Source organism: Mytilus trossulus, chromosome 3 (genome assembly GCF_036588685.1).
Source record: "Mytilus trossulus isolate FHL-02 chromosome 3, PNRI_Mtr1.1.1.hap1, whole genome shotgun sequence".
NCBI classification, from domain to species: domain Eukaryota; kingdom Metazoa; phylum Mollusca; class Bivalvia; order Mytilida; family Mytilidae; genus Mytilus; species Mytilus trossulus.
The window spans coordinates 20,483,630-20,544,577 of NC_086375.1; the positions used below are offsets into that span (position 1 = coordinate 20,483,630).

General features: G+C 31.2%; 1 protein-coding gene across 3 annotated transcripts; it reads left to right on the top strand.

The window, feature by feature from the left end:
- Nucleotides 1–31,966: 31,966 nt before the first annotated feature.
- Nucleotides 31,967–59,972, top strand: LOC134710343 (centrosomal protein CCDC61-like). 3 transcript variants are annotated; one of them, XM_063570684.1, is made up of 16 exons: nt 31,967–32,316; nt 35,006–35,161; nt 39,017–39,180; nt 41,298–41,380; nt 42,596–42,865; nt 43,391–43,446; nt 44,605–44,821; nt 46,531–46,610; nt 48,268–48,554; nt 50,051–50,129; nt 52,466–52,554; nt 54,711–54,743; nt 55,260–55,396; nt 58,090–58,130; nt 58,891–58,976; nt 59,226–59,972. In XM_063570684.1, the coding sequence occupies exons 3-16, from the start codon at nt 39,030–39,032 to the stop codon at nt 59,321–59,323; spliced, it is 1,707 nt and encodes a 568-aa protein (XP_063426754.1). In that variant the 5' UTR covers nt 31,967–32,316; nt 35,006–35,161; nt 39,017–39,029; the 3' UTR covers nt 59,324–59,972. The 3 variants fall into 3 exon arrangements, with proteins under 3 accessions (XP_063426754.1, XP_063426752.1, XP_063426755.1); XM_063570682.1 differs by lacking the exon at nt 35,006–35,161; XM_063570685.1 differs by lacking the exons at nt 35,006–35,161; nt 54,711–54,743.
- The last annotated feature ends 976 nt before the right edge of the window (nt 59,973–60,948 follow it).

Genomic DNA, 60,948 nt, shown 5'->3' on the forward strand with positions numbered 1-60,948 from the left:
CTTTTTGTTTGTTTTATATAGTGATAAAGATTACAATCCAATGTTGACTGCTGTATTACTATGTTTGGCAATTTTACCTATAATGTCTGTTTGTTTCACACATCGTTGTCAATATAACGGAATTTAATGCGACTGTCATACAAGTGAGAAGTTGATCTAGCTATAAACCAGGTTTAATCCACCATTTTCATAAAAAAAAATGACTGTATCAAGTCAGGACATTTGTTATCCATTCGTTTGATGTGTTTGAACTTTTGATTTTGCTATTTAATTGGGGAATTTCCGTTTAAAATTTTCCTCGGAATTCAGTATTTTTGTGACTTTTACTTTTTACCAATCTTAAGTGTCTTTTTATTCTTCATTGTAATCGACATAAACATATGTTTACTCAACCACATACTAATAAAAATAGGCTTATATTTTGTTGTTTTTTCTTCATTGGAACCCATTGATACGTATGGTTATATTTAATGTAAATGTGTGTCGTTTTGTTTATAGAACTTTCAAATCTAAAGGATCGCCTATGAAATTACTAATTCTAAGGAGGAAGTTTGTTTTTGCAGATTTTCTGGGAAAATATATTTTATGAGCATGCCTTGCATTACTTTGAATCATTTCAGCATATTTCACCACAAGTGAAAACTATTCTCGGTTTCTGTTCTAAAATGTTTTTATTTTCGCTATTGTCGAATGATCATTCAAAGTGGTGTTTAAGTCTTTCATTCAAAAAATCTAGAAGGATTATGAGTTTCAATGTTTTGTAATGACGTATGAAGTTTGAATAGCAAAACTTTTTTTTAATTTTTTCAAATATTTACGCTTTCGAATTACAAAATCAAGAACAATGATTGAGGTTTTAAGCAGTCAATCAATTTCCTGATTACAAAACTTTGAATTTTTGAAAAACTAAGGAATTTCTTATCCAAGGCATAGATTACCTTAGCCGTATTTGGCACAATTTTTTGGAATTTTGGATCCTCAATGCCATTCAACTTTTTACTTGTTTGGCCTTATAAATATTTTGATATGAGCGTCACTGATGAGTCTTGTGTAGACGAAACGCGCGTCTGGCGTACTAAATTATAATCCTGGTACCTTTGATAACTAATCAAACCAAAGCGGTTGGAGTATTTAAGCACAACTAAAAACAACATGGTTTTATAAGAAATTATGGATTCCAACAATATACATGTGCTGAGGACGGTTATAGTGTTTAAACTATTTAGCTCTTGAAATTTAACATATTTCTTTCAGTATAAAAAGCGGGAAAATCGAAACATTCCACAATTAGTATACTGCACTCATTGGAAAACAAAGCAACAGTAGTATACCGCTGTTCGAAATTCATAAATCGTTAGAGAAAAAACAAAATCCGGGTTACAAACTGAAACTGAGGGAAACACATCAGATGTAAGAGGAGAGCTACGACACAACAGAAAAACAACACTAAAATGTAACACACACAGAAACGAAGTATAATATAAGAATGGACATTTTCTTGACTTGGTGCAGGACATTTTAAGAAAAAAATGTAGTGTTGAAAGGACATTAAAAAAAATGTGTCAATTCTCACTAAACATAATTACAATACTTTGACATAGCTGACCCCTTGAAGTCATTAATGATGTTTGTAGTATACTAGTAATTGCTACAGAGGCAACGGTGCATCGCATACATACTTCAGTGTAAGGATGTAAACAAACTTGATCTTTTCAGCCGAATGTTTTATGTTGGAATTCATACAACAGAATTTAAATGATAACAGTGACTATAACGCTAACCTGTATAAAACAAAATAATAACCGTTATATACCGTACTCATCACATCTGTATATACAAATATGAAGATTTGCTGTGATTTCCTCAATACTACAATCAACCAGAGTTCAAATGACGTGCATGTAAGATGTATGTATATTTGACCCCAAACGCTTCTGAAATTTGATTCTTTCCATTTAGTATTGTAAAGCTGAAAAAAAACCTAAACTTATACTAAGTCGAAGATACTTCACGGGAGCGCGGGTGTGTTCTAGTAAACACAAATAAAACTACTTTCCGTTTTTTGATAAAGAAGTTTAGAAATGAAGGCAACAGTAGAATACCGCTGTTCGAAATTCATAAATCGATTGAGAAAAAAACCCAAATCCAGGTTACAAACTAAAACTGAGGGAAACACATCAAATATTAGAGAACTACGACACAACAGAAACACAACATTAAAATGTAACACACCCAGAAACATACTATAATATAACAATGGCCATTTTCCTGACTTGGTACAGGACATTTTAAAGAAAAAAAATGGGGAAAATTGTTTATTTCAATGCAGACTTTTTACTTGCCTTTTATTTCTTTCTGTGTTATGCACCGAATTTCCATGCGTTTCGGATGTAACAAAGTGCAAACAATTTCACCAAAACGTTTCCCAACATATAGTACGAATAGCAGTGTCTCTGGAATAATCTTTCTAAGAAACGTTGGAGATCAAAACTCAAAACGAAAACAAAAAGACGAAATGGTTTATTGCATTAAAACTATAAGAGCCTTCATAGAATTGTTTAAACCAACGCATTAGTCAACTTTGCTTGTGGGAGTTAGTTGTAACCTTAGGTATTAGTATAAAAATGGATAATGTAAAGCTGCCAAAGGAATACACCAATAACCTTCCCTTTTATACGTGGCTGCTGCATAAATTGAGATGTCAATTGGATTGTCAATACCTAGTTCCTTTATTAGGCAGCCTACTTAAATGGTTTTAAAAAGAAACTTATGCGTTTGAACCAGTTCGTGGCTATCGGCCTTACAAGTCATATTAGTTGTTTGAGATTTTACACAAATGTTATGAAATTTCACTAGGAATTGACCCCTTCTATATGTATAATAAGGAGTCGTGATAAGACTGTCAATGTGACAACTATCCACAACGCTCAATATAAGCAATTATATAGCACTGTACGGCCGTTAACAAAAAAAAACCCCAAATATTTCGGTATTAATCGGTTATAAGCTCCGAAATGAAAAACATTCAAACATGAAAACTAACGCGGTTTGACAGTACAATACTTCATTTTGTGGATTTAAACAAAAGTTCTTCTATTCCCTATTATTCAGTGACAAAACATCATAGCTGCATTGTTTAATTACCTTTCATCATTTGAATGTTAGTTTAAATATAATATATAAGCCATTGCAATAATTCTTTAGGGAGACATGATGATATGAACGAATCAATTCCTTCTAGATTTGATTTAGGTGATGAAAATAACTTAGTGCCCGAGAATGTATTCCTTACTTACCTTTCTAAGCAAAAGAGTTTTCCCGTTATATTTGAATTAAATAAACAGGTGTTTGAGTGGTATTTTGTAATTAACGATGAATATAAATGTGAGATTTGAAGTGTTGAGACAATACTTTGCAGTATGTTTGTTACTTGACAACCATTTTCATCAAACGAATGGTTATTGCTGGTCTCGTGTAATTTATCACACGCAAATTTCCGTATTAAAGATTTTACTATGTATTTGCATTAAACCTGATAGACAATGTAAAGAGAGCCATATGTTCTATTAGCATCCTCCGTATATGTGGTGTCGTCATAGCCGAGATATGGTCGGTTGCTTATTTAGTCATCTAATTGATCAAATAAAAATATGGTAAATGCTGTTTGAAATCTTAAATATATATTTATAAAAAGACTAATTGTTTAATCTGTACCCATGACAATTATCTGCTTCTCACAACATAAGTAAAAATGGAGGGAGTATGTCGCAATCATTATTTAGGACCTTGGGTATTTAATAAGATGCGAAGCAAGAAAATAAAAAAGGGGTCCTTTAAACGAGGAATTATTTGCATAATATTCATGTGAGCTAATATGAAAAATAAAAATAATGATACTTTTAATACATACTTTCTGTTACCAGAAAAATATGGAATCCGTAAACATGAAGTTAGAAACCGATGGCAGTATACTAGATTTGATATAAGGCATTTCTTAGAATACAAGCATATCCATTTTAATTGAAGTTCAATGCGAAAGGAAGAACTTTGACAGAAATAAAAAAAAAAGTATATGGAACTATTCATCTTCCTGGAATAATATGGTGGTTAGATATACTTATAAAACTTACAAATATTTTAGTATTAATAGATTAAGGAAAATATACATGACTTACGTTCGAAGTCAAGAAACCTACAGTCGATACAAAAAATAAACCAACCAAATATTCAAGAGTTTTAAACACACTTTTTCTTCTTGGTACAGAACTTTTTGGTAAAAGGTAATGACATTGTGATATTCGTTTAAAGATTCATTTTAAACTGTTATAAGGAAATCAAATTCTTATTCTACTGACAGGTTATCCACTAAGACAAAATGTGTAACTGGCATCGGTAGATCAATTATATTTTCAAATCAGTATAAATTTTAATATCATGATAAATCTTTATAAAAATTTACTGTAGAAAAAAAGAAAATTCCCAATATATACAATCACAAATTTTAATAACAAAAAAAGTTTAACGTTTTTTCAAAAATGATTGCTGAAACAAAATGACATTTTTTAAAAATCATCTTTACATGTTTGTGACAAATTGCGGCTTGCTTCTACACTACACTCTGGAAAAATATGCATTTGGAAGGATTTAACTTAGGAAAACGGATTTATGATTTATACAATGCATGTAACCTATTTTTGCTAGATTTTCTTTCTTACAGTACAATCGCTACCAAAGGTTTTGGGCGCCAAATACAAATGATAATGAAGAGCGTCTACCATGTATAAGAAAAACTGAATATCACCAGGTAGGTAAGATATATGATTGGTCACCTTAGTTTATGTACAATCATATGATTTATTTATAGTATATGTAAAATGACACTTGAAACTTAATAAAATAAAATCATTCTGATGAACCAACGAAAATTTGCAAAGATAGCTTTGTTTTTGCACACTTTGAAAATAGAAAGAAAACTATAGTAACCATTATCGTTCTTTGCCTGATCTATGATTCAAGATGGTGTGCACTTTCATAACCTTGCCTAATGTGTAGACGAGTGTTATACATTATAATCTGTAAATCATACGAGTTTTGGTTGGCGTAAACGTAAACCGGACAGTTTAGACAAATTAAAAAAAAACAACATCATTTATATTCTATTTCAGACAAAAAAAAATGTCCAATCAAATCTAACTGTTAAGATCAATTGGAATTATTCATTCTAGTCCTATAATACTGCAGATAATTTAAAATTAATTTTTGATGTTTTCATGATTTAATCACCTTATAAATAGGATGTATACTGCTGAATATAGTGCGAAATTTGAAGAAAAATAATCACGATGTGATGTGAAAACCGTGCTTTTCAAAGCACGCTAATTTTCAAAAAAGCTGATAGCTATAATTCTATCCCTATATCTTTTCAATGAAATGCAAAATAGTACCTATCGTTTCAGCACCATCCCCACAAAATAAAACTTATAATAAAAATATAAAAGATACGACTTATAAGAAAAAGATGTAAGAATTTTATTAAAAAAGTTTATCAAACTACAAATTGTACGAATTTCAATAGCACTTTAGACTCTGAGGTAGACAGTTGATGTGATGTATGCTTACACTGTCAACCTACATGACTACTAAAATCTTTAAGTTTTTTAGAAGACTTGCAACGTATCTGTTATTTTGTTAATGCCAGAATGGCACTTTGGTATTTTGAAATCAGGGCGTTTCAGATCAAGTCGGTATATTAAACGGTTAAGAGAAAGGTATAGGTTCAGCAATTGTCGTGCATTTCATCACATTGAACTCGCTTTGGCTAGCTCAAATTGAATTACATATGACGCGTACCAAGAGCAGGTAGGTCAGGTACGATGTAAAAGGAATTTGTCGTAATATCAACAGACTAGAGTTCTTGTCAGTTTTTGAAATAGATAAATGGGTCAAACAAGGGGACAGTTTGATCCCCACATTGTTTAATTGTTTTATTAATGATCTCCATTCAATTTTTGATGTAACATGTGATCCTGTGTCCTTAGATAAAACATCAATAAGTAGTCTTAGTTTTGCTGATGATCATTTAATATTATCAGAATCACAAAACGGTTTACAATCTGCTTTGAATAAACTGGGAAAATATTGTTACAAATGGCAGCTGACTGTAAATACAAATAAAACAAAAGTTATGATTTTTCATTCTAGAAATTCTTTTGAGTCAAAATTTTTTTTATAAACAAAATCAGTTAACTGAAGTTTAAGAGTATAATTTTCTTGTGAACATTATTGATAATAAAGGAAAATTTAAAATCTACACATGAACTATCCAAGAAAGCGCTCAAAGCGTTATTTTCACTAAAAAAATATATGTCTGATTTTCATCATGTCCCTTGTGATTTATCATGTAAATTATTTGATTCACTAATTGTACCCATAATTTTATATAATAGCGAGATCTGGTTTATGGAAGATTATTACTTAATTTTTAGAGCCATAAATAGAGCCACTTTGCATGGAACTAACTGTGATATCTATCATTGACAGATAGATTCAGCTTTTAGAAAGTGCATCATAAATTTTGTAAAACTGTTCTTGGAATTAAACAAACCTCATGTAATATAGCTGCAAAATCTGAGTTAGGACGATTTCCACTTGACTCTTTTATTAAAACTCAAGTTTTATAATATTTTTGTAGAATAAACTGCCATGAAATAAACCCTCTTGTTAAGGTTTTATGTACCCTTCTGTAGCCATTTTTGTACGAATTTTTCAAACCTCAATTGTATCAAAACTACAGATATAATGAATAATAGAGATAGGCCATTTAGTACATATTCCAAGGGGAAACTTGATGCAAAGCATTATTTTTTACTGTTTCATTGCATTTGATAGAAAAAGAGGACTTTGTGGCAAATGAATGAAGATTTTTATAGAAAATCCACAGCCTTTAATAGAGTTTTTTGTTATGAAATTTGAAACATAAATTACTCACTTGATTTTCTATGATGAGCGAGTGTTTATTTTTTTACAAAAAGTTCTAAGCAACCTGTAAATTCCAAAACACCTCGTGCTGAGTCACTAAAGTCGACCGCACCCTAAAAGGTGTACTTGATTTTGGCCATATTTATATTTGTTTTAACCAATAACTACATTTATAAACTTGTTTTAATGAAATAAATGCTAGCACTGCATGCAATAATCCTATATCTATCAGTCATCAAATTGCCAAATATGAGAGTACAAGGATAAAGGCTGTGGATTTTCTATAAAAATCTTGATTTATTTGCCACAAAGTCCTCTTTTTCTATTAAATGCAATGGAACAGTAAAACATAATGCTTTGCATCAAGTTTCCCCTTGGAATATGTACACAATGGCCTATCTCTATTATTCATTATATCTGTAGTTTTGATGCAATTGAAGTTTAAAAAGTTCGTACAAAAATGGCTACAGAAGGGTACATAAACCTTAAAGAAGCTTTTGCAGTAAAAAAAAAGTCTATGTCTGAAGATAGAATATATACTTGGTACACTTTTGCCAAGCATATCTTTAAAGAATTTAATATTGATAAAGATTAATATGTTGATTTTGATAAACCTTTTAAACTTATAAAAAATTCACGCAAAAAAACTTTTAAACATATAGTGAAGGAAAAGTATAATAAGATCACTCTTCAAAACTTTCAAATATTGATAACAGTTCAAAACTTTATCTTTATAGTAATCTTTAAAAATGAAATTAAATTTGAGGACTACTTGCACAATCTAAACAATTTTAATAGTCGTCAGCTTTTAACAATATTACGTGTAAGTGATTTAATTTGGAAATTGAATTAGGACGTTATTAAAAAATTCAAAGAGAACACAGACTGTGCAAAGTTTGTAAAATTTAAGATGATGAGGAACATTTTTTCCTTCTTTGCCAAATTAAAAGTAATGTAAGACATTCCCTTATAAATGCAATTAAAACCCATTATCCTAATTTTAACCTACTTGACTCAAACTCTAAACTTAAAACTATTCTAGATCCCAATAAAGATATTTTGTCTAGTGTTGTAGACTATATAAAGCAATCTACGAAAATAAGGTCCACATTGGTCAATTATATATATAAATATAAACGAGTCTAAATTGAAAACTACGTTCAAACCTATGATTGCGTTGGATAAAAACCGCAATTTTAATACATGTGCATGTAAAACAAATTTCGTTGTAGAAGGGTCTAAAAACAGCACAAACAACATTTTCCAAAAGACCAAAAGAGTGAAAAAGTATATTTAACATATATATATATATATATTACATATATATGTTATTAATATCAACTTCACTTTTTAAAAACATTTACCATGTATTATGTGTCTTGTCACTTGTGTATACAATGTACTATGTTTGCATTTTAACCCGTCAGGTTTTCATGTTTTTGCAATAAAGTTTATAAATTTAAAAGATTTTTGTTCTATTCATTTACTTACTTATTTTTTTTTATGTATTATTTAGTTTTTGCTTTCGACAAAAACATTCTTCACATTTTTCTGTGGTGGAAATGCATAAAAATTAGTTTGTGACGTATTTTCATGATAAGACGCATATGTTGAAATATTTAGTAATGCTATCCTTACAAATGTTCAAACAAAGGCATATGGTTATAACAATTAATCTATCATATGGAAGATTATTTTTGTTGATTGTACAGTAACCTGGAAATGTCACCTGTATGCAGGTACATCTTTATTGAATCTCTAAATTTGTTAGAATATTATTGATAGTTCAGGAAATACGACTGTTACCTTCAATTTTGTTAATAGACGATAAATGTAACTTTACCACTAATTGATTAGGCACGTTTTATTGCATTGAAAGTAATTACGATTAGCACTAATATGTTTTAAAATATCATTTATTACTGATTAATGATTTCATTGCTAATCAGACTCAGTTTCATTTTTCTTTTTAAAACCAGCGATAGCTCTTACTAATTTAAACGTCCACCATAGGTCACTGGGCAAGATGATTTTCGAAGCCAACGTTTAGAATATAACTTATTGCCACCCTTTAGGTAGCACAATACAAAGATTGTTGCATCCCCAATCAGACATAGTTTAATTCATTCATCTCTGAAAATTATAAATGAGGAACCCAAAAAAAGGAGAAAGATTAATCTGTCAAATTGCGATAATTTCATACAACGGGTAACACTGTAATATTTAAAAAATAATAGGAACAAAATGTATAGGGCTTGGAGAGATTTAATTCTATGTTTATATGCCTTGGTGCATCCTCCTGCTTGTACTATCCTTTTCTATACAATAACAGTCTGATAGGTTTATTCTCCGATTTCACTGCGATCGACATACATTTTGATGCAGCCATGGAATTCTCGAAAAGCAAGTTTTATTTTTTAATTAAATTTAGAAAGTAAAACTTGTTGTCCTCTTTTATACTATTTGTCTTAACTTTATATGTTAATTTCTCCAGTATTCCCTTGGATATATATCACTGTTTATACTGCACTCGTTCTATTTGAGCAGTCAAGATGCGTTGACTGTATATTTCTATGTCAGATACAGTCACTGACCCTAAATCACTTTTCCTCATGAATACTTAAGTAGAAGTTGCCGAAATTATAATTAATTATTCGTACGACCTCTTCAACATTTTCTTGTTTCCAACGATGTGTGGAACGACTCAAACTTGTTTCTTTTACAATTTTTGAAAAAACATATTTCACTTTTTTGTTTGCATCCCATAAATTATTATGTGTTATGCTTATTAATGATATTTTAGTCCATTTTCAAACAAATTCGTCACCATCGATTGCGGGTTTTAACAGGTAATGTACATTTCATCGTGTTGTATATTTCTCCGGCTGCTTGATATGAGGCCTTATCAAAGAGTGATTTTTCACAATAATTTAATCGAATAAATAACATCAACACATTAAACAACAATTGAAAATGAATTTTTATATAGATTGCAGTATAAAGACAATAATAGTGCATTGACTTGACACATCAGCGACATAAGGATTCGGCCCGAAACGGGGAAAAAGCTCGACAGAGCCTCGCATTTCCTCGTTTCTAAGCCTCATCCTTATATCGTTGATATGTCAAGTCAATGCACTATTATTGTCTATTTATCATCACCACCCGTAGAGGTAATGTTCTCTGTTCATTGTCTTAAGGTTCATGTGGACCCTATGGCTAAAATTGCCGTATTTTCACCTCAAAATTTACTCTGAGTACAGACAAACCTGTGTATCTGGAAAAGTTTTAAGGCATGAACCTTAAATAACTATATTACTGTACATAGACCAACATATATGTAGGTATCCATGTATCTTTACGCTGATATTTACAGTAATTCTATTGTTTTTAATACAATGGTCAATGACACCCAAGTGGTGATGATACACAGTAGATATATACTGAACACATTGTGTGATTGAGAATTTGAAATACAATATGTTGACTAAATTTTTCATTATGTTAACTACCGCAATATAAAACTCTGATATTTTTCTTTCTTATATTCTTCTTTTAGACATGCTCATCCTATCAGGAACGCCTACTAAAAAAACTTAGTTTTTAACTTGTACTAATAAGTATCGATGATTTTATACATCGGATAATTTGAAATGTAACATGGTTGAACGTTCCAACTTCCATGTACAAGACTTAGTACAGTCAAACATAAATGCAACACTATCGTGCAAAGCAGATGCAACATACGGGTAAGCTAAAATATGTATAGATTAGGCACAGTGTCATAAAATAGCGCATGTTCAAAACAATCAAGATTCGTCCCGTTATTCAAATCGGATTAAGTACAGTTAAAAGTAAGTTTTACGTGCTTTTCATATAAAATATACTAATGTTGAAAGGTATATAGTTATAAACCTCCTTACATATACGCAGAATAAAGTAAAATCTCAATTTCTATTATCATGTATCATTCATAGATTAAGATCAGCATACCTTCCTATATTAAACAGTTTGTTTTAGAGGTATCTTTAAAATCTAAAAGTCTATGAAAAAAACCCACAGTGTTTAAAAATTTGTCTCTTGATCTACCGATATGTTTTCCTTTATGAGAGTAAGAAGATACTTCTTTGACTAAAACTTGAATTCTTTACCAGTGTCATCTTTTTAACTGAAATGAAACTTTAAATTCTTAATCTGGTTATAAAGAAAATGAACTCATTTAAATGAAGATGTGATTTTAATTACACCATGTTCGATTTCATTTGTAATGTGTTCTGACCTCCGCTTCATAAATCCAGATTAAAATCAACTTGTACCTGTCCCTTGCTTTTCAAACGATATGTCAGCAAATTTATTTAATGCTGCTCTAAATGGTTCTGTCATTATGAAAACCCAGCTGCCTTTTATAAAGGGTTTACAAAACGAAATGAATTAATGATTGGAAAAGGTCTTCCAATATATTTTCTATCCGATGTTTTAAATTTTTTACGACAAATGACCACTTCATAAACCGATATATCATGACAAAACAGATGACTTAAGGCGATGGATTTCAACTGTCTTAGACATGACAATCGGTTTTACGGCTATTAAGACGACCACCTTCTTCTGTTTTGGGTAACGCGGGTTGTATTTTGACTATTACTTTAGTTTTGTATAACGTTTTTCATTAAATAAAGACTCGAAAGCGAGGCATTATATTATAACTAGCCATACTGTTGCTACTACTGCAAGAAGGAATGAGAAGACTACAATACTATTACTTATCATACGACCACTTCTGTTCTACTACATCTACGTAAGAAAATGAAGAAGAAAGATAAGGATTCAACAAATCCTCGATAAAACAGTGGAAAATGAACAAACGCACATCAATTTCATTTAGCTCATAATAGATAATATTTTACAATAAATCATTTCTACTTTTATTAAAACCAATTACACACTTTATTGATAAAACGTACTTAATGCATCGTGAATATAATATGCAAATGGATACCCGTCGTGTGCTCTTAATTGTAATTGATAAATTACCATATGTGGAAACAGCATGAACAAATAAAATCCGTGTTATTATGTCAATACATTCGTTTTATAAGTTTTTAAAATTCCACTAAAACACGATTTCTTTTATACATAGTGATAATTGGTCTTTTGTACTCCTGGTTTGAAGGTAAATATTTAAAGTACCTGCCTATAATGGTTTGTGCACAATATGCAGTAATCATCATGTCCTTTAGGCAGGACATGGAGTAGATATTGACTAGCTGAAGAGTCCAGTTCTTGACTCTTGAAATTTACATAAACAAGAAATTTAATGACGGATTAGCAGCTTTTGAGAAATAAAGTAGGCTACAAACAACTGAAGTATTTTAAACTTCATTTAAAGTGTTAGAACATTCATCTGAAATCATGAAAGCCTTGTCAATTTTATTTAAATACTACCAGATACTACAAAAATGAATGAAGTTATTAAAAGAAACAGAACTCTGCAAAGTAACATTTTACCTTGAAAGTATCAATCTATTTTGTAACAAGTTCTAGCACAACCAGACCCTACATACAAACGATACGAAAATCTGTCAATTTTAAAATTGTAAGCTGCTTTACTACCTAGACTGAATCCTTAGATTTTTTTCTGTTACTATAGATAGGAACACTCACAAGAAATTTTATATTATTACTGTATTTGTTTACTTTCAGATTACTCAGATAACTTCTGTTATGTATACTACTTTATGTTCTCTCTTTCGACCAGTTTGATTTTAAAAAATGAAAAATTGCAGACCAAATGAACAACTTGCTATATTTGCACATTAGTGATCTTACTTTTTTCTCAATGAGCTTGGTTGTCTTAACGTTTGTATCTCATGAGCAACACGACGGGTGACCCATGTGAAGCAGGTTATGATTACCCTTCCGGAGCACCTGAGATCACCCCTAGTTTTTGGTTGGGTTCGTGTTGTTTATTCTTTAGTTTTCTATGTTGTGTCATGTGTACTATTGTTTGTCTGTTTGTCCTTTTCATTTTTAGCCATGGAGTTGTCAGTTTTTTTCGATTTATGAGTTTGACTGTCCCCTTGATATCTTTCGTCCCTCTTTTATTACCGTTCCTGTATTTTTAAGTTACACCGTTGGTAATTTAGGACAGTATTTGTTGTTAAAAAGATACAAGGGTTAGATTTTGTTGTGTTGTAATCTAGATATTAAAACAAACAGCGCCACAGACTCACAGGCACTTGAGTGCAGAGAAAAAAAGACAATAGAAGTATACCGCTGTTCGGCGGTCATAAATCGATTGAGAGAAATCATCTCCGGCTTTCAAACGAAAACCGAGGGAAACTCATCAACTATAAGAGGAAAACAACGAAACAACAGAAACACTGAAGTACAACAAAAAACAAACGACAATGCAACACACACAGAATCGAACTGTAAGATAACAATTACCATTTTCCTGACTTGGTACAGGACATTCTAAGAAAAAAATTGTGTGTTTAACAGGGGTCGAATTTAATTTTCTTTGTGTAATGGCCAGCCGGACCAGTGGACTGACCATCTACTGGTCCTACATAAATGAAATTCATTTAACAAACACTTATATAAATGAGAGAAGTTTACATTTATTTTCATGATTTTCCCTTCTCTTGTTTTCTCTCCTTTATTCTCCTAGTTTTTTAGTGCTGTTCTGATTGTTCATTAGCAAGTACAGAATCTAACTTAAAATTTGAAGAACTCATTACAAAAATATATTTCTTATCTAGGTCTGTCACTGCAAATTGTTCACATGATAACCATAATGCAATCCATTTTTTACCCATGTTTCTGGTTGTGTTGCTAGTCAATCCTCCTGCTTTTATGGTAATGTTAAATATAACACCAAAATGACAACATTACATGACAGGAATACAGTACAAAAAATACACGATAATTCCAGAGAAATACACAAATAAACTATACAATAGTTCATTTCAACATGCTAACCACAGAATAAACCAACCTAGGACAGCACACAAAAACAGCACAATAGAACCTCGAACTGTCCGTCACCCGACTGGACCAACGCAACAGAAATTGGATAATTGTTTTCTCTTGTTAGCTGTTGTATTTCCATTTTCAGACTGACCACTGCTAAGCTTGTCTTATATTGTTTTTGATGAGTTTATCTAATCTATATTCTATACTTTACTTAAAAACAACAAAGTTGATAATTTTGGACCATTTTTTTCAAAATAAGCTAAAAAAACAAACATCGCTAATGAATTATTCACTTGCATGTGAATGATTTTACCTCATTGGATCCATATTCATTTGACATTTAAGCCCTTATCTTGTTTACGCATGTATTCAGGTTGCAGTCTTGCAATTGACTGCTCCATAAGCTTACATGCAAAACAGCTGATCTTTGAAAATAAAAAAATAAAAAAAAGCTACATAGGAAAAAAAATCATGTTTATATCATGTATGAACTAATGTGAAAATGTGATTTAATCGAGAAAAGTGGGTCTTGCCACGAAGAATAAAAAGTTCCGTAAACCTGAAGTCAACACTTTTTTTTCTTATTTCTGTTTGCTATTTTTACTAGACAACACCACTTCCAGTAAACATGATATCCTTCCACTTTCCTGGATTGATATCCCCCAAAAAATGCAAGATTTTTTAAAAGTCTATATATATATATGTTTCAATTCAGCATACTAGTAAACCCATTATCAAACAGAAAAAAATTAGTTCAGAAAAAAATTCAGAAAAAAATGCACTATTTTGTTTCCCTCCATGTTTAGACATGCACCGGAAACTGGAGTTGTAATAAAAGACTGGTACCTTCAGCTATTAAAAAGAAAAGAATGTCAACATTGAAAGTAAAACAAGAACGAACCATTAGATGACTGATTCGATACACAAAAACTCATTCGCATACAGGTAAAAACGATGATAAATATACTTTTTAATCTACTACAATGTAAACGAAATCAAACAGAACTAGAAAATTTAATTGTGCGAGGTCTCATTCTATATCTATTTCTGTTAACATCAGTTATTCGACAGTCGACAGTCTCGAATGTCATCTCCAATTGCCAATTAGATGATGTATAGACAAAAATATACACGAAATCTGGTATATATTATCAAGTCCATGCATTGTTAGTTGTTTATTTTTTTGTAATTTGAAAAATGTTTAGTATGTCCTAAATCAAATATGATAATTTAACTCAAATCAATGAACATGAATTTGTCAGCTAATGCCACTTTAAAACTTACAGTTAACTATTAACTGCTTAAAAAAGGATTAAATTTTGTATTTACGCCAGACGCGCGTTTCGTCTACAAAAGACTCATCAGTGATGCTCGAATTCAAAATAGTTAAATAGGTCAAATGAAGTAAATAGTTGATGAGTATTGAGGACCAAAATTCTTGAACGTTTTGCCTAATATACCTATAAGGTAATCTATTCCTGATGTAGATAAGCCTTAGTATTTAAAAATTCAAAATATTTGTAAACAGTTAACAAATAAATATGACCATACCAATGATATTTCATGTCAGCACAGACGTGCTAACTATAAGCTAACTCGAATAATTCAGCGCCCTCTATCGGTCAGTGTCCTCTCGGGGTATTTAAACTCTACCAGCAGTGGCAAGTGGTTGTAAATAAACTCATCATAGATACCAGGATTCAATTTTGTATTTACGCCAGACGCGTGTTTCGTCTACAAAAGACTCATCAGTGATGCTCGCATCCAAAAAAGTTAAAAAGACCAAATAAAGTACGAAGTTGAAGAGCACTGAGGACCAAAATTCCTAAATGTTTTGCCAAATACAGCTAAGGAAATCTATTTCTGAGGTAGAAACGCCATAGTATTCCTTCATATCCATGTGAAGTTTTAACATTCATCATGACATGTGCTACCACAAAAATGCACATGTTATGCCGTAAAGAAATAAATAACAAAAATCGATTTTATATGATCCTAGCAAAAAAAGGTAATTATAAGTATCGAATGCTTAATTCTTTTAGTAATTTCATAGGGTTGTAAGCGTTGACATTGTGCACATTTTTAGAATGAAGCGCTTCTGCGCTTTATACAAGATGTACTTCGGTCAACGCTTTTACAGCCCAAAGAATTTACAAAAGGAAGCATCAAATTCTTAAAATGAGGATTTTATTGGTCTACCGAACGAGTCAAAGAAATCGGTCTTCCTTGTTAGTTCCCTTATTTCCATCCTACAAACATTAATTGAATAATTTAAACTTTATAAATATGTAAAGCACATGTGTGAGTGTATGTTTTAAGTCCTGGCCATCTTTTTAAATAAATATTGACAGTGCACAATATCTCCTGTTTAATTCTTGCAATAATCTCGGTGCAACATGAATTAATCATTCAGTCTTCGTACTTGGATCTTCGAGTGTACACGAAATTCAAATGGTAAATCATTAAAAGCTATGATGGCATGTGACAAGACCAAAAACGTTCTATAGTCGCATTAGGTAAGACTGTGTACACAATATATTGTTTTTAGAAAAGGCCTTCAAAGCTGATAGAGAATTCAAATTTCTCGCAAAGTAGTATACATTAAGTTATTGAACAATATTTACCTAAAGATTTAAATATAATTAGATAAAATGCGCAGTTACTAATGGCAATAGACATGACGGACTCAGTCTATGACAGCTATATGTTCTAAATAAACATTTCTATTAAAACAGTACATGTATTCACCAAGTAAAAGTGTTTTACCCCTCTTATTGTCATGTTTATTTAAACTTGTATAAACACAGGATCTAATCCAAAAACTTTCGCACACTGTTGAAGACTGGTAGTTCCGTGTTGTTTTGTATGCTTAAATATTAAGTACACAAATTATATAAATAAGCCTCAGTTTATTTCGAAGGTAAAATCATGGATGCAGTTTTTATAGCATTTATAAGTTATCTTAAAGCTTATCACCTTTCACAAATCGGTTGTATAGTATAATTTCTGCCTATTTAACATGAATCCTCTTTTAGACATTTTAAAATTTAATTGCAGACAAGTTATTTTTTCTGTACACTTTGTTACAATGAAAAAAAACAATTGATGTAATAAAAAATTGCCTAATCTCTATAAGGTATGTCTATAAATCTTGAAAAAGGATTTTTTTAAAGTCAACTTATGCATTTCTAGTAGTCAACGCTTTGTACAAAAACTGCTAAAACTATTGTTCTCTCAACTATTCAGAGCAGGTTTTTCTTCAAGCAGCACGTCTTTGAAAAACTAATAATAAAAACTTCTTATGAATTAAACATTCAACAAGAAATTCTGTATATTTTAACTTCCTAAGTACTTGAAGCCACTTCAAGAAAAGCAGATGTCATAATCGACTTTCCAAACAGATTTAAAGCAGAACATTTGGACACTTCAAATGTTTAAAAGACTCCGCCCTCCTGTTTGTGTAGATTTTACGAAGCATGGCTATTGCCTTTAGACATAATTGAAGTTCACAGTAGTCATTACCATAACAGATATGACCATACTCATTACCTTCTAACCTTGTCTCAATATTGATTTAATTAATTATTAAATATTTTTGACATCAATTTGTGAACAAATTTCCAACCGAGCAAGCAAATATTTGTTAACAAAGGAATATTGTTGCTTTGTCAACCACCCTACAAATTATCTTTTAAAACATAAGCGAGCGCACAAAATGTATGTGTGTGTTTATGTGTAATTTTCCTCATCCAATTATAAAAAAACACCTCATGGCCTCAGTTTTGTAATTTTCTTCTCAAGATTCAACGAGATATCATGACATCAAGGCCTTGAATTAACTCACCCCGATTTTTTTAGTTGTTTATAATCATGTTTTACGCAGAAAACCGTTTGTTGGTAAATGCAATTAATGAAATTTGCAAGCTTTTTGTATTACATAACTTGAATATCACGCGGAACTCTAAAATAACTGAAAGCATTATGGTGATGTACAAACGCCCCCGAAAAATCATAAATAATTTGATCCAGCTAAATTATTATATCACATCATTGGGATATATATACAGTCGCTTTTGGAGGGAAGACAAATAAACCACTGCAATAGCAAAATATGTAATTGTTATATATATGCTCACCAACAAAAATTCATAACTTGCACAATCCCAATCTAGAAATATATACAAAAAGAAATATGGATAAAAGATTAATCATAAGGGAAAAGAAAGAATTAAATTATAACGAAATATTTGGTCAACCAATTCGTATTTTTTTCAAATTTCGATTACTTCAATGTAGACATAATGACAATTGTGCCAATAGCTTACTTATATCTTGTAGTGGTTATCATATAATACGTTAGCCCTTGAAAACATAAATAAAAGCAAAAACACATAAACTTGTAGATATACACCCCATATTCAGGTTGAAATATGGCTTATAATTACAGAAAGTAAAAACTTTTAACATACTATACTTTTCCTTAGTTTATGTATTGCTCTAGTTAAAATAAGACGATATAGAATAGTCAAAATATGGTGCTTAGATATGTTTTGTCGAAGATTTTTAGCTTTCATTTATCAAATTTTGCTTTGCTTATGTGTGTGATTTGTATCAAACTTGAACGTAAAATTTGGATTAATCTTTTTGTGGTGCGAAAGTTACCAAAAATCGTATACTGTTGTAGCGGCAATTGGAACCGTCAATGTTCGATACAATATTTATGATAATTTCTATTTCTATATTGTCAATTTCATTAAGGTAGTTTCCTCCGTGGATACATATGGAGTTCTTGGAAGGTGAAAAATTAAAGATGTTTTAATTAAGTGTGTCTTCCTTCAAATAAGTTTTCTTTGTCTCCATGATTATTTTCGAGATAATATCCGTATCCACTCGATTTAGTTTCAGTCGATTCAAATGTCGATTCGATTCATTAATTTTACAATTTTTAGATATTTTTTTTAATCGCTTTCATATAATTTACGTTTACTCACTTAACCAAATAAATAAATAACATCCACATCATTGGCTAAGATGCCTCATCTCTTTTTAGAAGTCAATATCAATTTCCCTATATTTGCTTTACTTGCTATGTCAAAGGTATAAAAGTGTTGAAACATACTTGGAGTTGAATGTGAAAACGGTGTAGTGTTTTTCATTGCCTTTAATTTGTTCTGAATTTATTTACCACAAAACCTTAATGAAAAAGTCTTTAAAACTTTATTTAAATTCATAGTTACGCGTTCAATGTACGCTCTAAGGTTCTATCAATATAAAGGCTTGATTCTAAACAGTTCACGGAACTAAAAACACATCAAAAATAGCCATAAACCGCTCGACATTTTTTGAGTTTTGAGTAAACTTATCCCCAAAATGTATAAGAAGGATATAATTAACAAAAACGAGAATAATGTTGGTAAGGTTTCTTGCATAGTCTTGCAGACATGAACAATTTGGTAAGCAATAGTAGTAAAATTGGAGTTTTTATAAATATATAGCGCTTATTTTGAGTTAATGGAAATGTAATAAATGCCGAAAAAATATATTTCAAGTATAAGAAGTAGTAGATTCTCGATCCATCATTCAATTTTGAGTAGAACTTATTTTGCATTGAAGGGTATCGTAAGAAACACAAACAACTTTTAGTTTTTATCTGAATGACAAAACAAAACTTTACTTCGGTTAAATTTTGTTATTTGTTAACAATAATGTTAATTACAATTTTTGGAAAATTCTCAGAATCCATAAAAAAATCCGTTTTTTTGGGTGATTTGTTTACTGCTATAATTAGACTACAGATACAGAAATACGCCATTATGTTTGTAGAAAGTAACATTTAAGTGTGATATTGCGCACTCTAGTAAACAGATGCGGAGTCAGAAGTATGAAAAGGAGACACAAGGAAAGGAAAGCCGACGCCTGGAATTATACTAGTAATTAGTCTATGTATTTATCATATTTGAAGACTGAGGCCCTACTCCTAGATCCGACTCTGGAAAAGATTTAAAAATATCTTAAATATGTGAAATAAATTCATGGAAAAATTTCCTTAAAGGGCCATAAGCTGTCAAAATCATGTTCACCAATTTAACTCAAATTCTCATATTTGATTTATAACATACTAAAACGTATAACCTAATTATAGAAGTCTGAAATATTTAGTAAACAGTTAAAAACGCATGTACTCGATAATATTTATCAGAATTTCGTGTGTATTCTAGTCTATCTGTCATATAAATAACGATCAAGATGACCGCCGAATACTGTCGAAGGTCACATAACCATATAAACACACAAACAAACACGCATGTATGAGTGGTCCTGCGCGTCTTACACATTGCAAGGCGATTTGATACCACGATATATCAGTAGCATGAGTTTGAATCCCGGTCAGGGAAGAACAAAACATTTGCTTCTGCAAATTTACAGATATATAAATTGATTGGCTGTCATTTATACGAATTATATATACAGATTGTGCTTTTAGCCTTGTATCACCATCACTGGTGATCTGATGGATAAAATTTGTCGTAGAGTTGTCACTGGTTAAGACGTTCATATAATATAATTAGGGTCCCGCCTAAAAGGCGGGTCGCCCTATAGTGATCAGTCTGTCCGTCCGTCCGTCCGTCGTACCGTCCGTCTGTCCGTCAGTCCGTCCGTAACACTTTCGTGTCCGCTCCATATCTAGAGAACCATAATGATTTTATACTTTATACTTTACATGTATATTAACCACCACCAGAGGGTGTGTCATGATGTATGTACAACTTCCTAGGTCAAAGGTCAAGGTCAAAAACTTTGGTTTCAGTTGACAACCCCATGTCCTGTGGTGAAGATTGTGTCCGCTCTATATCTTGAGAACCGTTATGATTTCAAATATTATACTTGACATCCATTTTAACCAACACCAGAGGGTGTGTCATGATGTATGTACCACTTCCTAGGTCAAAGGTCTGTCTGTCTGTTGGTCTGTCCATCACTAACAAATTTGATCCACACTATATTTTGAGAGGACAGCTGTTATTATTTCATACTTTATACCTGACAAACATTTTCAACTTAACATATATATTAATTGTGTCATAATGTATGCATCCTAGGTCAAAGGTCAGTCCGTCGGTCTGTCCATCCGTTCGTTGTTCTTAACAAATTGTGTCCGCTTTACCTCTCGAGAACCGTTAATATTTCATACTTTATACTTGGTGGGTCATAATATATTGAAGGCATAATTCTAAAAATATGTGACAAATATCAATTGGGCAGCATCTTTAAACATTGTTCAAACATCAATCCATATATCCAGAAGTCACCTTAGAGTAGTCAACAATGAGTTCACATCATGCAGTCATATCACTTTTATACTATGAAAGTTAGTTGAGAATATTTATCAGTTTTAACTTAAAATCTTAGATTAAAATCACACGAGAGACTATGTAATAACTTCCAAATAATGCTTCATATCAGATTATCCATACAACTTATTTACCCCACATTATTGACAGCGGGGCCCACAGAGATGGCTCCCATCTCAATGATATCTAGTTATTTCTGTGACTGCATCCTTCATTAATTCGTAAGATCCTTTTCCAAAGATAATTTAGGTGAAATAATACCACCAAATTATTGTACACCACATCCGGTTGTATACGAAAATATGTCGACAGTTGTGGGTAATTAATCCTACATTTTATTGCAGTTAAAACAGTTCTGTTTCATAAACATTTTAGGTATTTCAAATCACTATTATTTTTTTATTTGGGGTATCTATAGAATATTTTGTAAACTTGAGGTTACACGGTTCCTAACCCTTGTACACAGGTTAGATAAGGGGAAAATTTGATTGGTTAACTTTCAGTGATGTTTTTTTTTGGTATGCAATGAAATGTTACGTGAATTTTGTTCTATAGTACTGAACAGGATAAAACTTTTCTCATGCCAAGTATTTCTTTATTTGAAACAAAGATAACTTTTGTACATTTTTTTGAATAGTGAAAATTTAACAAATACTAATAGGAAGAAATCAATGGTGATATTACACCTTTACCTGATCTGTTAAATTTCAATCTCCATGCCATATATATCATGTACTGTTTTACGAAGCTAGATTAAAACTGACTTGAAAAGGTAACACCCGACCACTGCAAGCTTTATTTGTATAGCCTAAGTGGACGAGTGGTCTAGTGCGTCGGGCACAGTACAATGCGATTTGGTGCACCGATAACTCAGTACCATTCTCCATGTGAAATTATAATTGTTTTGAATAAACATTGAAAGGCAAAATTTCTTCCTATGTGACTTTTACATTTTAATGACGGCAGACACGCGAAGCAATGAATGTGGGTTTTTTTAATTTGATAGATGCGTTTGTGTGTTTTTCTTAAAATTATTTGTTTTGAGATAGTGATGACTGCTGTACGCATATTTATACTATTTTATTTATTATGTCTGTATTGTTCACGCATCGTTGTAATTATAGCGGAATTTGATGCGACTGTCATACAAGTGAGAGGTTTAGCGCTATAAAACCAGGTTCAATCCACCATTTTCTACATTTGAAAATGCCTGTACCAAGTTAGGAATATAACAGCTGTTGTCCATTCGTTTGATGTGTTTTGTCATTTGATTTTGCCATTTCATAAGGGTCTTTCCGATTGAATTTTCCTCGGAGTTCAGTATTTTTGAGATTTTGCTTTTCAGTAGCATGAGTTCGAATCCCGGCCAGGGAAGAACAGAAAAATTGCTTACGAAAATTTACAGTTCTAACATTGTTGGGCTGTTATTCATATAAATACAATTGAACTGCTCTGTGTCTGGTTCGTTTCATGTTATAGGCTTTAAAAATAAAATTTTTAGTTGTATGAGAATAAATTTATGTGGATTGAGTCAACGAAACGGATCAACTCTGTTTCACTTTTAATATCAACGGCTGAACATAACTAAATCATGCTTAACCAAACTCTAGCTAATGAATATAGATTGAAGGTCACATGCATATGGATTCAATGAGGTTAAATTATTCACTTGCAAGTGAACAAAACATTGGCGATATTTATTTAGTTTAGTTTAAACATATTGTTTTGTTCAAAACAAATGGATTAGACACAAGTTTTCAACTTAGTTCCGTCTTCTCCATCATATTTGATTTAGATATTTCTTTGCTTATATTGACAAAATGGACCACATTGGCTTCTAACTGCGATTTATTATTTCATTATTTCACTTTTATTAATGATTGAACCAAACTAAATCATATCTTGTTTTTTATGTATCGTGGCTAATGCCCCTTTAATTCTTCTTTTTAGAAATGATAATCAACTTTGAATTAGAATAGTGTTGGTTTATCAATCACACAGTGCCTTTATGATGGTCATACCTTTCAACTTTCCAGTAACCATACTTGTTTCCATGTTGTCAAGGTGTGCAAGGTTTAGTATAATTCAACAGTACAGCAAGTAGATAAATGAATAAATGCTTGAAGTTTATAATTGTTATCAAAACTATCATAGTTCTTTTTGTCGAGCTTTATTTTATTGTGTTGAAGTCCACGTGCTAAATAATGAGCAATATCAGTCAAAGGGAGATCATCAAAAGCTTTTACAGCTAGCATTCTCAAATGATACATGTTTAATCATCTCAATCATTCAACTCTTGTTAAGTATTGTGTGTTTTGTCTTGTAGTCATAAATTATCTTTACTTATTCTGTCCTAGTTCGGTAACTGTGATTAGTAAATTAAATTATTTGAGTTTTGTATTTGAACAAATTACTATAGTTTAAAATGAAGTAATTATTTATTTGCATGTGTCCCTGCTTTTGCCATTTTTGCCTGTTGTGTCGTTTTGTATTTTTTACACATCGTTGTCAATATAATGGAATTTCATATGGCTGTCATAAAAGTAGGAGGTTTAGCTAGCTAAAAAAAACAAGGTTTAATTTGGATTTTCTTCGGAGTTCAGTATTTTGTGATTTTACTTTTACATAAGTGATAATGGTAGCATTGTTTAGGTCTGCGTTTTCTCTATACAAAATATGTTAAAAAAATACCTATTCTGAATTTTCAACTCTTTTTGGACTGAATAAAACTGCCTCGAAAAACACATTTTGTGCCGCAGCTTTTTTCCTTATCATCCAGGTTCCTCCAAATTTCTCACTATTTTTACAACAATAACAGACACTCATTCTCACTATTTCATTTTTTTTTATAATTAACAATGCAGCAGAAATAAGTTATCGTTTAGCTATTATCTTCCAAAGTGCAAAATATATGGGCCATTTGATAAAGGACTTTAATTCCGTTTTGAATATTCCTTGGAGTTTTGAATATTCCTTTTGAATATATCCTTACGGACATCATGCTAAAGTTACGGACAACCCTATTGGTATAATGCAAACAAGTTACGGACTTGTTGTTGTAAAGTTACGGACATCATAAGCGTTTTTGAAATTCGTGTTGTAATAGTTTATTTTGTAGTTTTTATTCACGTTTTGCATTGCGGTGTTTTTCTACAACTTTTTAATTACTGAACATTTCTGTTGTATTCATGGTAAGTGAGTTACCCACAGCCGTTTTAGCACAAACTCAAAACAATATTAGTCTACAGGTATTTGCATTGCCCTCAAGGTCGCCGGATTTGAACACCAATGAACATCTTTGGGGCGAACTTGATAGACCTTAAACTCAACCTTTGGATCTACTTAGTAAAGCTTTCAAACACAATGGAAAAGAATACCACAGGTTCGAATACAAAATATGATTCCAAAACAGGGTAATCGCACAAGGTGCTCACAAACGATTCTGGGGATTGCATAGTTACCAAATATTATTTCGTTTTATTGATTCCATTGATTTCTGATTTTAATGGTTATTAGTGATCAAAGGTACCAGGCTTATAATTTGATATTGTGAGAACTTCAATTTTGTGATGACAAAATTCATTTGTGTAGACAAAATTCAGTTTTGTCATGACAAAATTCATTTTTGTAGACAAAAGTCATATTTGTCATGACAAAAGTCAATTTTGTCTAAAAGGTATGCAAATATAATATAAAATTGAGAATGGAAATGGGGAATGTGTCAAAGAGACAACAACCCGACCAAAATAAAAAAATACAACAGCAGAAGGTCACCAACAGGTCTTCAATGTAGCGAGAAATTCCCGCACCCGGAGGCGTCCTTCAGCTGGCCCCTAAACAAATATATACTAGTTCAGTGATAATGAACGCCATACTAATTTCCAAATTGTACACAAGAAACTAAAATTTAAATAATACAAGACTAACAAAGGCCAGAGGCTCCTGACTTGGGACAGGCGCAAAAATGCGGCGGGGTTAAACATGTTTGTGAGATCTCAACCCTCCCCCTATACCTCTAACCAGTGTAGAAAAGTAAAAGCATAACAATACGCACATTAAAATTCAGTTCAAGAGAAGTCCGAGTCTGATGTCAGAAGATGCACTGAACAGGATAAAACTTTTCTCATGCCAAGTATTTCTTTATTTGAAACAAAGATAACTTCTGTACATTTTTTTGAATAGTGAAAATTTAACAAATACTAATAGGAAGAAATCAATGGTGATATTACACCTTTACCTGATCTGTTAAATTTCAATCTCCATGCCATATATATCATGTACTGTTTTACGAAGCTAGATTAAAACTGACTTGAAAAGGTAACACCCGACCACTGCAAGCTTTATTTGTATAGCCTAAGTGGACGAGTGGTCTAGTGCGTCGGGCACAGTACAATGCGATTTGGTGCACCGATAACTCAGTACCATTCTCCATGTGAAATTATAATTGTTTTGAATAAACATTGAAAGGCAAAATTTCTTCCTATGTGACTTTTACATTTTAATGACGGCAGACACGCGAAGCAATGAATGTGGTTTTTTTTAATTTGATAGATGCGTTTGTGTGTTTTTCTTAAAATTATTTGTTTTGAGATAGTGATGACTGCTGTACGCATATTTATACTATTTTATTTATTATGTCTGTATTGTTCACGCATCGTTGTAATTATAGCGGAATTTGATGCGACTGTCATACAAGTGAGAGGTTTAGCGCTATAAAACCAGGTTCAATCCACCATTTTCTACATTTGAAAATGCCTGTACCAAGTTAGGAATATGACAGCTGTTGTCCATTCGTTTGATGTGTTTTGTCATTTGATTTTGCCATTTCATAAGGGTCTTTCCGATTGAATTTTCCTCGGAGTTCAGTATTTTTGAGATTTTGCTTTTCAGTAGCATGAGTTCGAATCCCGGCCAGGGAAGAACAGAAAAATTGCTTACGAAAATTTACAGTTCTAACATTGTTGGGCTGTTATTCATATAAATACAATTGAACTGCTCTGTGTCTGGTTCGTTTCATGTTATAGGCTTTAAAAATAAAATTTTTAGTTGTATGAGAATAAATTTATGTGGATTGAGTCAACGAAACGGATCAACTCTGTTTCACTTTTAATATCAACGGCTGAACATAACTAAATCATGCTTAACCAAACTCTAGCTAATGAATATAGATTGAAGGTCACATGCATATGGATTCAATGAGGTTAAATTATTCACTTGCAAGTGAACAAAACATTGGCGATATTTATTTAGTTTAGTTTAAACATATTGTTTTGTTCAAAACAAATGGATTAGACACAAGTTTTCAACTTAGTTCCGTCTTCTCCATCATATTTGATTTAGATATTTCTTTGCTTATATTGACAAAATGGACCACATTGGCTTCTAACTGCGATTTATTATTTCATTATTTCACTTTTATTAATGATTGAACCAAACTAAATCATATCTTGTTTTTTATGTATCGTGGCTAATGCCCCTTTAATTCTTCTTTTTAGAAATGATAATCAACTTTGAATTAGAATAGTGTTGGTTTATCAATCACACAGTGCCTTTATGATGGTCATACCTTTCAACTTTCCAGTAACCATACTTGTTTCCATGTTGTCAAGGTGTGCAAGGTTTAGTATAATTCAACAGTACAGCAAGTAGATAAATGAATAAATGCTTGAAGTTTATAATTGTTATCAAAACTATCATAGTTCTTTTTGTCGAGCTTTATTTTATTGTGTTGAAGTCCACGTGCTAAATAATGAGCAATATCAGTCAAAGGGAGATCATCAAAAGCTTTTACAGCTAGCATTCTCAAATGATACATGTTTAATCATCTCAATCATTCAACTCTTGTTAAGTATTGTGTGTTTTGTCTTGTAGTCATAAATTATCTTTACTTATTCTGTCCTAGTTCGGTAACTGTGATTAGTAAATTAAATTATTTGAGTTTTGTATTTGAACAAATTACTATAGTTTAAAATGAAGTAATTATTTATTTGCATGTGTCCCTGCTTTTGCCATTTTTGCCTGTTGTGTCGTTTTGTATTTTTTACACATCGTTGTCAATATAATGGAATTTCATATGGCTGTCATAAAAGTAGGAGGTTTAGCTAGCTAAAAAAAACAAGGTTTAATTTGGATTTTCTTCGGAGTTCAGTATTTTGTGATTTTACTTTTACATAAGTGATAATGGTAGCATTGTTTAGGTCTGCGTTTTCTCTATACAAAATATGTTAAAAAAATACCTATTCTGAATTTTCAACTCTTTTTGGACTGAATAAAACTGCCTCGAAAAACACATTTTGTGCCGCAGCTTTTTTCCTTATCATCCAGGTTCCTCCAAATTTCTCACTATTTTTACAACAATAACAGACACTCATTCTCACTATTTCATTTTTTTTTATAATTAACAATGCAGCAGAAATAAGTTATCGTTTAGCTATTATCTTCCAAAGTGCAAAATATATGGGCCATTTGATAAAGGACTTTAATTCCGTTTTGAATATTCCTTGGAGTTTTGAATATTCCTTTTGAATATATCCTTACGGACATCATGCTAAAGTTACGGACAACCCTATTGGTATAATGCAAACAAGTTACGGACTTGTTGTTGTAAAGTTACGGACATCATAAGCGTTTTTGAAATTCGTGTTGTAATAGTTTATTTTGTAGTTTTTATTCACGTTTTGCATTGCGGTGTTTTTCTACAACTTTTTAATTACTGAACATTTCTGTTGTATTCATGGTAAGTGAGTTACCCACAGCCGTTTTAGCACAAACTCAAAACAATATTAGTCTACAGGTATTTGCATTGCCCTCAAGGTCGCCGGATTTGAACACCAATGAACATCTTTGGGGCGAACTTGATAGACCTTAAACTCAACCTTTGGATCTACTTAGTAAAGCTTTCAAACACAATGGAAAAGAATACCACAGGTTCGAATACAAAATATGATTCCAAAACAGGGTAATCGCACAAGGTGCTCACAAACGATTCTGGGGATTGCATAGTTACCAAATATTATTTCGTTTTATTGATTCCATTGATTTCTGATTTTAATGGTTATTAGTGATCAAAGGTACCAGGCTTATAATTTGATATTGTGAGAACTTCAATTTTGTGATGACAAAATTCATTTGTGTAGACAAAATTCATTTTTGTCATGACAAAATTCATTTTTGTAGACAAAAGTCATATTTGTCATGACAAAAGTCAATTTTGTCTAAAAGGTATGCAAATATAATATAAAATTGAGAATGGAAATGGGGAATGTGTCAAAGAGACAACAACCCGACCAAAATAAAAAAATACAACAGCAGAAGGTCACCAACAGGTCTTCAATGTAGCGAGAAATTCCCGCACCCGGAGGCGTCCTTCAGCTGGCCCCTAAACAAATATATACTAGTTCAGTGATAATGAACGCCATACTAATTTCCAAATTGTACACAAGAAACTAAAATTTAAATAATACAAGACTAACAAAGGCCAGAGGCTCCTGACTTGGGACAGGCGCAAAAATGCGGCGGGGTTAAACATGTTTGTGAGATCTCAACCCTCCCCCTATACCTCTAACCAGTGTAGAAAAGTAAAAGCATAACAATACGCACATTAAAATTCAGTTCAAGAGAAGTCCGAGTCTGATGTCAGAAGATGTAACCAAAGAAAATAAACAAAATGACAATAATACATAAATAACAACAGACTACTAGCAGTTAACTGACATGCCAGCTCCAGACTTCAATTAAACTGACTGAAAGTATAATATAAACATATTTACATACAAAATTGACTTTTGTTACCTGATATGGAAATTAAATCACAAAAGTCAATTGTGTGAGGTAAGATTCAATTTTGTGAGACAAAAATGACTTTTGTGAGACAAAATTCAATTTTGTCAATTTTGTTGAGACAAAAGTCAATTTTGTTAATTTTGTCAATTTTGTTGAGACAAAGGTCAATTTTGTTGAGACAAAAATCAATTTTGTCAATTTTGTTGAGACAAAAGTCAATTTTGTTGAGACAAAAGTCAATTTTGTTAATTTTGTTGAGACAAAAGTCAATTTTGTTAATTTTATTGAGACAAAAGTCAATTTTGTCAATTTTTTTGAGACAAAAGTGAATTTTGTCAATTTTGTTGAGACAAAAGTGAATTTTGTTCAGACAAAAGTGAATTTTGTCAATTTTGTTGAGACAAAAGTGAATTTTGTCAATTTTGTTCAGACAAAAGTCATTTTTGTGACGACAAAATTCAATTTTGTAACAACAAAATTTACTTTTATGAGACAAAATTTACTTTCGTGAGACAAAAATCAATTTTGTCAATTTTGTTGAAACAAAATTCAATTTTGTCAATTTTGTTGAGACAAAATTCAATTTTGTCAATTTTGTCTCACAAAAGTCAATTTTGTCAGTTTTGTTGATCACATTGGTCAATTTTGTCTCACAAAAGTGAATTTTGTCAATTTTGTCAATTTTGTCTCACAAAAGTCAATTTTGTCAATTTTGTCAATTTTGTCTCACAAAAGTCAATTTTGTCAATTTTGTCAATTTTGTCTCACAAAAGTCAATTTTGTCAATTTTGTTGAGACAAAAGTCAATTTTGTCAATTTTGTCTCACAAAAGTCAATTTTGTCAATTTTGTTGAGACAAAAGTCAATTTTGTCAATTTTGTTGAGACAAAAGTCAATTTTGTCAATTTTGTCTCACAAAAGTCAATTTTGTCAATTTTGTTGAGACAAAAGTCAATTTTGTCAATTTTGTTGAGACAAAAGTCAATTTTGTCAATTTTGTTGAGACAAAAGTCAATTTTGTCAATTTTGTCTCACAAAAGTCAATTTTGTGTAACAAAAGTCGATTTTATATGCAAATTAGTTCACAGAAACCAAACTAAACTAATTTGAATACAAAATTGACTTTTGTTGCCCAATTTTCAAATTAGGTAACAAAAGTCAAGTCTGTGTAACAAAAATGAATTTTGTCATGACAAAAGTGACTTTTGTCCAATGAAAGATAATTTTGTATAACAAAATTTTAAATTTATAGTATGATACAAATTTTGTTAAACTGAACTCATTTTTGTTGAACAAAAGTCACTTTTGTCCGTACAAAATTGAATTTTGAGTACAAAACCACAAGAGTCCCATTCGGCGCCCCGTACGCAGATCATAAAATGTTGGAAGCCAAAAAAGTGTAAAGTTGAAGTCCGTTGAAGAGCATGGAGGATCTCAAAAAAATAATCTTTGATATTTTACATAGTTCCTGAAATGTGAAACTCGCGCTCACGTTCATGATCGTTCATGATTTTCATTCATAAGACTGTACATTAAGCATGCAGTATTATGTAATTCAAAAATCATTTTAATATGTCAGCCAAACAGTTACACCTGTCGGATCTATGACAACGTGTTTTTATGTTAGGTGCACTTCAGCGCAAATTTGATGTTAATGATATCAATAAGATTTTAGAGTAATAATTTGTACCACTTTTTCATGAATCCCCATTCAGATGATATCTGCATCGTCAAATGAGAAGCAATTATAGTTCCAAATGTCCAAAACTTCTAAATATATCAAGAAAATACAAGTCAAAGTTGAAAACCAACATGAGTGAGTCGCAAAACTCCAAAACATGTAAACCCGGTTTCGTCTACAAGATAAGGGTCTCGTGCATCATTCATCATGCGAATTTATACTCAGTCAAAATGTCACAAACTGAAATAGGACACCGTTATTAAATTCATAAATTTATAGGTCATGTTAGGAGCGAATTCATGTACGTCCGAAAAGCTTTAGAACAATTGAGACACTTATACGCCATACGATGGGACAAAGGGTATGTTACGAACGAGAAATATGTTTGTCATGTGTGTCATGTGTGTCATGGATTTTAGTTTGTTTGATGTATTTACCATGGACTAAGATGCAAAGCAGACACTAAAGTTACAGTCGTATGCTTAGTCTCAAATTCATTTGATTAAACAAGATACAATCACCGTCAATGAAACGTGTGTTTGTGAGAGGAAGTGCATTGTCAATATATATCTGGATGCGAAGTTTAAAATCAAGATGCTTCTTCATTTTGCTTCTAAGATGGCTCTGTTTGAGTTCTGCTTCATATGAGTACAAACACATGTCAGCTAATCTGGGCGCAATTGATGCCTTCTGAAATACCGATTAATTGCTTAATTATTTCAAATCCAATACTTCATTAATAGCTTGTCGATGAGAAATCAAGTATTTCAAGTTTATGAACGTTGAATTATAAGTTTAAACATATTCATTTATAGTGGACTTGGACAGACTTGCAACTGTAATGTCTCGGCCCTAGTCGTAAAATATTTCAAGGCTGAGCTCCATTTTACTTGCACCTGTTTTTTGTTTTTGTTTATTAAATATTTATTCAGTTTATTCAATTCCTGAAAATTTTAGTAGTGCATATCGTGACATATCATCACGAAATTATCAGAGACTAAACTGCATAATAAAATTTCAGGGATTACTAGTATACATAATTCCTAATTCCATAAATTCACTGTAACATAAACACATCATGTATGTCTCTAGTACTTTTCTTAGAAGGGGCGAGTGATACTTGGGACGAACACTTGTAATAGCATTTTACGGAATTTTGTGATTCCGAAAAGTATTCGAGTTTTATTCTATTTGTTTACATGTTACGTCACACAAACATGGCCGACACCTGGATTTGCGGCGGCAGTTTTTAATTTGCTGCTTTCTTACTATCATTTTGTCTCAAAATCCCTTCGTGTAATACTAAAAGCATTGGTTCTAGAGTCACAGTTTGGCTTTATCTTATTTTTTTCCAGCATTAATTGATCCTAGTATAATGTAAACTGTCAAAAACAAGTGTGAGACGAACATGTTGAGACTAGTCAAACCGAAATCATTAAGATCAACGGTCTTTCAAATATGAATATTTCTTATTTAATAAGGCTAACTTTCATGTAAGACTTTGTTTTCTACAACACAAATAACCGACTTAGCGGTCAGTATTGGGTAAGATTCTATATGTTGTACAATATTTTTTAAATATGATTCTTTCAGAAGGTCTGTAGTGTACAGTCATGAGACAAAAGTGAGTTCTTACTCAAAAAAATCATTTCAACAAAAATCGATATTTTTCAAGAAAATATTACAAGTAACTGTATGAGCTATTTTTTTCTAAAATAGATACCATAAGATGTAAATATGTCTGAAGTTTTATTGTTTATTTAGTCACAGTCTGTGCCCAAAACTACATGTACATGTCTTTGAAGCACTAGCCTAATGGGCTAGTTAAAAAAAATATTACTACCCCGATTCTATATGATCTGGACCGAATACAATCTGTGTCACCGTTGAGGATCACCAAGTGATCTGAACCAGCTAGGGGGGTTTGCGGGCATGCCCCCCCTTGAAAATTTTGGAATATAAGATGTAAAATTCTGCATTCTGAGGTTACATTTTTAGCTCACCTTTCCTAAAAGGAAATGTGAGCTTTTCTCATCACTTGGCATCTGTCGTCGTTAACAATTTTTCAAACATCCTCTGAAACTACTGAATGGATTTGGATGAAACTTAGCATGATTGTTCCTTAGATTATCCTGCACAAAGTTTGTGCTTCAATTTTTGATCCGTCAAAAAACATGGCTGCCATATTTTTTTAGCCTCCGTAACTTGGTCGGACTTGGGAGATGGCCTTTTTGATGCCTTTCATGGTCTTGCACTTTGCAACAGTGAAGCCATGTATATCAAATGATGTTTGTTACCAAAATTATGTGTGTAACTTACACACTTTCGTAATGGAAACAAAACTGGTTCCACTTCTTCTTAAAATTAGCAGTAACCAGTCACTGAAGTCGTCCTAATAACCAATCGTCGAAAAAACACAAGATGTCAGGAGGGCAGTTACGAATTAATATCTTCCGACGAAAAAAAGTTCAATGTTTTTTTTAATTTTCTGTTCTGATTATATTTTATTCAGTCTATGCAACTTAAATCAATCAATAATTACCCAAATTTGACATTTTCAAAACACGTACTGACCGTGAACAATCGGTTATTAGGGAGACCGTCAAAACTGGTTAACAGAATTTTTGCAAGGAAGAGAGTATCAGTTTATTAATATCAATTGCGTTGAGTGACATTCTTCGTTAACTGAGGGAGGGTAGGAGGGTTCCTGATCCCGAATTCCCGGGCTTAAAAACAAGAAATCCCAAAATCCCACGCGTAAAAACAAGAAATCCCAAAATCCCACGCGTAAAAACAAGAAATCCCGAGGTTTCGAAAAAAGAATTCGCGGATCCCGAAAGGGTCAATCCCAAAATCCTGAGTTTACAAACACCCGATCCCAGAGTCCCGATAAAGGTCCTATCCCCCTTCTTAACTTACGGTAACGATTAAAAAAGTGCACACAGATATGCACTAGACTGGTCGGACTATCGGCAGTGTGCGTTAACTAGTCTGAGCTTTTTTAAACTAGACACGGGCTTCATGCTACCGCTTAACGTCGCAGACTGTTAAGTCATAATTTTTTTGAGTTTCTTTTTCATCATCTGATGAGTTAAACACAAATGCAAATTTTAACAAATTTAATTTGGTTAAAATAATAGCAAACTTTTCATTTTTCTTTGTCTCGTCAAAAAATTAAAATGAGCATCAATAATATTAAAATCAAATTAACAATAAAACTTCAGACATTTCTACATCTTTTGGTATCTATATTATAAAAATCGCTCATACGGTTACTTCGTAATAATTTTTCGTAAAATATAGATTTTAGTTGAAATGATAGCACTTTTTTTTACTGGGAACTCACTTTTGTCCAACGACTGTATGTTAAAAATAAATATCAGCCATTCCCCTAAATCTTTTCAAACATTGTTCTGAATCATGTTTCAGTGGATATCTATTTGAATTTGCCATCAATGTTTCTCATTATGAATTGTAGCAGTCTAAATACATTTTTTACTTGCAGGAACATATATATTAGATATACTGTTCCCAGGACAGAGTGACACTTGAAATTTTAATATATGAACATAAAAGTGTATATTTCAAACATTGATTATTAAATAATAGTATATTATTGATGTATTTTATAACTTCAAAATGATTTAAAGAAAGCAGATAAGTTCATAAAGATTATTTTAAATTTAGTGTGTACATCCAACATGGTGACCATGGAAATCACAATAGCCGCCATGTTGGATATCGATGAACACACTAAATTGAAAATGATCTTTATGAACTTATCTGCTTTCTGTAAATTAAATCATTTTTATGTTATAAAATATATCGATAATATACTATTATTTATGCAATAATCAATGTTTAAAAATGAAAAGTCCCCAATATATACTAATATTAAAGTTTTAAGTGTTATTTGGTCATTACAAGTGGTTTTCAGTCATTCGTTTTACCCGATTTCAACAACCAATGCATATTATTGTTATTTACAGCCATTACTGGATACCACAAAGGTTCCAATGAAATTTCTACATTACAATCTAAATATTTGAGTGACATGGTCACACCACAATAAAAAAGGGATTTCTGTATGACATGAATGGTTTAATTGCTGATTACCAAATAACAATACGGTCTATAATTTCACAATCTTAACTAGCATTGACTATGAGAAGGGATAGCTTTTAAATGTATGCTTGTTTACATTCCTTGTGGTATAATGTTTTTTTTTTTACAGGGAAATCAAATTTAGAACAGATATGATTTTTAGCCATAATAACCCATTACTGCTGGTGCTTGAAAAATAAATGTAGTTAGTAGTATATTATAAGGCCAAACAAAACAGTTGTGTGTTTACTGTCACATGCTGGAAAAAAATAGGATAGGTAGCTAGGTAGGGATTTACTTTTATTTTTTTTGAATTTTTGAGGTTCGAAATGAATTACATTCAAATCTCCCATACAACATGTACAAGGTTTGAAATGACACACATATAAGTATTCCATGCGATATGACAAAATAGCACACTTATGTATATCCCATGATGAGGTACAAAATCCTACAAAATGGCATACATTTAAATATTCCATCAGGTACAAATAAAAATCTTCAAAGAGGTCTATTATCATTTATTAAAAGGCTTTTTGCAAGGGTATGAAATGATCAACTTCCCACTCAAGGTACAAATTGATTATATATCGAACCCTGGTTAATAGTGCTCTTACAAAAATGTTATTAAAAACAACAATACTTGGTCTGGGTTCTCATGAAAACGCAGATATCACCCTGAAACCTCTGACTTTTTTTTTTTAACTTTTGATTTTTTTATTTCCAAAAATTACAACATATACATGATATACATACAATATAATACATATAAGATAAATACAATGTCATTTTATAAATAAATCTTAATTGGAAATATTTTACATTTTCTATAGAAAAGATAAAGAAATAAAAAAATAAAAAAATAAAATAAAATAAAGAAATAAAGAAATAAAGAAGGAAAAATAAAAAACAAAAAACAAAAACAAAACTCAAAAGGATTATCCAGTTACATCCCTATCTTTATTTTTAATATCACATAATTATGTTGAAAATTTTTTTTTTTTATATTTACGAGACATATTTCTTTCGTAACAGCCATCAACACTGATGGTGTCATCCTGGTTTGCCCACTTTTAATTACATGCATATGTAAACATAAAGGGAATTGTTGTTTTAACAATTATAGTTTATTTCTAAATAAAGTCATAGTTTTTACCTTTTATTTTACCTGTAATTTTTATATAATTGATACAATATTCTGCTAGTAAATCTATGAAAATCTGCAAAAATATTTTTTATTTTAATATTTTTAAGCAGGAAAACGTGCAGAATTATATTCTGCTATTAACTCAAGAAAAATGTGCAAAGATATTTTTGAATTGATATAATTTTGAAGGAAAGTGTATTGAAATTGTCAAATATAAATAGACAGAAATGTGTATTACTTTTATAATTTATTAACAAAAAGTTTTAAGTGTTGGTACATTCTGAAAAAAATAAATTAAAGTATAATATACTATATATTTATTATTTAGATAAATACACTGTTCTGAAATTAATATAACAAATATCCAATTAGTCGTAACAAATAGAATATAAATGCAACTGCAGCTTTACAAATGCACAATTTGAACAGTAAATCTGTCTCTAAGCGGAAAGGTAGTATTTTCTTATTTTATAACCTCTTGTTCCACCCTAGTTGAGGACGTTTTGCAAAAAAGTTAAGAAGACATTGGTGAAGCTGACAAAATACTTGCTCCAACATTATTGACTGATTATGTGACAAAATTCTGGGTTAAAGTATATCACTTTCTATGGAACACCAAAATTATGATGGAAACTCCAACATGCCCATCCTACAAGATAAATGAGTTAATGAAGAAGAACCATGTCCTTATAGAAAGAAATCCAGTATGCAGTAGGAGGAGCCTGCCCACCAAAAAGGAGAAGATTCAGAGTAATAGACACTAGATACCGACAATGAATCGTCAGAGAGAAAGACTATTCTGACATAGCATCCCATTATCTCAATTTCAATTGAACAACTTAATGAAATATTATTTTTAGTGTCTTTTTGAAAATAATGTTTTGACACTTTTGTCAAATTGATATAATATATAAAATATTTTGTTTTCCTTTATTGTCATACAGTGCCCATGGTACACCTTATTACTTATTTTACCATGATAGTGCTTTATTTATTCCCTATGTAATGCACTTATAATAAAATTAACGGTACCAATTTTTCTTGAACCAGATAATCATTTCGACAATACATGTCTCTTCAGTTATGCTTGTGGCCAAAATATTATAAATCAAAAGCTTATATAAAAGATGAAGAGCTATAATCTAAAAGGTCCAAAAAATATAGCCTAATTCGTGAAAGGAATCAGAGCTTTGCATGAGGGAAATACATTCCTTAATTTATAATAATTTCTAATATTTTGTAACAGCAAATTTTAATAACACAAAAAAATCTGTATTTTCATGCCAGTTCCGAAGTACTGGCTACTGGGTTGGTGTATATAAACTTTGATTCATATATCATATAAATTATGTTTGCAATATTTGTATTGCAGTATTTATATCATGAAAATCATTTAGAAACTAAAACATTGTGAAGACACTTGTGAATTTAATTCTTTTGTCTTTAGTTGTATGTTATATGATAATATTGAATTGATATCAAATTATTGAGAGAATCCCTATTTGAAATATTTTTTTTATTTTTATTTAAAAATCATAATAGAAAATAATGAATTATAGTAGGAAAACACTGATAAACTATATACCTAAGTTGGAACAGACTATACAATCGTATGCTCATTAAACCTTTTGTCTTTTTTGTTTTCTTTGCTTTTAGATAATTGGTAGGATTAAAAGTGGGCAAACCAGGAGTAAACCACACTGATCAAGTACATAACATGGCAATAATATTTTCTTTAATAAAGATTATAATTAAGTAGTCCTAAGTAATTGTAACAACAACAAAAAAGACATTAGTCAGTATACTATACAATAATAGTTTTTCAAAAACATTCCATACATTGTCGAATTCAGTTATCTTTTTATTTTTTACAGCTATCATACTCTCTAATTTATACATATCTTTCAGTTTTATTATAACTGCTTGCAATGAGAGATTCTTTTTAAAGCATCTAGAATTATACATATATTGTTTAATATAAAGAAAAATCATGTTATATGGGTTGTTGGGAAATATCTTGGATAAGTCTCCAAAAAGAAAGTTTAATTTATTCATTGGGAGACTTATTCCACCGGAAAGGAACCAGTTATCAACATCCTGTAGAAAATCTTGTACAGTATTGCAATTCCAAAATAGGTGTTCTATAGACTCATTATCTGATTTACAAAATGTACACAAAGGATCATCAGTCAATTTTATTTTTACTAAATACTGATTTGTGGCAATAATGCAATGATTAATCCTATATTGCAGCCACTGTAATTTACTATTTTTAGTAACAGCAAAAGGCAGTCTGAAAATCTTTTTCCAGTTCAGGTTCTGTTCACCTAAAATTTTAACCCACTTAAGCTGTCCAGTAGGAATAACCTTATTTCTTGTCAGTACAGAATACATATCTTTTGATCCTTTACCATTGTTTACAATGTTTTAAAAATATTTGTAGACATGATGGTATAAAAGGACAAACTAATTTGTAAGATCCTTTAGGGAAAGATTTTGATGCCTCTTTCACTGCCGAAATAACACTGTTAAATTTAAGAAAATCTGTGTTAATGTTATATTTTTGATTAAATTGGTCAAATGAAATATACAATCCATTTTGGTCAACTATATCATTTACAAATCTAATACCACTTTTGAACCAATCTTGATAAATTACTGATTTATGACCAATCTTAATATTATTGTTTAGCCATAGTGGATTTGATAAAAATGAATCATAAGTAAAATTTCTTTCTTTTTGAATAATCATTTCCCAGGATCTTAGTACATCTTTCCAAAAATGGTTGTTAACTGTCATATACAGTTGTCTCATATAATCAACACCACAACTAAACAACTTTCTTTTATCTATGTTTGACATGAAAATATTTTGCCATTTACTATCTCTCTGCAAAATCCTCCTAATCCATGTGGATTTAAGTGCTGTAATGAACATATTCAAACTGAAACCTCTGACTTGTTTCATAACCAAGTTTACAAATGTATTTGTAGAAAAAGACCAACAATGGAAGAGGAAACTACAGTGACATCTTCATATGTGTTTCGTGGTGTGGAATATATTGTTACAATGATTGTGCAAGCAGGGAATACTTTGTCAGTAGAAGTGGAAGATAGACTAACAGCTGATCAGTGGAGGGCAACATTCGATTCTGCGTGTAAGAGTGTTAAGGCCATACAATATATGTTTGTTTGCCCTAACCTTACCTACCCAGAAAATAACTGCCTACTCAAAATCTTTTACTTTCCTGATGGGAAAAATATATTTTTTTTTAGATCAGATATGCATGAAGAGTAAAAATATCGATTAGTAAGGGTTCTAAAGGGCAAACTAAAATATTCTTACTTTTTGAATTAAAAAATGTATAGTGTAAGCCCACACTAGAAGACAGGTCCTCTAATTTCAGTGAAAAAAACTGCTTTTTTCACACAATTTACAATCTACAAGATAGTTGTAAACATTTTATTTTTCTTACCTTGTTTTTTAGAGAGCCAGACCATGTCCATTGATAAGATTTAATCAAAATACTGAAGTATTGAACATCGGATGACCACAAGTTCTTGTGGATGGTCAAAAACACTTGTCTCAGGAAAAAAATCACATATCTCTTTACCTGAAACTGAAATTAATGTACAGAGAATTTTTTTTTCTAAGACAAGTTCGTGTGTGGATGACGAATAAATGACAGAAAATTCAACTTCACCATAATAACTAATATATGTTGTAGTGATACAAACACTGATTTGTTGTTATAAATTATATTAAAATAACAGTTACATGTATATATGACTCGTATATGATTTCCATCCATTTGTATATCATTCTATTCTACTAGTCTGCTTATGATAGTGCAAAGCAAGTGCATGGCGGACACTTTTCCGTCAAAATTTGATTTTTCTTAAAGTTTGGATATGAGTAACCATTCATATTTTCCCCCAAATTATATTTATTTGGACCGAAAGTCCACTTAAGATATATTGAGAATATTATGTCAGGTTCCAGACTATTTGTACATGTGTATTGATATAATCAATGATTTTTTACTTATATTTACAAATGTATATATAAATATTACAAAACATTTTCATATTTATATTAATTAACAAAAATATTTTGATCAGTATTCATTGAAGACATGTATTTATATAAGAAAATAGCGAATGTTATTTTGCACTATACATGCTAAATGGGCATGTTTTTATCATGTTTATAGATAGGTTAAAATCCCAAAACTAATTTGCATAATGTATGCATTAATGGAAATTTAGGCGATAGCAATACATCAAACACAATGTAAAAACTAAATAGCCCTTGGTGTTTGATGTAAATATTTCCTTTATTGTATATCCCATCTGATGTTATACATGATTGTATGTAGCTATATATATTGACTTTCTTTTGTCGTTATTAAATTGCAATGCAGAAGGACTTTCAGTTTTGCTAATAAGAATTCTAATACCATACTATGAGGACTTTGTCAATCTGGTTTCTGGGATTTCCTCCTTCTAGCAAAGTGTGTATATTTATATAGAATAACCATACATTGTCTCGAAATATCATTGTTATTTGTACGAGGCTTAGAAACAGGTAGAAAGCGAGGCTGTGCCGAGCATTTCTATACCTGTTTCGAGCCGAGTACAAATAACCGAATGATATTTCGAGACAATGTATGGTTATTCTTTATATACTGCAACTCTTATAAGTGTTCTAAATGAAATATTGAGGGTAAAAACAATCATTTTTTAATTTGAAGCGGACGACGTAAAATTTCCGCGATACTGTATGTTTTATTGACTTCATAAATAAAGCTCTACGGAAACGCATTGTCAACGTCATAAACAAGGTGATATACGGTCAGTGACTGTATATCACATATGAATATACAGTCAATGCAATTTGACTGCTCAAATAGCACAGCTGCAGTATATATATATATTTATGTGACTGAAAGATACATGTAAATACGATAGATAAAATCTGAACATGCTTAAATGTATAAAAATAAATGTAAGAGCAACACCTTGAAACATCATACAAATAAAATATTGACAGCTATTTTTTAAATTAATAGAAGTTCCTAAATGCAATCACTGATGTTTTATAAATGGTAATTGGATTCTCGTACAACATGTTCATGTACAATGTATATGATATATGTATAGGATATTCTCTATGTGATGATATTCAGTACAATGTATTAATGCAATTTCCCTGTATTATTTTGAAATGCAAAATTAAAGAGGAATTTAATTGTTGAATTGTCATTTATTTCAGATATAGAAGATTTGACACATAAAACAGGAAATTTTAAGCAGTTTCATATATTTGTTAGCATGTTAGAATCTGCAGTTACACAGGTTGGTAAAGCTGTATTGAAGAGGCAAAAAGAAATGTGTATGTAGACTGTCTTGGCTGACTCTGTTTTTGAGCTGTCCTTAATGGAATTTTGTTTTCTTACCATGAACATGTCGGCCAACAATTCTTTATTTTAAGTAACTTCTATATTAACATGGTAAAACATCTTTTGTCAAATGTTATGATTGAACCATGATAATTTGATTAATTACTCTGAGAAACAGCCAAAACCAGACTCTTTAAACATGGTCCCTTCTGACTATAAAAAAACTTTTAAAACAAGATCCTTTTTTGACCTTTACAACAACCAAAAACCAGGCTCCCTTAAGTCAGAACTTTACTGTTCTATCTCCACAATTGCTACTGAAACATAATGTACAGTGTAGCTTATTTTACATGTACTAGTTAGACAACAGACAACATGACAGAAATTTAGAGAAAATTCTGAAATAATGCTAAATGTATATACTATAGTGTTGAATTTCAGATATTTTCGCTTCAAATTTATCTTAGTAATACAATGTAGTATGCTTTGATATTTGACATGGTTTGAACTCAATCTAGAACAATTTGCAGCACATCAAGCATTACAGAACTGTGGGATACATGTATTACAGAATTCCAAAATACTGGAAATAATTTCCCTAAAACATATTTTTGTGTCTTGTTTATATGTCTCCAGATAATGGGTGCTTGGTTTATACAATGTGCTTGTTTATTTAAAAAAAAATATAAATACAAATTAAATACATTGACCTTCATCATGTTCATGTCCTTAATTTTTCTTCCTATATGATTTTCTATACCTCAGTCAATTATTTATGATTTTCAAACAAAATATATAATCCATATGTAGTGACTTTTGCAAGCCAAAATAATGCAGTTATATTTATCCAACATAACCCCTTTGCAGAATCTACTTGTTAAATTGATTGTTGATTTATCCAGTCAAAAATATGAATGATATTTGACACTCACTGAATATTAAGCAAACTACAATAAATCAGTCCAATTGGAAATATAGGTTACAGATCGACAGATTAATGGAAGGTGTGACACAATAAAGTTCCATAAAATGAACTGGGAAGCAAAGGCTGATCCAGAGGTAGGATTGCAAGGGACTAAGTTGTTGATTGTCATGCTGAGAATACCACCCACTCACCGTATATATTCACTTTTGAGTGTTTTGCAATAATTTATATTCTTATATTTTTCAGTCAAGTGAAAGTGTTTCTTTGGATTTATTGACATATGCTGATTTAGAATCATTACGACAAAGAAAAACTGGAAGTCTGCCAAAATCAAATGTTCCTCATGGTAAAACAGTGTCTTTGAACTCTAAGCGCTACCTCATTGTAACATACACAGTTGAATTTGATAGGATACATTATCCTTTACCTTTGCCATATATGGGGAAACCAGATCCCAGAGCATTACAAGAAGTTATAAGACAACAAAGATCAGAAATAAAAGCCTTCAGACAACAGGTAGGTTATAACAATATAGGGTTCAAAGTTAATGCTTTCCAGGTCATCTATCCATGTAGTAAATTATCACATTTTCAGCTGTGCAGCTCTTTTGCCAACAGGGAAAAAGTAATGGAATATTTCTGAAAATTTCTTCTTTCTTGCTTCAAGAGTGTTTAATTGGCCAATAAAGTCTTTTTCTTTTGAACAACTGTCTTAAGGGAATCTTGAATTGGTAGATGTAATTCTTTACTCTTCTCATTATCATATTGTTTATCAAGGGTAACACTAATTGTAAAAAGAAATTTCCAGAAGAAAAAAAAGTAACATTTTTCAATAATTTATCTGATTGACATACAAAATTTTAGTCCTGGTATCTATGATGAGTTTATTTTGAGTAGTGAGGTAAACAATTTGTTAAAGTTTGTGTACAATTTACTATCATAGTATGTACAGACAAGTCAGCTGTGTCAACAGTTTGATAATGATGTTTTATATAAAAAATGAAAGTTATATGTTATACTTATTGTGTTGATTGTTTTGCAGGGTGGTAGTGGTGAACATAAACATGGTAACAGGGAATTTGAAAAGTTACAGAAAGAGTAAGTTTAAACTGAATATTTGTATACATGCACATTGTTTATTTACCAATGCATTTTTAAATTGGTCTGGTTTTCATAATTGTGAAACATTATCAAAATCTATATATTACAGAGTGTTTTCACATAGTTTAATGTAAAGAGAAAACAAAGAAATTTCGCAAAGGACATCTCAAGTTTAAAATTAAAATTATATAGTTTAGCTGCATTAATCCCTAAAGTAATAAAATAGTCGAATCTTTGGATAAACACGATATATGGCTTCCAGGTAAGCCTCATTTTAAAAGAATTTTAACTTTTAAAACAAGACAATTGATGTTTTCAATTTTCTTAAAAGTACATGTATTAAATCTAAAAATCTCCCATCTTTTCTTGGATTTATTGATCTGTGATACAAAGAGTTTGACCATTAAGGTTCTTCCATCTTATCAATTGAACACTGTATCATCTGAGTAAAAATTGTATCAATATAAAAATTAGGAGATGTGGTATGATTGCCAATGAGACAACTATACACCAAAGTTCAAATGAAGTGGATGCATGTAATTACAGGCAACCGTAAGGCCTTCAACAATCAGAAAACTTTAACCCCACATGTTATAGTAAATAGTCTATAAAAGGTCCTGACATGAAAGATATAAACCAATTCAATTGGGAAAACTAACAGCATAATTAACAACAAAATAAATATGACCACAACAAATGAACTACAAACTCCTAAATTGGGACAGGCACATAAAGAATGAGGCGGGGTTAAACATGTTCATAAGCTCTCAACCCTTCCCTAACCTTAGATAGTCATGTAACAGCACAACATAAGATCAAACTTTAAAAATCAGCTACAAAAAATGCTAAACTCATGAGAACAAAAGAGAACGGAAATTCACCATACAAAAACACCGACCAGGCAGGGTAAGGGTCCATCCCTCATCTCTAACAACAATAAAAAAAAAAGTACAAATCTGAGAGTACTCAGAGTTACTGACAGCTAGTTCAAAGCAAATAACAACTAAATTAAAAAAAAATCTAATTAGACTCAAATAGGTGACATTTGTTTTGTAAACAGATTTAGATATTTTGACCCTATATCACCAAGAACCACAAACTTTGAAAATTTATTTTTATGAAATACTAAATATAGTTGAGTATGATTACTTCCAGCTACAATCTGATGCTTAAAGAGAAAGAAGAGCTAGAGGCTGAGTTTCTTCATTTCCGAAGAGAAGTCAAAACTACCTCCACAGGAAATGCTGTGAAAGAGATCAGAATTCTTAAAGCTCTTACTAAAAGTTTGGAAGAAGACTTAATGAAGGAAAAAACAAAACACCAAAGATCAACAACCAAACGAAGTCAAGAATATAGAGATTTACTGGAGGAAGTAAGTTATTGAACAAAACAGTAGGTCACACTATAGAGATTTACTGGAGGAAGTTAGTGATTGGACAAAACAGTAGGTCACATTATAGAGATTAACTGGAGGAAGTATGTTGTTAAACAAAACAGTAGGTCACATTATAAGAGTAAGAAGATACAGTATGGTTTTCAAAGACTCCACCATACCATAGTCATTAGAAGCATGATCTTGTTTGGGATATGTTTGCTGGACAATCCATTAATGTTGTAAAAGAGTATACAATTTATTCACTGAATTGTTAGATTCAAGACCAAAATTTCAGAATTTATGTCTCTTAATTGGAAATTAACTTTTGATAAAAAAATGTCAGTCAGGTAAAAATTGAATCTTATACATTTAACTAAATGAATACATGTATTACCATATAGCGGGTTATTTCGCAGGTGTAAAATTTCATGATTTACCTTGAATAAAGTAAACTAAATATTTTGGCGGTTAATATTTTGGCAGTTATTATTTTTGCAGATTCTAAACTTTCATCCATACCTTTGCATGTACACTTTTAGATATCAGGAAACTTTGTTAAACTGAATGCTCATTTAAAATAATATCTATAAAGCGTGATTCAATAGGATGTTGTTCAGTACACGCTTACATATTTGACCTCTTTACCTGATCACCTTTGTGTACCTTGTTTTGCATCATTAGTTCTATTGATAAAGAGACAAGCTAAGGACACCTCATCAAAGGTAACAAACCTGTAATCAGTGAATGATTTATGGCTTCAATATAACTTATTGAAGGGATAATTGTTTGACAGCTTGTTGTTATTTAAATAAAAGAAAACATGTTTTTTCTACTTTTTATTGATGTACACAAGCTAAAGACCAAGCCGTACATTTATGTTCCCAGAGAATTAGACTAACTGAGACACTTCAAAGAATCTTAAATATGCTGCATCTGTTGTAATAAACCCAATTATGACCGAAATATCTTTGTGAAATAGTATGCCCAAGAGGACATGTCCAAAACCCAAACGGACATTTTTAATGATCGAAAGTTGGTCAAAATTGGAATGACCGTTTTATGAAAAATGCCTTGAAAAAAAACAATTCTATATGACCGTTTGAGGCTGAGAGCAGCCGGTCTTTTTATGAAAGTTTCAGTCATGTCTGGAATATATGACCGTTTTGGAAGCTGTACTACAATTAAAGCCAGTTGTCATCAACAGTTTAAAATAATATGGCCTTAATTAACAAGTGTAACTAAAGTACCCACAGAGAGAAGATAGATAGATTATTTAAACACAAACAAAAACAAAAACATGAGAAAAGTCAGGTACTGAAGCTGACTGATGCAATGCTGGTTCTCAATACACAGAAAAATGACACAATACCGAGGAAAATATTTATTTATTTTAAGAATGAAGACAACAAAACAGTCATAAATAATTTTATTGCATATAACACTTCTAATTACTTAAACACATATATCTTATGCATCCTTCCAGTTACATTTAAGAATCCAGCTGATCATTGACCATCAATAATATTTCTTTGTAAAATGTCCTGCTGTCATCAGGAAATTTTGGAAGCCTTGATTCATTGACTACTCTTTTTGGGTAAAGGGTAATTTATTTAAGATATTTCCTTCATTAAGGAGTCATAATCCACTGAAATGATGAAAATAAACACTGTCATTAATGGAAACATGTTTTTTATAACTTTTCATAGGTTGAGGAACTGAGGGCATCAGAAAGAAACCTAAGAATAAGAGTGAAAAGTTTAACAAATGAATTAGCAGTATATAAAAGGTAGCACACACATTATTCAATAATATTTCATTAAGTAAAAATAGCATTTAAAAAAAAGAACCAAAGAAACAATATTGGCTGTCAATATTTCTACTACTTTATATATATTATATAAAATTCACAATCTAGTGTATACAATTTTCATTTGTTCCTTTTTAGCTCACCTGGCCAAAAGGGCTAAGTGAGCTTTTCTCATCACTTGTCGTCTGTCGTCGTTAACTTTTACAAAAATCTTCTCCTCTGAAACTACTGGGCTAATTTAACCAAACTTGGCCACAATCATCATTGGGGTATCTAGTTTAAAAAGTGTGTCCGGTGACCCAGCCAACCAACCAAGATGGCCAACAAGGCTAAAAATAGAACATAGGGGTAAAATGTATATTTTGGCTTATAACAATGAAAGCAAAGCATTTAGAGCAAATCTGACACGATGTAAAATTGTTTATCAAGTAAAGATCTATCTGCTATGAAATTTTCAGATGAATCGGACAATCGGTTGTTGTGTTGCTACCCTGAATTGGTAATTTTAAAGAAATTTTGTCGTTTTTGGTAATTATCTTGAATACTTTTATAGATAAAAATAAACTGTAAACAGCAATAATGTTCAGCAAAGTACGATCTACAAATAAGTTAACATGACCAAATTGGACAGTTGACCCCTTAAGGAGTTATTGCCTTTTATAGTCATTTTTTACTAATTTTTCATAAATTTTTGTAATCTTTTTCAAAAATCTTCTCCTCTGAATTTACAGGGCCAAATTAAACCAAAGGTCGCCACAATCATCACTAGGGTATTTAGTTATAAAAATGTGTGCGATGACCCAGCCAACCAACCAAGATGGCCACCATGGCTAAAAATAGAATATAGGAGTAACATGTAGATTTTGGCTTATGACTCTGAAACCAAAGCATTTAGAGCAAATCTGACAAGGGGTTAAATTGTTTATCAAGTCAATGTCTATCTGCCCTGAAATTTTCAGATGTATTGGACAACCGGTTGTTGGGTTGCTGCCCCCAAAAAAGGTTTTTAAACTTATAATCAAGAGAAATAGCATCCTAAGCAAACATTTTTATGCCCCACTTACGATAGAAGAGGGGCATTATGTTTTCTGGTCTGTGCGTCCGTTTGTCTGTCCGTCCATCTGTTTGTTTGTCTGTCCCGCTTCAGGTTAAAGTTTTTGGTCAAGGTAGTTTTTGATGAAGCTGAAGGCCAATCAACTTGAAACTTAGTACACTTGTTGCTTATGATATGATCTTTCTAATTTTAAGACCAAATTTGACTTTTGACACCATTTTCAAGGTCCATTGAACATGAAAGTGCAAGTTTCAGATTAAAGTTTTTGGTCAAAGTAGTTTTTGATAAAGCTTACATCCAATCAACTTGAAACTTAGTACGCATGTTGCTTATTACATCATCTTTCTAATTTAAATGCCAAATTAGATTATTTACCCAATTTCACAGTCCATTGAACATGGAAAAGGATAGTGTGGTGGGGAATCTGTGTACTTTGGACACACTCTTGTTTTAATTTAGTTTTTTGGGAAAACATTGTTACATTTTAACACTGATTGCAGCAGGACACAACACAGGGGTCAATCAAACCCTTTTAAAAAACTAAATTCACATAAATATAGATGCACTATTTGTTTTTTGTAGAGATAGAATCAGACCACCACCTCAGAGATCATCACGACCTCCAATTAGGGAAAGGTATAATTCAAGGGAAAGATCAATGTCAAGGGAGAGGTCATTATCTAGAGACAGATCATGGTCAAGTGATCGTTTGTCAGTAAGGAATTCATCATTAAATAGAGAAAGAAGATCTTCAAAAGAGAGACCATCATCAGCTCCAGATAGAAGTAGACTAAGTGACAAGTCATCTTCTTCATTTAGGAACAATGTACATAGACCAAGAAGTAGAACTCCATCTCCTTCACCTGCTGGTAAAATTAATCTTAGATAAAACAATTAAATAAAACTGTTAAACAAAATGATACTGTTAGGTATTGTTTTAAAAACTGCATTTCATGGATTTTCTAATTAAAACCCTACAAAAGTTTCATTTGCATTACATATTTAATTTATCCCCTCCCATTATATTGCACTGCTCCTACACTATATGGTTGTTTTTGATATTACATACATTTTAGATTGTTGACCTGTGTTTATCCTTCATATATCATATTTTCCCCTATTAATTGCTCCTATATTAAATTCATAATAAACAAGTGACCGGTGAAAAATAATGTTATTCCAATTCTTGAACCAATGCACAAACATCAAAAACTTAGAATTCTGTGCACGATTTTATCATTTTCTTTCACATAAAGGAGTATGTTCGATAAGGTACTAAAATGGCCCCCTTTTTTAGTGTAAGTTTCAAATTCTGATTTACCGACCAATATCACGATAAATTATAGCTAATACATTGACTAGCTAGGATATAAACCATTTTGTTGAAAATTTTACGTTTCTGCGTTTCATTATGACGTCACAAGTTGTACTCATATTGATTTTTCACGAAAAAATCAATGAAAATGGGTAAATTTCCATAGACTACTGGACAGGAAACATAGAGCGCATACATCGACAACAAAGATCTTTTGAAATAATGTTTGTGAAGACATTTCACGTGTCTTATTTGAATCTGAAGCTTGTCGACGCCTGCGCTCTATGTTTCCTGGTCCTTTATTTGGTTGAAATCTAGCTGATTTTGTCAAATTTCACCAAAATCCCTAATCTTGACCTTTTTTGGATGTAAAAATCAACGTGTTAGAATTAAGCATTGACCAAAACAGTTCTGTTTAACATTCTAGCATGCCTTTAAGGCAAATTAAAACATTTATTGTCTTGTTACTATGAACTTTATAATTGGGGCCAAATATGGCCCTTACCTAACTTACTCCTTTCGTATAATCGTCAATTTTTTTATCAATCGGTCAGTGTTGTTTTGAAAATATGGCAGGTAATTAAAGTTTGTGTTTTGAAGCCGAAGTTTAACGATTGTCACCTGTAAGTTAACAATCAACGAAAAAGCATGGATATTGAGTACATGTTTAACATGTACAATCAGATAATAGTTTATTTTAAGGACATTCATGGGTATTACGATCACCAGATTTTTACGAGATCGGTCACACTGAGGTCACTTTGCATACGGAAATATGACGGGGGAATAAGGAAGCAATTAAAAATAAGTAAACTTCTTCTAAATATGAACAAATTAAAGAATTTTCTTCAGAAAAAAGTATATGTAGATAAGTTTTATAATGAAAACTATCCATTGAGTTATATAAAAACACATGCATTATTTTTTTAATTTTAGTTTTTTTATGACTTTAAAATAGAACGAAATAATTATGATTATATACCTATTTATATTTTTCACAAAAAGCTTATGTTTTATGCATCTAATAAACTGTTTTTTACATTTTTGTAGGTGCTAGAAATCCAAGGTTTGACCCAACAGCATATATAAAAGATCAAGAGAGAAAGAAAAAAGAAATTAATTTAAAAAAGTAAGATGAAAAGTCTATCTGCTGACCAATGTTAGCCACCTGCTTTCTGAAACATACAATATAAAGTGATGCCTGTTCCTTTATTCATCTATCTGTTCATCCTTCTGTTCCTCTTTTTATGCCCCTACAGTAGAGGTGGGTTTTTAAGTGTTGCCTTTGTACATTTGTCCGTACATGCATTCTGATTTGCCTTAACCAAATGTAATGAAACTTACACACAATACTTATTACCACAAAACTCAGATCAAGTTTGACTTTGATTGGCATCATCCTTACGTTTTTTTAGTTATGTCCCTTTATATTGTTAAACACAATCACCCATGGTGCCCCCTAATTTGTTATAAAATATGTTCTTGTTCTTGTTCATTCTTCGTTTATAAGTATCTGCAATTGCTCTTGAAATGCTTGTCAGAAGTTCAGATTTTTCACAGAAACTTACTAATATGAAGCACTTTTGTATTTTTTCATCAAAGGGACTTTCAGGTTTACTTTGGCATGACATTAACTTCTCAGAATCTTCACCAAATAATACCATTGTGCACCTACATTCTACTTTTTTATCCAAATTATTTTGTGTCCCCTTATCAAATTGTGAACTACTTTGACGTTGCTTTATCTGGTTACTCCTCTGGTTTAGATCCTAAGGATTTTCCTGAATAAATTGTTGACTTTGCCATTGCTTTATATATATAGGAGCAAGGGGTATAATTTGTTTATTGTTACATTATACAAAACCTATTAATGATGCAAATTTTTATGGAATTTGTTATTGCAGAATTCACCTTTTGTAAGATATGTTATAGATAATGCAGACTTCTGTGACGAGAAAAACCTTAAAATATGCATCTGACTTATATACCATCAAAATTTTTTTTTTTTATAAAGATTTGCAAAATGTAGCATGCTATTTTACAGACCACACTGTAGTGAGACATTCCTTTCTAATGCATTTAGGTTTAAAAACGCCATCAGGCTCATTTAGATGTGAAATAAAACTCACTAATTAATCTAGATATAAACCTTTTCAAAATTATTATCCATACACAATAAAAATACTACTGTAACTGCATGAAGAAAGAAACAAAATAAATTGTTACCATCCGATAACGGTGTATGACAAATGCAAGACACATTGTAAGTAATTTGGTGTACCAACTTAGTTTATGGAAAAGGGAGGGGGTATGGTTTTTTTTTTTGTGAGTTACTTGAATGTTATTCAATAGAATATAAAAATGTCTTGATAGAGTAAAAGGTATACATAATGTTTAAAAAAAGTTTAGAACTGACATGAAGACGAAAATAATTACATGTAGGTTACAGTATGATTTCCTATTAGGTGTGTATCGTCCTAAACATGTATGAAATATTTGCCATTGGATGTTAAGCAAGCAACCAACAATCGATCTACCTATTCAGTGTGACTCAATAAGATTTTGAAAATCTTACACGCTAATATGTTAAACCTGGCTTTATTTTATGAAAGTCTACATTAAAATTCATCTCACATTTATGATAATGTTTCTGTAGTGTAGCGATAAATTAACAAAAGGTCACGTTAATATTTGTTTCTGAAATTAAAATGTGGGCAAAGAAGATTTCTTTTACACCTATCATTGATTAAACTTTAAAAAATAAATTCCCAAATCAGCAACAAAAAACTATCAGACGAATATAATTCTGAAGTAAATTATAAAACTCACTAATTAATCTAGATATAAACCTTTTCAAAATTATTATCCATACACAATAAAAATACTACTGTAACTGCATGAAGAAAGAAACAAAATGAATTGTTACCATCCGATAACGGTGTATGACAAATACAAGACACATTGTAAGTAATTTGGTGTACCAACTTAGTTTATGGAAAAGGGAGGTGATTTTAAATTTTAGTTTCTTGTGTATAATTCGGAGTTTAGTATGACGTCCATTATCACTGTACTATTATGCATATTTTTAGGGGCCAGCTGAAGGACACCTACGGGTGCGGGAATTCTCGCTACATTGAAGACCCATTGGTTGCCTTCGGCTGTTGTCTGCTCTATGGTCGGGTGGTTGTCGCTTTGACATATTCACCATTTCCTTTCTCAATTTTATAGATTGCATTTTTGTCAAGGAAAATAATGACCTCAAACAGGTCATTATTTTATGCCTTGGAGTATATTTCATTGAAACATGGTATTGTTCGGGTTGATTCTGAAAAAGAATAACCTATGGTTCTGAATGAAAATAACTCCATATAGGTATATAAGTGTTATTCCTATTCCTGTATCTTAAGCATATACTTAAAATATACCAAAAACATATGTTAAAAATTATTCTTTTTTCTATTGCAGTCAAAGATCATCAAGATCAAAAACCTCAGGAAATTCTGTTAAGACAAAAGCTTCACCAAGAAGTTATGTAAATTATAGTCAATTATCAGGTAAGATACTTATGGGATGTTATTGTTGTTTGTTCAAAACATATTGGAATGCTAATATTGAATATTTTAGTAAATGTACAGAGACTGTTATATTGCATTATTTGGTAGCTGTTAGGTCATAGATAATGAAAATTATCTTGCACTCAGGTAAAAGCTCAGGAATCTTCATGAATAGAGCTAAAATAACCAGAGCAGAATTTCAGCATGAAAAACCCTCCTGAACAAAATATCAGCACCAGCTTATGTCTGCTCTTGGCAGGCTGCAATAACTGTGACAAGGTTAATTGGTTTCTAGAATATGTATATAGGAACAGTTTAATAGTATGCTTGAGCCTTACAGACTACATCATGTAAACTATTTTATTAAAATAAAGTACTTTCATTGATTCTTTGAGTTGCAAGTATTTGGAATATGTTTTATAATATATTTGTGTAAATTAATAATAAGGTGGTTAGTATAAATCGTTATCACTTATTTTTGTCTTTTGTCTCTTGATTATGTTCATGAATTATTTCAAGCCATATCTGATCTGATTAAATGAATAGAGTAATAAGATAGGAATGCTCATATGCTTAGAACCTATTAATTTTGTTTTATTGATCATGATTTCTCAAACTTGTTCAAAATGCGTAAAATTGGCAGTTTTAATTTCAATCTTCAAAAATGAAAGAAATTTTTGAAGTGATCTCATTTAATTGAAAAGTATAACATTAGACTCCTAGTTAAAATGTATTTTTTTTCCATCCAAAATGAAGATGTTTAATTTAAAAGAAAACACAAATTCTCATATTTCTGTCACGGTTAAACTAAGGATAATTATATTTTTTGTTACATATTTCATTCATTGATAATATTTTTGTAGCAAGTTTTGTGTATTCTACGATTTAATACTTCAAATTTTCTATGTAAAACTAGTCAACTTAATTTTACTTGAACTATATTTATGGATGATTTATGCACATGTTCATGGTAAAAAAGGCAACTTTAAAGAATACAATTTAATTGAGGTCTGAAGCTGGCATGTCAGTTAACTGCTAGTAGTCTGTTGTTATTTGTGTATTATTGTCATTTTTAACTGGATTTTTGTGACAAAAACGTGGTTAATGATTTGGGGATGTACGGCGGGTGGGCGGCAATTAAATGCTGTCCGTGCATTAACTCATGAACCGTTCAACCAAAGCTTTTAAAATTTTAATATGTTGTTACTGACAACTAAATGAAGGTCAAGTTCAATAATGGCAATTTTGACTTTTACCGTTCAGGAGTTATGGTTCTTGAAAGATTGAAAAATGGAGTTTCCAGTCATGTCCGTGCATTTACGCATGAACTGTTCTACCAAAGCTTCTCAAATTTTAATATGTTGTTACTGATGACAAAATGGAGGTCAAGTTTAATAATGACGATTTTGACTTTTACCGTTCAGGAGTTATGGTTCTTGAAAGATTGAAAAATGGAGTTTCCAGTTGTGTCCGTGCATTTACACATGAACAGTTCTACCAAAGCTTCCCAAATTTTAATATGTTGTTACTGATGACAAAACGGAGGTCAAGTTCAATAATGACGATTTTGACTTTTACCGTTCAAAAGTTATGGTTCTTGAAAGATTGAAAAATGGAGTTTCCAGTCGTGTCCGTGCACTTACGCATGAACTGTTCTATCAAAGCTTCCCAAATTTTATTATATTGATACTGATGACAAAATGGAGGTCAAATTTGATGTTGACGATTTTCACTTTCACCATTCATCAGTAATGGTTCTTGTGATATTGCCAGGACACAAATAAATGTTAATAAATCCGGTTTGCTGTCGTTGTGACAGCCTCTTGTATTTATTTTCTTTTGTTACATCTTCGGACATCGGACCTCTCTTGAACTGAATTTTAATGTGCATATTGTTTATGCATTTACTTTTCTACATTGGCTAGAGGTATAGGGGGAGCGTTGAGATCTCATAAACATGTTTAACCCTGTCACAATTTTGCACCTATCCCAAGTCAGGAGCCTCTGGCCTTTGTTAGTCTTGTTTGATTTTTAATTTTAGTTTTTTGTGTATAATTTAGAGTTTAGTATGATCATGATGATGTCCATTATCTATGATGAGTTTATTTATCACTGTACTAGCTCTAAATGAAGTAAAATGTATATTCTTATTCTAGGGGGCAGTAGAAATAGATCTCGGACGTCATCATGTAAGTTAAATATTTTGGAATAGATAAAATTACAAAAAACACTTTGTAACATAATGCTAATTGAAATTTCAGTTGAAATGGTTTCATCAGACCAAAACTTTAGAAATCCAAATTCACAAATTGATGAAGGTCAACTTTAAAAGTCGCAAACATGGTTTAAGTACTGACAGTCACACAATTTTTTCTTGAACATTTTTACTCTTGGTTTATCATTTAAAACATGCCAGTACAAAGACACTGGCTACTGAGTGAAATAAAATTCTGCAATAACATATCAGTATTTTACAATTATTTGTTACCTAATTTTCCATTATTTCTAAGATTATTAGCTAACAATTAAAATACAATAATATATGTGTAAAAAATAATCTGAAACATTCATTGAGAAAAGTTCCATTCATAAAGATATGATTTTATGTATACCATGAGGACAATTGCTTTACTGTAATGGTCTGATCCCCAATTTAGTGATGAACTTGCTTTTAGATTTTCTATTACACATGTATGTCATTTCAGTTGGCAGTCAAGGTGAATACAGTGATGGAGGATACTCTGACTCATCTTATTCAAGACTGAAAACTTACAACAGAAATTCAGTTCGGTCAATCAGGAACAATCGATCAGCAAACTCATATATGTCAAGTCCAGATGTTGTAAGTAAGATTAACCTGAGATCAATAAGTATTAATAACCTACTTGTATAATGTAGGTATTGGAAGATGTGGTATGAGTGCCAATGATACAACTCTCCATCCAAATAACAATTTATAGGTCAAGGTACGGCCTTCAACACGAAGCCTTGGCTCCCACCGAACAACAAGCTATAAAGGGCCCCAAAATTACAAGTGTAAAACCATTCAAACAGGAAAACCAACTGTTTAATCTATATAAAAATAAGAGAAACGAGAAACATGTATAAATAACATAAATAAACAACAAGTTCTGTACATCAGATTCCTGACTTAGGACAGGTGCAAACATTTGCAGCGGAATTAAATGTTTTAATGGTACCAAACCTTCTCCCTTTTACTGAGACAATAGTATAACATCACAACATAGAAAAACACACGATAAAATATCAATTGGAACATTTATTGTTTCAGTAGAGCCTATAACATTTATTATGGAATCAACACATAGTGATCCTTTATTTTGTTGTCAGAGTTAAACATTTTTAACCTTCTTAGAAATTAATGAAACTTAGACAGATGTCTGTTTATGATAAAAGGACAATATCCAGACTAAGTTAAGGTCCACTTCTAAGGTGCTATAAGCAATAGGTCAACTATATTTGGTGTATGGAATGATTATAAGGTGTGCATGTCTGCCTGGCGTGTTTTAACTGATGTTAACTTCATTTTTATGGATCATTGCAGAGTTCTCCCCAGAAATTTTGAATAGCATTACATTTGGCGTAAAAAGAAATAAACTGTTTTTTTTCCAATTTCATTGTCATGCCACATCAATGCTCTATTTCCTTTATGATTTATGTTTATATTGTTCAATTCATAACTGAGAATACAATTAAAATATACCCATGATAAACAGTTGTTTCAATTTATGTTTTCTATATTCATTTATAGTTACAGAATATTTATTTTTCCTCTTGGGTCAAATATATGTGTGGTTCCAGTTAACCCTAGTACATACCAAACTGAAGAATGAATCAATTTTATATAATATTGGAAGAGAAAGTATCATATAGCAATACAATTTCATTTATTTCTTTGTCATGTCTATGAAATTCATTGTTTCATGGTACTCAATGAATTAGTTTAAGTTGTTTCTTTATATCAAAATGATATATATTTTTAACAAAAGTTAAGCTTCAGTATATTAACAATGCATTTTCAAAAAGAATACATTTAGTAAGAAGATCTAGCAAATCTCTTTTGATATTGTTTTTTCTGTCTTACTCTACTGTCCCATTTAATTTGTGCATCTGCAGTTATCATCGCGAAATGCGAATTTTTGACATATCTGGTCCGGTTCCAATCTGTAGTTTACACAAATATTTAATGTCGGCTGAAGTAAAAATTACGAAAATAAACAATGTTTGACAAGAGATTGATAATGCATATGACGCTTTTAATGCATTTAAAGGATGAAACATTTCTGTAACTTAATCCAATTATGATCACTTTCTAAAGAAGTATCAAACTTATTTAGCTCAAAACCAAAATGTTTTATATACGCTCTTGATTAACAAGTAGTACCAGAAGGAAAAGAAAGTTATTTTTTTAAAGTAGTTAAAATATACGACCAAACCTCTTTTCTAAAGGGATAATTCGTTTGTATCTTTGAATTTTCATTATGCAAACGTAGATTTTGAATTGTTTTATGATTTTCTGATAACATTTTCTGCTTGTTGAAATTTATGATTTGACCACGTGGTATAAGTCATGTCACAAGTGTCAGCTTGGGGTATTCGTATCCAATCATTAATTACCAAAAGGGCAATTTAATCACTCTTAACTGCCTCTATTGTCCGACTTAAAGGGATTACAATTAAAGGTGATATAATTTTTTTTATCACAAGCAGTAATTGGATGAAAGTTCAAAATATCGGACATTGTTTTACGATAGATACAAGAAAAATAGCTTCCTCAAAATAATTTTAGCGTGGCTGAAATTATGATAGCATCACAGGAATATAATATAGGGTCAGTGTGCCACGACGCTAAACCAGCCTGGGGAGAACACTGCATTGATAATGTTTAGTTTTTATGCCCCTGTCGTAGCGAAGGGGGTAATAAGTTTACCCTTGTAAGTTTGTATGTCCATGGTTACATCCCAAAGTTTGTTTCCACATCTATCTTTTGTTTGCCTCAACCAAATGTAATGATACTTATATACAATGCTTGTTACCACAAAACTCAGATCAAGTTTCAATTTGGGTGGGATCACTCCGAATCCTTTCACGGATTTGGCTATACTTTTTGAACTTTTGGATTATAGCTCTTCATCTTTAATATAAGCTTTGGATTTTACATATTTTTGCCACGAGCATCATTGAAGAGACATGTATTGTCGAAATGCACATTTGGTGCAGAAAAAATTGGTACCGTTAATGTTATTATAACTTTATATATTATACAATCCATCATCTGTGTCAATTGAAAACATTCCCTATTTATTTGTGATACTTTTTATATGTTGGAAAGGTTTATTTGACAACTGATATGTAACTTTTTTTTAATTCCTTTTTTTCTTTCAATCAAACTATCTTAAGTTGTCACTAAGGTCTGTTTTTGTTAGTTATGACTAATTTATGATTTAGTTCAATTGAAAAAAGGTGAGTAAATGTATATCAATAGTATGTAACTATTTCTAAATTATTTTACAGCCACAGAAAACAGTAAGCAGGACTAAGAATAATGTGAAAGAATATCCTTTTTAAAGTATTTTTAGTCAAATAATGGAATGATTTGGTTCTGCTATTCAAACATAATGTTGTTTTTTTTATTTATTTGCAATTGACTCACATGAATCATCTCTGTTTGATGGTTTACATTGCTGTTTTGTTAAGTTTTGATTTCAATATAGATAAAAAATAAATAATTTCTTCCACTATTTTAGCTTTGATGACTATGATTACATTTGCACTAGTTTTGAAGGTTATTTTGCAGACATACTAGGAGTAGTAGTGAACATACATCTATGCTTTATACATGTACCAACTTTGTTATAATGTTAAAGAAGGAAGTAATGGTTTATGAGATATTGTCATGAATATCCAAGTTAAAACTTAGAAAAAGTGATGGGATGGGAAGTTGATTTGTGGAGTTGCTTACATAGTTGTGTCAAGAAGAAAAGTCAACTGCAACAAATGATTTCTTTCTGACATTGCTGTTTAACTAATTTGTTAATTACAATTAATTAGTGTGTTATCGTTTGTCATCACTTTTAGGGATTTTTCAGACTAATTACATTAATTTCATAAACTCTTTAAACTGGAGATTTTTTATGGCAATGAGGAGTTCTGGTCTCTGTATAGGGTACAGACCAACTTATATAAAATGACCAGAAATCAGTTGTTGCCTGTAATTTGTTTCAAGTGAAAGGTTTATTCATATTCAATCTAGTGATCTGTATTGTCAATAAAATGTTTGTTTGTTGATATATTAACTTTGCCTTAACTAAACACTCCATTATCAAGTACACCAGACAATGATTACAGAACAAAAAGAAAAAGAAGCGTCAAGAACAAAGAAAACTATGTAGATAGTGCAGGTATATATTTTGAAAGTTTCACATTATATTTGACTGTTGAAAACTTACACTTTGATAGAAGTTACATACTCAGTGACCATATTATGGCATTATTCTGTTAAACAATTACATTTGTAATGCATAAATAACATCATGCCTGAATGTATGCAAGGATCTTTGAACAAATACATTTTATTTAATGTTTTGATATTTCACTCTAATTTTTTTAATATTTTTGATATTTCACTCTCATTTTTATATGTATTGTAGGTGAAGATAGTGACTACTATAATGGATCTGCTGAGATTTCTGAAATTGATGCTAGACTTAGTAAACTTCAACAACTTATGAAAAGTAGTATAGACTGAGTTTGGAATATTTATATTGTGTTGATTAGTTGATGCTACTTTAAAACTATTAATACAATTAAACTGGATGTCCATCTGGTCATGGTTCTATATGTTGAGTCTTATTTATTATGTGTTTGACAGAAAAGATCATCTCCATGGAGTTACTCTTGATTTTGATAAAATAAATCTTTGGTGAATTCAGCATTAACTGTTATTTAATATTTGTATTTGTAGCATTAATGTCTGTAGCTGAGCTAACTTATTATTATTTAGTTACTTTACAAAGCATATGTTTGAACCACTTTAGTACCAGTCGGGAGGGAACGACGTACACTGTCTATTTAACTTTCATGAATGTTATTCATTTGTATGACCAATACCATAATGTTGCATGTTTTCCTATTTGCATGCCATATATGAGAAGGGTATCACAATATTTACTTTGTTACATACAGTTGTTGTACTGTTTGTTAAGCTTAACAAGCAGGGTTATTCATGCTCTGAGTTTAATCATATTTCATTTTAAATACAATTTTATAATAAATCTGATAAACTTTTCATTATGTGTAGATATGATATTTTATTTATTTAACTGTAGCTGTGTAAACCATTCAGACATGCATTTATTAAATATGCAATTTTAAGAATTAAATACATTTTAAAAGAATATTTGATGTCATTGATTGGCTCGATTGTGTGTTTTTATACCCCCTCTTTAAAAAAAGGGGGGGGGGGGTATACTGTTTGACCTCTGTCTGTCCTTCAGTCAGTCCTTCCGTCCCATGAATATTTTTCGTCACATTTTTCTCAGGAACTACAATACAAGGATTTCTGAAATTTGGTTTCAATGTTTATCTAAGTCAGCTATACCGTGTGATGCGTTTTCAGATTCATCACTCGGCAACTTCCTGTTTACCAAACACTTGTATGATTTTACACTATTAATATTATCCACTTGCGGCGGGGGTATCATCAGTAAGCAGTAGCTCGCAGTTACACTTGTTATACTATATGTTTGCCTTAAAGGCATGCCAGCTCAAGTATGAGGTAAATAACAGATGGGATATTTTCGTTCTTCATAATCTATGCATTTTTGCTATCAGGATCCAGATTTTTGTCGAGCCTGCAACTTTTGTTGCAGAAAGCTCAACATAGGGATAGTGATCAGGCGGCTACGGCGGCGGTGTTAGCTCACTTATTAAAAGCTTTTTAATTTAGAAGGAAGAAGACCTGGATGCTTCATACTTTGTATGTAGATGCCTCATGTTACGAACTTTCCGTCAGTCACATGTCTAATGTCCTTGACCTCATTTTCATGGTTCAGTGACTACTTGAAAAAAAAGTTCAGATTTTTTGTAATGTTAAATTCTCTCTTATTATAAGTAATTGGATAACTTTATTTGGTATGTGCGTATCTTGCAAGGTCCTCATGCCTGTCAGACCGTTTTCACTTGACCTCGACCTCATTTCATGGATTAGTGAACAAGGTTAAGTTTTGGTGGTCAAGTCCATATCTCAGATACTATAAGGCTTATATAAAACGTTTTAAATGAAAAATCGTCAGCACTACGTTGTATGAACAAGAACATGTGTGCGCATGTGCACAGGTTGGAAATTCAATTATGCATCCTACATTTCTTCAA

Bases quoted from the DNA above. Each gene is read 5' to 3' on its own strand.
- LOC134710343 (XM_063570684.1), top strand. From the start codon at position 39,030: ATGGAAGAGGAAACTACAGTGACATCTTCATATGTGTTTCGTGGTGTG. The intron at 43,447-44,604 runs GTAAGTTTAAAC...GATTACTTCCAG, and splicing joins TTTGAAAAGTTACAGAAAGA to CTACAATCTGATGCTTAAAG. The intron at 58,131-58,890 runs ATATCCTTTTTA...TTAACTAAACAC, and splicing joins ACTAAGAATAATGTGAAAGA to TCCATTATCAAGTACACCAG.